Here is a 72,089-nt window from a genome sequence, read left to right on the forward strand (position 1 = left end):
TTCTGGGGGAGCAGGGAGAAGGATAAGCTACTATTCTGGGGGAGCAGGGAGAAGGATAAGCTACCATTGTGGGGTAAGCAGAGAGAAGGATAAGCTACTACTCTGGGGGAGCAGGGAGATGGATAATCAACCATTCTGGAGGAGCAGGGAGAAGGATAAGCTACGATTCTGGGGGAGCAGGGAGAAGGATAAGCTATCATTCTGGGGGAGCAGGGAGAAGGGTAAGCTACTATTGTGGGGAAGCAGGGAGAAGGATAAGCTACTATTCTGGGGGAGCAGGGAGAAGGATAAGTGATCATTCTGGGGGAGCAGGGAAAAGGATAAGCTACCATTCTGGAGGAGCAGGGAGAAGGATAAACTATCATTCTGGGGGAGCAGGGAGAAGGATAAGCTATCATTCTGGAGGAGCAGGGAGATGGATAAGCTATCATTCTGGAGGAGCAAGGAGATGGATAAGCTACTATTCTGATGAAGCAGGGGGAAGGATAAGCTATTATTCTGGGGGAGCAGGGAGAAGGATAAGCTACTATTCTGGGGGAGGAGGGAGAAGGATAATCTACCATTCTGCGGGAGCAGGGAGAAGGATAAGCGACTATTCTGCGGGAGCAGGGAGAAGGATAAGCTACCATTCTGTGGGAGCAGGGAGAGAGATAATCAACCATTCTGGAGAAGTAGGGAGGATAAGTGATTATTCTGGGGAAGCAGGCAGAATGATAAGCTACTATTCTGGGGAATCAAGGAGAAGGATATGCTACCATTCTGGGGGAGCAGGGAGAAGGATAAGTGATCATTCTGGGGAAGCAGGGAGAAGGATAAGTTACTATTCTGGGGGAGCAGGGAGAAGGATAATCAACCATTCTGGGGGAGCAGGGAGAAGGATAAGCTACTATTCTGGGGGAGCAGGGAGAAGGATAATCAACCATACTGGAGGAGCAGGGAGAATGATAAGTGATCATTCTGGGGGAGCAGGGAGAATCAAATAATTCTCTGCAGCTATTACCTTTTGTACCACCACCCCCTCCCTTTAGAATGTAAGCTCTACGAGCAGGGCCCTCTTGTACCTTTTGTATTGAACTGTACTATAATTGTGTTGCCCCCTCCCCCCCTCTATAGATTAAGCGCTGTGTAAACTGTTGGCGCTATATAAATCGTGTATAATAACAAAGATTCTGGGGGAGCAGGGAGGATAAGTGATCATTCTGGGGGAGCAGGGAGAAGGATAAGTGATCATTCTGGGGGAGCAGGTAGAAGCATAAGCTAATATTCTGGGGGAGCAGGGAGAATGATAAGTGATCATTCTGGGGGAGCAAGGAGAAGGATAAGCTATTATTCTGAGTAAGCAGGGAGAAGGATAAGCTACCATTCTGGGGGAGCAGGGAGAAGGATAAGTGATCATTCTGGGGGAGCAAGGAGCAGGATAAGCTACTATTCTGAGTAAGCAGGGAGAAGGATAAGCTACTATTCTGAGGAAGCACGGAGAAGGATAAGCTACTATTATGGGGGAGCAGGGAGAAGAATAAGCCACCTTTCTGGGGGAGCCGGGAGAAGGATAAGCTACCATTCTGGGGGAGCAGGGTGAAGGATAAGCTATCATTCTGGGGTAGCAAAGAGAAGGATAAGCTACTATTCTGGAGGAGCAGGGAGAGGGATAAGTTACCATTCTGGAGGAGCAGGGAGAGGGATAAGCTATCATTCTGGGGGAGCAAGGAGAAAGATAAGCTACCATTCTGGGGGAGCCGGGAGAAGAATAAGCTACCATTGTGGGGGAGCAGGGAGAAGGATAAGCTACCATTCTGGGGGAGCAGCGAGATGGATAAGTGATCATTCTGGAGGAGCAGGGTGAAGGATAAGCTATCATTCTGGGGTAGCAAAGAGAAGGATAAGCTACTATTCTGGAGGAGCAGGGAGAAGGATTGGCTACCATTCTGTGGGGACCAGGGAGAAGAATAAGCTACTATTCTGGAGGAGCAGGGAGAAGGATAAGCTACCATTCTGGAGGAGCAGGGAGATGGATAAGTGATCATTCTGGGGAAGCAGGGAGAAGGATAAGCTACCATTGTGGGGGAGCAGGAAGAAAGATAAGCTACCATTCTGGGGAGCAGGGAGAAGGATAAGTGATCATTCTGGGGAAGAAGGATAAGCTACCATTCTGGGGGAGCAGGGAGAAGGATAAGTGATCATTCTGGGGAAGCAGGTAGAAGGATAAGTGATCATTCTGGGGGAGTAGGGAGAAGGATAAGCTACTATTCTGGGGGAGCAGGGAGAAGGATAAGTGATCATTCTGGGGAAGCAGGGAGAAGGATAAGCTACCATTGTGGGGGAGCAGGAAGAAAGATAAGCTACCATTCTGGGGGAGCAGGGAGAAGGATAAGTGATCATTCTGGGGAAGAAGGATAAGCTACCATTCTGGGGAAGCAGGTAGAAGGATAAGTGATCATTCTGGGGGAGTAGGGAGAAGGATAAGCTACTATTCTGAGTAAGCAGGGAGAAGTATAAGCTATCATTCTGGGGGACCAGGGAGAAGGATAAGCTATCATTCTGGGGGAGCAGGGAGAACAATAAGCCACCTTTCTGGGGGAGCAGGGAGAAGGTTAAGCTACCATTGTGGGGGAGCAGGGAGAAGGATAAGCTACCATTCTTGGGGAGCAGGGTGAAGGATAAGCAACTATTTTGGGGGAGCAGGGAGAAGGATAAGCTACTATTCTGGGGGAGCAGGGAGAAGGATAAGTGATCATTCTGGGGAGCAGGGAAAAGGATAAGCTACCATTCTGGAGGAGCAGGGAGATGCATAAGTGATCATTTTGGGGTAGTAGGGAGAAGGATATGTTACCATTCTGTGGTAGCAGGGAGAATGATAAGCTATTATTCCGGGGGAGCAGGGAGAAGGATAAGCTACTATTCTGGGGAAGCAGGGAGAAGGATACCCTACCATTCTGGAGGAGCAGAGAGAAGGATAAGCTACTATTCTGGGGGAGCAGGGAGATGGATAATCAACCATTCTGGAGGAGCAGGGAGAAGGATAAGTGATCATTCTGGGGAAGCAGGGAGAAGGATAAGCTACCATTCTGGGGGAGCAGGGAGAAGGATAAGCTACTATTCTGGGGAAGCAGGGAGAAGGATAAGCTACCATTCTGGGGGAGCAGGGAGAAGGATAAGCCATCATTCTGGAGGAGCAGGGAGAAGGATAAGCTATAATTCTGGGAGAGCAGGGAGAAGGATAAGCGATCATTCTGGGAGAGCAGGGAGAAGGATAAGCTACCATTCTGGGAGAGCAGGGAGAAGGATAAGCTACCATTCTGGGGGAGCAGGGAGAAGGATAAGCTACTATTCTGAGGGAGCAGGGAGAAGGATAAGCTACTATTCTGGAGGAGCAGGGAGAAGGATAAGTTACCATTCTGTGGTAGCAGGGAGAAGGATAAGCTATTATTCCGGGGGAGCAGGGAGAAGGATAAGCTACTATTCTGGGGAAGCAGGGAGAAGGATACGCTACCATTCTGGAGGAGCAGGGAGAAGGATAATCAACCATTCTGGAGGAGCAGGGAGAAGGATAAGTGATCATTCTGGGTGAGCAGGGAGAAGGATAAGCAATTATTCTGGGGTAGGAGGGAGAAGGATAAGCTATCATTCTGGGGTAGGAGGGAGAAGGATAAGCTATCATTCTGGGGTAGGAGGGAGAAGGATAAGCTATCATTCTGGGGTAGGAGGGAGAAGGATAAGCTATCATTCTGGGGTAGGAGGGAGAAGGATAAGCTATCATTCTGGGGTAGGAGGGAGAAGGATAAGCTATCATTCTGGGGTAGGAGGGAGAAGGATAAGCTATCATTCTGGGGAAGCAGGGAGAAGGATAAGCTACCATTCTGGGGAAGCAGGGAGAAGGATAAGCTACCATTCTGGGGAAGCAGGGAGAAGGATAAGCTATTATTCTGGGGGAGCAGGGAGAAGGATAAGCTATCATTCTGGGGGAGCAGGGAGAAGGATAAGCTACGATTCTGGGGGAGCAGGGAGAAGGATAAGCTATCATTCTGGGGGAGCAGGGAGAAGAATAAGCTACTTTTCTGGGGGAGCAGGGAGAAGGATAAGTGATCATTCTGGAGGAGAGGGGAGATGGATAAGTGATCATTCTGGGGGAGCAGGGAGAAGGATAAGCTATCATTCTGGAGGAGCAGGGAGATGGATAAGCTATCATTCTGGAGGAGCAGGGAGATGGATAAGCTACTATTTTGATGAAGCAGAGGGAAGGATAAGCTACTATTCTGGGGGAGGAGGGAGAAGGATAATCTACCATTCTGCGGGAGCAGGGAGAAGGATAAGCGACTATTCTGGGGGAGCAGGGAGAAGGATAAGCTACCATTCTGGGGGAGCAGGGAGATGGATAAGCTACTCTTCTGTGGGAGCAGGGAGAGAGATAATCAACCATTCTGGAGAAGTAGGGAGGATAAGTGATCATTCTGGGGAAGAAGGCAGAATGATAAGCTACTATTCTGGGGAATCAAGGATAAGGATATGCTACCATTCTGGGGGAGCAGGGAGAAGGATAAGTGATCATTCTGGGGAAGCAGGGAGAAGGATAAGCTACTATTCTGGGGGAGCAGGGAGAAGGATAATTAACCATTCTGGGGGAGCAGGGAGAAGGATAAGCTACTATTCTGGGGGAGCAGGGAGAAGGATAAGCTACTATTCTGGGGGAGCAGGGAGAAGGATAATCAACCATACTGGAGAAGCAGGGAGAAGGATAATCAACCATACTGGAGAAGCAGGGAGAAGGATAAATGATCATTCTGGGGGAGCAGGGAGAATCAAATAATTCTCTGCAGCTATTACCTTTTGTACCACCACCCCCTCCCTTTAGAATGCAAGCTCTACGAGCAGGGCCCTCCTGTACCTTTTGTATTGAGCTGTACTATAATTGTGTTGCCCCCTCCCCCCTCTATAGATTGTTAAGCGCTGTGTAAACTGTTGGCGCTATATAAATCGTGTTTAATATCAAAAATTCTGGGGGAGCAGGGAGAAAGATAAGTGATCATTCTGGGGGAGCAGGGAGAAGGATAAGTGATCATTCTGGGGGAGCAGGTAGAAGCATAAGCTAATATTCTGGGGTAGCAGGGAGAAGGACAAGTGATCATTCTAGGGGAGCAAGGAGAAGGATAAGCTACTATTCTGAGTAAGCAGGGAGAAGGATAAGCTACCATTCTGGGGGAGCAGGGAGAAGGATAAGTGATCATTCTGGGGGAGCAAGGAGAAGGATAAGCTACTATTCTGAGTAAGCAGGGAGAAGGATAAGCTACTATTCTGAGGAAGCAGGGAGAAGGATAGGCTACTATTATGGGGGAGCAGGGAGAAAGATAAGCTATCATTGTAGAGGAGTAGGGAGAAGGATAAGCTACCATTCTGGGGGAGCAGGGAGAAGAATAAGCCACCTTTCTGGCGGAGCCGGGAGAAGGATAAGCTACCATTCTGGGGGAGCAGGGTAAAGGATAAGCTATCATTCTGGGGTAGCAAAGAGAAGGATAAGCTACTATTCTGGAGGAACAGGGAGAGGGATAAGCTACCATTCTGGAGGAGCAGGGAGAGGGATAAGCTACTATTCTGGAGAAGCAGGGAGAGGGATAAGCTACTATTCTGGAGGAGCAGGGAGAGGGATAAGCTACCACTCTGGGGGAGCAGGGAGAAGGATAAGCTACGATTCTGGGGGAGCAGGGAGAAGGATGAGCTATCATTCTGGGGGAGCAGGGAGAAGAATAAGCTATCATTCTGGGGGAGCCGGGAGATGGATAAGTGATCATTCTGGAGGAGCAGAGTGAAGGATAAGCTATCATTCTAGGGTAGCAAAGAGAAGGATAAGCTACTATTCTGACTATTCTGGAGGAGCAGGGAGAAGGATACGCTACCATTCTGTGGGGAGCAGGGAGAAGGATAAGCTGCCATTCTGGAGGAGCAGGGAGATAGATAAGTGATCATTCTGGGGGAGCAGGGGGAAGGATAAGCTACTATTGTGGGGAAGCAGGGAGAAGGATAAGCTACCATTGTGGGGGAGCAGGAAGAAAGATAAGCTACCATTCTGGGGGAGCAGGGAGAAGGATAAGTGATCATTCTGGGGAAGCAGGAATAAGGATAAGCTACCATTCTGGGGGAGCAGGGAGAAGGATAAGTGATCATTCCGGGAAAGCAGGGAGAAGGATAAGCTATCATTCTGGGAGAGCAGGGAGAAGGATAAGTGATCATTCTGGGGGAGCAGGGAGAAGGATAAGCTATCATTCTGGGGAGCAGGGAGAACGATAAGCCACCTTTCTGGGGGAGCAGGGAGAAAGATAATCAACCATTCTGGAGTAGCAGGGAGAAGAATAAGCCACCTTTCTGGAGGAGCCAGGAGAAGGATAAGTGATCATTCTGGGGTAGTAGGGATAAGGATAAGCTATCATTCTGGGGGAGCAGGGAGAAGGATAAGCTATCATTCTGGGGGAGCAGGGAGAAGAATAAGCCACCTTTCTGGGGGAGCCGGGAGAAGGATAAGCTACTATTCTGGGGGAGCAGGGAGAAGGATAAGTGATCATTCTGGGGGAGCAGGGAAAAGGATAAGCTACCATTCTGGAGGAGCAGGGAGATGCATAAGTGATTATTCTGGGGTAGTAGGGAGAAGGATAAGTTACCATTCTGTGGTAGCAGGGAGAATGATAAGCTATTATTCTGGGGAAGCAGGGAGAAGGATACACTACCATTCTGGAGGAGCAGGGAGAAGGATAAGCTACCATTCTGGGGGAGCAGGGAGAAGGATAAGCTACTATTCTGGGGGAGCAGGGAGAAGGATACACTACCATTCTGGAGGAGCAGGGAGAAGGATAAGCTACCATTCTGGGGGAGCAGGGAGAAGGATAAGCTACCATTCTGGGGGAGCAGGGAGAAGGATAAACTACTATTTTGGGGGAGCAGTGAGAAGGATAAGCTATCATTCTGGGGGAGCAGGGAGAAGGATAAGCTATCATTCTGGGGGAGCAGGGAGAAGGATAAACTATCCTTCTGGGGGAGCAGGGAGAAGGATAAGTTACCATACTAAGGAAGAAGGAGAGAGAATGATGAGTGACGGTTCGAGGAGAAGCAGGGATAAGAGAAAACACTATGGAAACACTAATACCAAAATTCTAACCAACAAAAAGCAAAAAAAAACAACAATCAAAAACCACAAGCCCACAAACAGCACACACAACCAAAAAGCAAACCAACGTCTTAGCGGCTGCACAGTCCTCATTCTTCAGATAAAGCAGTGAAGATGCTGCTATTCCAGTGTGTGTGTTGCTGAGTAAAGCTGGGTACACATTGGCAGGAAATCGCCCAGTTCCTGATGAACTGTCCGACTATCTGTCAGTGTGTACAGCTGTCTGACAAAGGGACATGCTGGAGAACCAGCAACCAATGGCTGAAAATGCTGCTCAGTGTATTCTGTCGGGGAGGGGGAAGTCCCCCTGTATAGTGTGAATGTGTGAGTGTGGCTGAGTCAGAGACAACATCCTAGCCGCTGCACAGTCCCATTACTAGTTCAGGAATATCAGCAGCGAGGAGGCCGGTATCTGATATGTGGTGGTAAAATCATCCTACCTTACATCACAGGGTGTCCTTGGTGCTCCTTCACCTCCTCCCATAGTTCAATCCAGAAGAAATCCTCTGTAGATGATGGGATGCCTTAACATCTGGCAAGGAAGGCAGATCACAGCTTCTTTCTTCTCTGTCCTCAGAAGGTTCTTCACTCCACAGACCATCTGAAAGGTGACAGTATTCTGGGTCAGAGAAAACCATCATAAGACAGGGAGTTACCCTGAGGTGACAGAAAAAAGCTGAACACAGAGTCTGGAATTGCTGCCTCCTGGCTATCATCTCCAAAAGGGTTGGATTCCCTAATTCCAGAGCCTCTAACCCAAAGAATGCAGATTGTTCTTACTTTACTGGCTGAAGACTAAAATAATAACACCTGGCTTCAATACACAAATGTCAGCACCACAGGACCACTTCTTATTCCATGCTTGTTCATCTGCCATCTATCCCCTCTCCCTCATCTATGTCTGGAGGCACCCTACACCCCCATTCTTCCCCTCTATCTCACTGTCCTCACCTGTACATCTATGTCTGGTGGTACCCTACACCCCCATCCCAACCCTCTATCTCACTGTCCTATGTCTGGAGGTACCCTACAACCCTATCCCATCTAGCCCCCTCTAATATATATTACCAGCCACTGCTCCATCTCCTGCAGAAGATCTTCTATCCATCTTGATTTTTTGATTGAAAAAGCCCATGGCGTGCAAAACACACCCAGAAAACTTCCACCCGGTGCATAAAAAAAGTGCACACACATAAAGAGTGAACACTAAAAAGTGCAGACGGGTGTCTGATGTCCTCCATAACGAAGGACCATACCCTGATCCCCCGGGGTGTTAGGCTCCAGACAGGGACTGAGGTACCAGACTCAACAGTGGTCTTCCAGCTGAAACCGGAAGACCTCCTTTCCCCGGGAGGACTGCCGAAACAGAACCTCCTAGGTACTTGGTACTATGGGGGCTTCCCCGAAGGTAGGCACCCCCAATGGAGGTTGGACCAAGCCAAAAGGCCTATGTCCGCCCTCCCAAAGACGTTCAGGATTGGTCCGAGGACCGACACCCTACTAATCACTTCTTCGCTTCTCGGCCTTTTGGCTAAGATCAAGTGTAGTATCGACTATAGCCCTTAGGGGTGTCTCTGCTTCACAGCTAGGACGTTGAGAACCACTTGTATCTATTCAAGCCATTAGGTCCTTGTGGGGTACCCTCTGCTCGGCCTTGTAGGATCGTTGATTAAATTCAGCTTCACCGACTTGCTGCTATTGGGCTAGAGGCTTAGCCCCCACAAGGAACGAGATTGCGGTCTTCCCTCCTTCCCCCCTCTCTGCATTACTACCTCCGGGCAGTAGATGCAAGAGCCTTTGTAAAGGCTTCAGAGCGAAGACTTCGAGGAAACAAGAAGGAAGCCGCTGAAGGAACAGCTGAGGCGACATCCTCCTCCTTGAAGATGGGGAAGAGTGATAAGAAGACCAGCAAAAGCAAGAAGAACCCCGCTCCAGCCACTTCCACCGAGGTCCCCGAAAATGTTGCTGCCTCAACCTCCACCTCTACCCCGGCCAGCACCAGCCAGCCGAGACCAGCCAAGCCTTCCCCCCCCTGCAGACGGGCTCCCTACCTTAGAGCCCTGGATGAAGCAGACGGTCATGCTACAGCTGAAGGAGGTGGACGGAAGAGTCCCCGACATGACCCCGGAGATCTTCGGAAAGAAGATGATCCTGGAACAGGGGTTCAGCAAAGCGGAAACGCTTTCGGTCCAGGCCTTCACAAAAGGTACCTTTTTCATAACTTTTGTGTCGTTCCAGGTATGCAGAAGGTACTGGGATATGGTAAAGGCGAGTGGTCCTGAATCCCCCTTTCGTAAGTTCGCTGCGAACTGCCCCATCACACGGGACAAGAAGTGGGTGACAGTGGCCATGAGGAACCCCCATACCCCAGGTAAGGATATAGCCACTTACCTCCATAGGTTCTGCACCGTGGTGAAGGACCCAGTCCGAATCCTCGATGCAAATGGCTTCTGGATAGGTAAGTGGTCAGTACTCTGCAAGTTCAGGAAGGACCCTTCGGGGGACATCCAGCACCTGCAGCCGTGCTTCTCCCTGGGCAACTCCGCAGGCATCCTTTACTATCCCGGGATACCCTACGCCTGTAACAGGTGTAGCCACACCGGACACATGGGTAAGGATTGCAAAGAACTTGCTTGCAGGTTCTGTAGGGTCACAGGCCATGAGACCAAGGATTGTCCGAGTTCCAAAGCCTGCAACCTCTGCGGAGCGGCTGAGCACGTGTTCAAACACTGCCCCCAGCGGTCCCGATCCTACGCTGGAGCCCTAATCCAGGGCAAGCCATCTGCCAGCACCAGGAAGAAGCCACCGGAAAGGGAAAAAGAACCACAGAAGACCACGGGTAAGCCCACCCCCACCCCTACCCCCACACCTGTCCAGGCCCCAGCCCAGACCCCTGCCCCAACCCCTGTCTCCAGCACCCCCCCACCCGCCACCTCTGTGCTGGAGGAGACCCTTCCCCCACCCACCCCAGACCTGTCCTCCCTGGAGGACTTCCCCACCCTCCCTTCCACCCCCACCAGTGGACCCTCAGGAAGCCGGAAACGGAAGCCTAGGAGTCCAACAGCAGAGGAACCCGCTTCCTCCACTAAAAGGCCCACTGGCGACCAGCGCGAAAGCGAGGGACCAGAGCCAATAGTGGAGGACCTCGAGTCAGCGGGGGAGGAGGATGAGGACGTGGGGGGGAGGTGGAGGTCATGGCCGTCCCTGAGCCTGACCTCCCCTCCGACCTCCACGTCACCATCACCCAGACAATGATGGATGCTGTCCTGGAGGAGCTCGGCCTGTCTGAGCAGAAAACAGGACAAGCAGAGGAGGCAACGGAAGACCCCCCTCCGGGGAGGTAAGTTCAGTCCCTTGCTGACTAGACCTCATACCCTTTTTCATTATGGCAGATATCTCAATCTTTTCCATTAATGTGAGGAGTATCAAGGATACATCTAGACGGCAAGCGGCACTGACATTTCTTGCCACTCAGCAGAGTGATGTCTACATGCTCCAGGAGTGCGCACTTCCTCCTCTGAGGAGGTACACCCATCTGACCTCCCAGTGGACCCTCGGTCCCTCCTACTGGTCCGGGGGTGGCGATTGTAAGTCTGCAGGTGTAGCCATTCTTGTCAGGGGTGGGCGCTTCGCGGTTGACTCCATCCACGAGCTAGTCTGTGGCCGTCTTCTGGTCATAGACGGTTCGTGGGTGGGAGAGCCAATTAGGCTCATCAACCTGTACGCCCCCCCAGATAAGAGTGAGCGGCTGGAACTTTTCCAGACCCTGCGGACCCAACTCGTCACCACCAGGGCAGTAGTAATCGGCGGTGATTTTAACTGTCCGATAGAGGAGGACGGGCGCAGCTCCAGCATGTACGCAAAACTTGATGCTACATCCAGGCTGCTCAAGGAGATGATCTCGGAGGCTTCCCTGCAGGACGCCGTGGGATCCATAGGGAAAGGTACCGTGAACTACTCATGGTGCCATCCCGATGGATCAGTGCGGTCCAGGATCGACTTCGTGCTCACTTCAAGAGCAGTCAAGCATCACGATTTCTTCATGATCCCCTGCTTTTTCTCTGACCACAGGGCTATTCACTTTTGGGGTGACCTGGGCGAGGGCTTTGCCCGCGGACCAGGCTCCTGGAAGCTGAATAGTACCCTGCTGAAAAATGAGGAACTGATGGGGGAACTCCGGGAGGCCTATGCCACCTGGACGGAGGAAAAGCGATTCTTCGGAAGGGTAAGTGACTGGTGGGAGTTTGTGAAGGTCAAGATGTGCAGCTTCTTTCAGGCAAGGGGACGACAGCAAGTGTGTGCCAGGAAGAAGGAACTCAGGAGACTGCAACGTCAGTTGCAGTCCCTGCAGGACCTTCACCACTGTGGCTGGGACGTTAGGCAGGACCTGGAGGACACCAAGAAGAGCCTGAAAGGGCACTTTGAGGAAGAATCCAGGCACATTGTCTTCCGTGCCAAGGTGGAGAACCTTGAGAAAGGTGAGAAGTGTAACTCTTTCTTTTTCAGGAAACTCCACTCAGGACACACACCCTTGTCTGAGCTGCGTGACGAGACCGGAACACTCCAGAAGGGAAAGGAGGCTGTGATGCAAGTGGTCAGCGACTACTACACCAACCTCTACTCCCCGAAAACAACAGACACACAGGCAGCCGACAGGTTCCTGTCAGGTATCTCTAACCAAATTGATCCTGCAGGTTCGTCGGACGTCAACGCCCCCTTGGTGTTGGAGGAGCTGCACTCTGCCGCTAAATCCTTTAGGCAAGGCAGGACCCCAGGCTGCGATGGTCTCCCAGTTGAACTTTATGTAACGCTGTGGGATCTCGTAGGCCCGGACCTGTTCGAGCTGTACGAGGAGATGGTGGTGGAGGGCAGAATGCCTCCGACCCTAAGGGAGGGGATGATCACGATTTTGTATAAACGCAAGGGGGAGAGATCGGACCTGAAAAACTGGCGTCCGATCTCTCTTCTGAACGTGGACTACAAAATCCTCGCCAAGGTTCTGGCCAACAGGCTGAAATCTGTCATCGGACAGATCATCCACCCGGATCAGACTTGTGGCATTCCTGGTCGCAGGATTGCGGACAGCCTTGCGCTTGTCCGGGACACGGTCCAGTACATTCATGGCCGCCGTGTGCACGCGGCCCTGGTCAGTCTTGACCAGGAGAAGGCCTTTGACCGTGTCTCCCATGAGTTTATGTGCAGCACTCTGCGCAGGTTTGGTCTTGGGGAGATGTTTTGTTCGTATGTAAATGTTATGTATAATGATATTTGTAGTGTGGTGTTGGTGAACGGTTGGAAAACTGACCCCTTTCCAGTATTGTCTGGGGTCAGACAAGGCTGCCCTCTCTCACCTCTGCTTTTTGTCTGTTGTATAGAGCTCTTCGCCCGAAGCATCAGACGGAACCCAGAGATCAGAGGGATCACCGCACCAGGACCGGACAGACGGGAGGTCAAGTGCTCGCTCTACATGGACCCTAACCCTAAGGCGCTCCATCGACACACTCGCCCAGACGTGTGAGGACTTCGGCCAAGCTTCAGGGGCAAAGGTCAACTGCGGGAAGTCGGAAGTCATCCTATTCGGAAAGTGGTTCCTGCCTTCTTCTGCACCCATGCCCTTCAGCGTTAAAGCAGACTTCATCAAAATCCTTGGGGTCTGGTTTGGAGCAGAGGGCGCAGCCCTGAAGTCCTGGGAAGAAAGACTGACAAAGATGCGACAGAAGTTTGGACTTTGGAGCCTCCGAGAACTCACCATCGAAGGTAAAACACTGGTACTCCGCAGTGAGATTCTCCCTGTGTTGCAGTACCTCGCCCAGGCCTGGCCCCCCCGGGTTAACACCTGCAAGGCCATCACCAGGGCAGTGTTTCACTTCATCTGGAGTTCCAAAATGGACAGAGTAAAGCGGGCGGTTATGTTCAAGGAACCCCTCAAGGGCAGTAAGGGCGTGCCCGACATCGCCACCCTACTGAGGGTCTTCTTTGCTTGTAACTGCATCCGCAGAACTTTGGTGGACAGAACTGTAGACTCTGGTGGTAACTCCATGTCCCGTTTTTTCCTCCTGCCTCTCTGGAGGTCCCTTGGATGGGACAAATGGGACAGCTCCATCCCCTACAACTGGGACACTCCTTGGTATTACTTGGACACTTTCAAGTTTATTAAGGAGCGGGGGCTACATAGAGTGAAGCCCGACTTGTGGAAGCCAAAAACTATCCACAAGTTGATCAGAGCATCGGACATTGTTGAGACTGTTCCAGGCCTCCCTTCAGCCACTTGTAAAGTGGTCTGGAGGAATGTTTCTTCAAAGAGACTTACCAACAGGCACAAAGATCTGGCATGGATGGCAATCCAAGGGGGGTTGCCACTCAGGACATTCATGTGTAGCGGGGTCTCTTTAAGGACTATAAAACTACTGTTCCCAGAACCCCGCTGGTTCCCAGGATGTTTGGAGTTATGCCCCAGAGACTCATGGGGGAGGGCATATAAGGAGGGGGAGAGGCCTAGTTCGCTCTCTTTGGACTCCCCCCCCTCTCCTAGCAAGAGGAGGTCTGTGCTGAACTGCTGGAGGCACAAGGCCTGAAGCCTGGGCCTTGTGCTCTTTTCCAAAGAGCCCTCTGCCAGCCTAGCTGCACCTGAGAGACATTTTCTCATCCTTGCTGCAGTACACCAGAAGGATTGAAGACTCGGAGGTCGGTGGATTCCTGTTCCTAGACGAATCGGCGGAGGAAACGGACCTGGACTTGTCCGGGTGGTGAGAGCTGTTTAAAGACAGATACTTTATCTTTATTATTCGTTTGGATTACAAAGTTGTTCTTCAAGTGCACCACCGAAAGATTGCTAGCGAATATTGTTTCACTGGACTTCCATCTAGATCAGTCAGGCCTGACTGCATAGGTAGATAGTGCTGGGTGTTAGTTTACCCATGCGGGGAAGTAGCTGAAAAAGGGCAGCGCTAGAGTTGCATAGCAATACTTTATTATGCTGATTACTCTGTTTATCTTTATTACTGGTTACTGCAGGGACCTGCTTATGTGTTGCAAACCAAATGTTCGATTCATGTTATTCCTTTTATAAAAACAACAAGTAAAGTCAGTTATATACTTTCAAAGATTGTCTATGAGCTTGAGTTATCCACCCACGCACACACACACACATATTTAGAGTATAAGTGATTTAATGTGTATTGCTAGATACTAACTGTGCCAGAGTGGGTAGAGCAGCTTGCCGGGGGGGTTGGCGGAGCTGTGCTCAGGGCCCAAACCAAACTTGCGGCCCTCTTAAGTGAGGGTATCGCTATACGTGGGGGCTCGTAAATCCGGGATTTCTGAGACAGCGGTGAACACACCAGAGGTACCGGCATGGACCCACAGGGAGTCAGAGCGTGGTGTGAAGCGGCTAAGGCCGACCCAAGTCAGTCAGTGGTCATTAGCCTCCCAGGGGAGAAATGGTCGACTGAGACCGTAGAGGAGTTAATGAAGTCAGTGTCCCCAGACCATGAACCATGGGTGATGGAGATAAAATCAGACCCAGACATCTCATATCAGTACGCGCTAGTGGAATACTGGGATGGGATGCCGGAGGCTTGCAAGCGCAACTGTGTACGGACACAAGACAACAGATCCTATAGGTTGGCGCACGCAACAAAGGAGGAGCCATCGCCAACGGGATCACCGCAGGCTGCGGCCCGTACCTCACCCGAGAGTCTCAGATCAGCACCGGCCACCCTTAGCGCAGAACTGTGTGCTATCCTGGGGGAGATTGTGGCCCAGTGCAAGAAGGATCCCACAGATTACCCGATGTCGGGGTACAGAAAACTCCGGATGTTTTCAGGGAGGAAACCTGTACCTTCGGAAGAAGAGGGATTTGAAGAGTGGTTAGATAGCGCAACTCAGGCACTAGAGGAATGGGAAGTTCCAGAGCGCAGAAAGAAGCAGAGGATTGTGGAAAGTCTAAAGGGGCCTGCTCTAGAGGCAGTACGCAACCTGAAGATGAGCAAGACAGACTGTAATGCGCAGGAGTACCTAGATGTATTACAGAATGTGTTTGGTGGGACAGAGAAAATCTCTGAGCTTGCTTATCAGTTAGAGCATTGCTACCAGAAGAAAGGTGAAAAACTATCAGACTACATGGGACGTTTAGATAAAATCCTGCATAGGATGATCCTAAGGAAGGGGATCAGCCCAGGGAAAGTAGATGAGGCCCGTGTTCAACAGGTACTGAGGGGAGCTCAACCCATGGATCCTATTGCATGGACACTGCGTGCCCGACAGGATGGGAAGAATCTGGAGTACACTGACCTCATCCGAATGATCAGAGAGGAAGAGGCCCTACTGGAAGAGAAAACGGAAGAACATCTCACCGAGCCCATCAAACAACCGGTAGCAATAGTTACACCGGCCATGACTCCCGCTAGAGATAAGGAGGTGGACACTCTGAAGTTACAGATGTCCCAGGTGATGGAGATGTTGACTGCTATGATGGCGAAAGGTCAAGGGGGAGCCGAGAAACCAAGTCCTAGGAAGGAGTTGTTTCCAGATACACCAACACCAAGCCCCACTGGAGACCGAGAAGAGATGCTATGCTACAACTGCGGGGGCAGTGGCCACTTTGCCAGTAGATGTTCCAGTCCCAAGAAGAAGAAGATAGATAACCGCCAGCCGGCGGGAAACTCCAGAGGGCCCAGGTGAGGGAGTCAACCGGGTGCCCATGCCTTTCAGTGAACTCCAAACTGAATAGAGGAAGAGAAAGAGAGAAAACCAGACCCCTCAGAAGGAATGCCTACAAATAAGAAACAATAACATCCCTCAGCGGGTTTGTACTCCCATTAATGTGGGGAGGGTCAATGCATACCAGGCTCGAAAAAGAATAAAGTCAAAAACCAACTGGATGAAGATGGTCCCCAGAAGAGGGTGGTCTCAACCCGGCCCTACCCAGAAGAATTGGTCGGCCCGTCCCCCACTGTCTCCATCCAGGTGGAAGGAGTCTACACGAAGGCCCTCCTGGACACTGGAGCTCAAGTGACTTTGTTGTACAGAGACTTCTATGATAGGCACTTGAGCCATTTGCCTATACAGAAGATAGAAGAGCTGGAGATATGGGGCCTGGGAGCTCAGAGTTTCCCCTACGATGGTTACCTGCCCATAAAGCTGACCTTCGATCCATCTGTGGCGGGGAAAACAGAGGTGTTTGACACCCTGGCAGTTGTGTGTCCTAGACCGCTCGGGGCCAGCAAGATGTCCCTCATCATAGGGACCAATACGGATCTGGTGCGAAGACTTCTGACCCCTCTAGTGAAGACGAGAAACCATCAAGATCCCAATATCCATCCCATGCTGAAGACAGCCTATCAACGGTTGGTCCTAGAGCAGAAGACCCCAGGAGAGGGGATAGGGAAGGTGTGGAGACTTGGGAGAGAAGGAGTGGTGCTGCAGCCCGGAGAGGTAGCCTGCCTCAGGGCCACGGTGAAGCTTACCTGGGAGCAGCCTGGCCCCTTTGTCATGCTGGAATCCGATCCAAGGGAGGACCACTCAGGCCTGGAAGTGATACCGGAAGTGATTCCAATCAAGGCCCTGAAGAAGGCTCGAGGAAGAGTCCCAGTGAGTGTGAGAAACCCTACGGAGAGACCCATAGAGATCCCTGCCAGGATGCTGTTGGGGCAGGTGAGTCCTGCGGCCCCAGTCAGCTGGTCAGAAGTAAAAGGAATGGGTGAAGGAGGAGATGTTTGGGAAAAACTTTCCATGGAGAACCCGGACCTACCTGGAGCCTGGAAGGAGAGAGCCAAGGCCCAGCTGACTAGATGGGAGAGGATTTTCTCAAAGGATGAGTTTGATGTGGGATGTGCCAGGAGTGCCACCCACCGAATCCGCCTCCAAGAAGACAAACCCTTCAGGGAAAGGGTTAGGCGGGTCCCTCTAGCTGATCTGGAGGATCTGAGGGAGCAGCTTGCGGAGTTGAAGAAGACTGGTGTGATTCGGGAGTCTAGAAGTCCCTATGCCTCCCCCATAGTGGTGGTCAGGAAAAAGAATGGGTCGTTGAGGCTTTGTATCGACTACAGGACTCTCAACAGGAGGACCATCCCTGACCAGTATACCACACCGAGAATAGAGGATGCCCTACAGAGTTTGTCTGGTGCCAAGTGGTTCAGTGTAATGGACCTCAAGAGTGGGTACTACCAAATCCCCATGCACCAGGAAGACCGAGAGAAGACAGCTTTCATAACCCTAGTGGGATTCTTTGAATTCAACAGAATGCCTCAGGGCCTGTCTGGAGCCCCTGCTACCTTTCAACGCCTCATGGAGAAGACCTTTGTAGACATGAACCTCATAGAAGTCCTTGTGTACTTGGACGATGTCATTGTCTTCGGGAAGACTTTGGAAGAACATGAGGCCAGGTTGGAGAAGGTGTTGAGAAGACTCAGCGAAGAGGGACTCAAGCTTTCTCCCGAGAAGTGCCGGTTTTACCAATCCTCTGTGAACTATCTGGGACACATAGTGTCTGAAAAGGGAGTGGCTACAGACCCTGAGAAGTTGGAGGCAGTTACCTCTTGGCCAAGACCGACAACAGTCACAGAGCTCAGATCTTTCCTGGGGTTCTGCTCCTATTATAGAAGATTTGTGGATGGGTTTGCCCGGATTGCCAAGCCACTAAACGAATTGCTCAAGACTGAAGGAGAAGAGGATGGCTTGGGACCTAGGAGGGCCGGTGAGTCGGTTCAAGATCAGTGGAACCCAAGGTGTGAAGAGGCTTTCCGAACCTTGAAGAGGAGCCTTACCACGGCCCCAGTCCTGGCCTATGCCGACCCCACCAGACCATATGAGCTACATATCGATGCCAGTCATGAGGGCCTAGGCGGAGTGCTCTATCAAGAGTATGAAGAGCAGCTGCGACCAGTGGCCTATGTGAGCCGGAGCCTGACTCCCTCGGAGAAGAACTACCCCACTCATAAATTGGAGTTCTTGGCCCTCAAATGGGCAGTAGTAGACAAACTGAAGGACTATCTCTATGGGGCGGAGTTTACCGTAAAGACAGATAACAATCCTCTGACCTACCTCTTCACTACTGCAAAGTTAGATGCAACCGGACACAGATGGTTGGCTGCATTATCCGGATTCAACTTCAGTCTAAAGTACAGACCAGGGGCTGGAAATAGGGATGCAGATGCCCTGTCCCGAAGATCTCATGTCATGGTCAATGACTGGGAAGACTGGACCCAGGTAGCACCAGAAGGAGTGCGAGCGCTCTGTCAGGGTGCTGAGTTTCTGAGGTGCTGAGGGGGCTCCAGAGCAGAGGAGATAGGAGTCACCGCAGTGGGAGTCCCTCAACCCTACTATGGGGTAACTCAACTAGCAGAGGAACTCCTGCCAAAGCTGTCCAGAAAGGAGCTGAGCTATGACCAATTGGAAGACCCCATGGGGAGATTGGTCCTTGAAGCTTTGGAGAACGAGAATCCAGAGGGACTTCGACATAACCCTTCCAAGGAGGCTCGTCTGCTGAGGAAAGAGTTGGATAAGCTACAAGTACATCAGGGAGTGGTCTACCGAAGGGGCCCCTCTGATAACTCAGAAGATAAGTGGCAGTTGTTTCTCCAAGAGAAGCACAGAGAGACGGTACTAATTGCCTTACATGACCAGCATGGCCATCTAGGGGCGGAGAGAACTTTCCAGCTTGTCAGAAGCCGGTTCTATTGGCCCTGTATGAGGGCAGAAGTGGAGGAATATTGTCATTCTTGTGCACGATGCATCCAGAGGAAGACTCTACCCCATCAAGCTGCCCCAATGGGCCACCTACAGAGTCAGGGTCCAATGGATCTGGTGTGCATTGACTTTCTCTGCCTCGAACCCGATTTGAGTGGATTGGGAAATGTTCTGGTGGTAACCGATCATTTCACCCGTTATGCCCAGGCTTTCCCCACCAAAGACCAAAAGGCCTCCACTGTGGCCAAGGTGCTCATGGAAAAATACTTTGTCCACTATGGATTACCACAGAGAATCCACTCAGACCAAGGAAGGGACTTTGAGAGTCGTCTGATCCGGAACCTACTGGACTCATTGGGAGTAGAGAAGACCACGACTACACCTTATCATCCACAAGGAGATGCCCAACCTGAGAGGTTTAATCGGACCTTACTAAACATGCATGGAACTCTAGAGACAGAGAAGAAGCAACACTGGAGCCAACACATATCAGCTTTGGTGCACGCTTACAACTGCACCACAAGTGATGTGACGGGTTACACCCCCTACCGGGTCATGTTTGGGAGAGAAGCAAGATTGCCGGTGGATCTGGCCTTTGGCATTTCCCTAGACCATGCCTCTGCTACCTCCCACAAGGGATATGTGGACCGACTTAGACACAATTTGAAAGTGGCCCATGAACGAGCTCAGGCGGCCTCGGACCAAAGGGGAGCCCGCAACAAGAAGAACTTCGATCTGAAGGTTCGAGTGCAAGACCTGCAGCCTGGGGACCGTGTACTGCTACGCAATCTGGGGATCCCTGGGAAGCACAAGCTTGCTGATAGATGGAGATCGGAGCCCTATGTCATTTGCAGAAAGTTACCTGGATTGCCTGTGTATAAGTTAAAACCAGAGGGGAAAGTGGGGCCCTTGAAGACTTGGCACAGAAATCATTTTCTCCCGCTTACTGAAGCAGTCAGAATACCTCCAGTGAGAAATCCACCTGAATCTGTTTCCATTCTGGATACCCCGGGACCTAGCACTCGGTCTCAGACCCCCCGGGTTAGAGATGGACAAGATTCCCAACGAGGTGAAGGTGGAAGAGGAGAGCTTGAGTGGTTGTGGCCTTCATCAACTCCAGGAAATTCTGCCATAGATCTCCCACCTACTGAGGATACACAGGATGGGACGCTGAACCCAGAAGCTACAGAGTTCATTCCATCTAGTGGTGTGCCTGAAGGCTGGGAAGATATCCCTAGAATTTACTCAGAAGAGGAAGGGACCGATGTTCCAGAACCAGTGATGCTGTCAGAGTGTGTTCCTGAAGTAGAGCCTGTGGCACCAGAGCCTGAAGTCCCAAGAGAACAGAGAGCTCGCCGAGTTGTGAGACCCCCCAAGAAGCTAACCTACTCTCAAATGGGGGAGAGCTCTGAGGACTCTGTTGTGACTGCTAGAAGAAGTGCTGAACGCTCTAATCCCTCCACTGACCATTTGGTGGAGGGCAACCCCAGCTCACTCTCTGGCACAGTTAGGCAGGCCACTCATGCCAGTGTGACCTGTGGGACAGGGAATCCCACCTCTGAGTTCTGGTGGAAATTCCCTGTACCAACATCATACCCAGCACTTTCAAAATTGGTACAGGATATGTGTTAAAAGTTTATCTTTGGGGACCAAAGAGTTTAAGTGGGGGGAGTGTGTAGCGGGGTCTCTTTAAGGACTATAAAACTACTGTTCCCAGAACCCCGCTGGTTCCCAGGATGTTTGGAGTTATGCCCCAGAGACTCATGGGGGAGGGAATATAAGGAGGGGGAGAGGCCTAGTTCGCTCTCTTTGGACACCCCCCCTCTCCTAGCAAGAGGAGGTCTGTGCTGAACTGCTGGAGGCACAAGGCCTGAAGCCTGGGCCTTGTGCTCTTTTCCAAAGAGCCCTCTGCCAGCCTGGCTGCACCTGAGAGACATTTTCTCATCCTTGCTGCAGTACACCAGAAGGATTGAAGACTCGGAGGTCGGTGGATTCCTGTTCCTAGACGAATCGGCGGAGGAAACGGACTTGGACTTGTCCGGGTGGTGAGAGCTGTTTAAAGACAGATACTTTATCTTTATTATTCGTTTGGATTACAAAGTTGTTCTTCAAGTGCACCACCGAAAGATTGCTAGCGAATATTGTTTCACTGGACTTCCATCTAGATCAGTCAGGCCTGACTGCATAGGTAGATAGTGCTGGGTGTTAGTTTACCCATGCGGGGAAGTAGCTGAAAAAGGGCAGTGCTAGAGTTGCATAGCAATACTTTATTATGCTGATTATTCTGTTTATCTTTATTACTGGTTACTGCAGGGACCTGCTTATGTGTTGCAAACCAAATGTTCGATTCATGTTATTCCTTTTATAAAAACAACAAGTAAAGTCAGTTATATACTTTCAAAGATTGTCTATGAGCTTGAGTTATCCACCCACGCACACACACATATTTAGAGTATAAGTGATTTAATGTGTATTGCTAGATACTAACTGTGCCAGAGTGGGTAGAGCAGCTTGCCGGGGGGTTGGCGGAGCTGTGCTCAGGGCCCAAACCAAACTTGCGGCCCTCTTAAGTGAGGGTATCGCTATACATGCATGCCAGAAACCTGTGCAGATACAGACACTGCCCCTTTTGCATCATCCAGGAGGAAACTGCTCTGCATGTTTTCTGGGAGTGTCCCTTTGCACAGGGCCTGTTGAGGGCTCTGGAACCTGATCTCAAAGACTTTGTTCCACAGACTGCCATTACACACTTTGGTGTGCTGAACGGACTCTTTTGTGGAACTCATTCACAGGAGGACATTGATAGTACCTGGCGGGTGCTGTGTTGCTTTAAGGACGCTGTTTGGTGTGCCAGAAAGCGCCTCATCCACCAGAGGGAGAGGATGTCCATCGAGGACTGCCGCAGACTGATTCACAGTCTGCTCAGAGACTATCACCTGATGGACAACAAGGAGGAAGAGGAGGTCTGAAGATTTCCCCTTCCCCCCCCTCCCACCACTATGTACCCTTTTTGGCAGTTCAATAAAGCTTCGGGCCTGTGAACTCTTTCCCCCCCCCCCCCCCCCATCACACCTGTTGCTCATTGAAAATGCCATTTTGATTTTGACTTTGACTAAGACTGTATGACTTGACATGTTTTTGGTAATGTTTTTGGTAATGCTTTCAGGGTAATGCGGCGTCATGCATGATGTGATGTTTCGGGGTATTATTACTCTGCACAACACATCAGGCATCATACCGCAGAACGAATGTAATTTATTTGTATGCTTGGAACTGTATTGTTATGTAGTGTATTTTATGCGCTGCGTCGCAGTACAGTGTGGAATGTACCCTGTTAAAAGTATTTTGTTTTTTGTATATTTTCTTGCAAAATAAAGTATACATTTTCAAAAAAAAATCAAGATGGATAGAAGATCTTCTGCAGGAGATGAAGCAGTGGCATAACGTGGCAAAACGTGACAAAACACACACAAATAAAATAAATAAAAAGTGAGGAAAGGGATAGTGAAAAGGTGGTCACTGTGCAATACAATGGCCAGGCCCTCCGGCCAGGAATCAAAAGTTCCTCTGGTCCTAGCCAAAAGGCCGGGCCCTAGAGGCAGGTGTGAAAAAGCGTGTTAATGGTGACGTGACCTAGGTGCCGAATATCAAAGTGCGTAGCACAGTGAGTATAAGGAACCCCTGGACTGCCACTCCAGGGGCACATCACCATGGGCTTTCCAACAGAAGCATCCCTGACCCCCAGCCCAGACCATGACAGCCCCCACCCCAGTCAGGAAGGCATGGAGATCCAGGAGCTTAGTGAGACCCTTTACCATCAGGTCACACCCTCGCTCCCATCACTCCTACCTAATTACATTCGGGAAGTACAGGCCGCTCCCCCGGTGGGAGAAAGTGGAACAAACGTTCCCTCCCGAAAAACTGACCGGAGCTAAAGCTGCCACAATCCAGGCCAGAAGGCCAGGGTCCCCTCCCCTGGCTTCGACCATTGGTTCTCCGCCCCCATCAGAAGGCTTCCCTTTCAGCTACGAAGCACTCCAGGTCACCTTTACACTAACAGGCTTTGCATAGCAACCGCCACCCCTGCTCCACCTCGCTGTAGAACAGGGACGGAAGCAAGCGCCACCTATTGGTAACTGATAAGAACAGATACTACACTTGATCTTAGCCAAAAGGCAGAGAAGCCTTGTTGTCCCCCCTATAGATTGTAAAGCGCTGCGTAAACTGTTGGCACTATATAAATAGTATATAATAATAAAAATTCTGGGGGAGCAGGGAGAAGCATACGCTATCATTCTGGGGGAGCAGGGAGAAGGATAAGTGATCATTCTGGGGGAGCAGGGAGAAGAATAAGCTACCATTCTGGGGGAGCAGGGAGAAGGATAAGCTACCATTCTGGGGGAGCAGGGAGAAGACTAAGTTACTATTCTGGGGAAGCAGGGAGAAGGATAAGCTATCATTCTGGAGAAGGATAAGCTATAATTCTGGGGGAGCAGGGAGAAGGATAAGCTAACATTCTGGGGGAGCAGGGAGAAGGATAAGCTACTATTCTGGGGAAGCAGGGAGAAGGATAGGCTACCATTCTGGGGGAGCAGGGAGAAGGATACACTACCATTCTGGAGGAGCAGGGAGAAGGATAAGCTACCATTCTGGGGGAGCAGGGAGAAGGATAAGCTATCATTCTGGGGGAGCAGGGAGAAGGATAAGCCACTATTCTGGGAGAGCAGGGAGAAGGATAAGCCACTATTCTGGGGGAGCAGGGAGAAGGATAAGCCACTATTCTGGGGGAGCAGGGAGAGGGATAATTAACCATTCTGGAGAAGCCGGGCTAAGAGAAAAGAGAGAAAGAGGAGTGACCATACTGAAGGATAAATGAGGTAACCCTACTAACCACTCAACCCAAGACCTATGGAAACACTAAAACCAAAATTCTAAACAACAAAAAGCAAAGAAAAACAACAATCAAAAACCACAAGCCCACAAGCAGCACACACCATCAAAAAGCACAAACCAATGTCTTAGCGGCTGCACAGTCCTGATTCTTCAGGTAAAGCAGTTAAGAGGCTGCTATTCCAGTGTGTGTGTTGCTGAGTAAAGCTGGGTACACATTGGCAGGAAATCGCCCAGTTCCTGATGAACTGCCCGACTATCTGTCAGTGTGTACAACTGTCTGACGAAGGGACATGCTGGACAACCAGCAACCAATGACTGAAAATGCTGCTCAGTGTATTCTGTCGGGGAGGGGGAAGTCCCCCTGTATAGTGTGAATGTGTGAGTGTGGCTGAGTCAGACAACATCCTAGCCGCTGCACAGTCCCATTACTAGTTCAGGAATATCAGCAGCGAGGAGGCCGGTATCTGATATGTGGTGGTAAAATCGTCCTACCTTACATCAAAGGGTGTCCTTGGTGCTCCTTCACCTCCTCCCATAGTCCAATCCAGAAGAAATCCTCTGTAGATGATGGGATGCCTTAACATCTGGCAAGGAAGGCAGATCACAGCTTCTTTCTTCTCTGTCCTCAGAAGGTTCTTCACTCCACAGAACATCTGAAAGGTGACAGTATTCTGGGTCAGAGAAAACCATCATAAGACAGGGAGTTACCCTGAGGTGACAGAAAAAAGCCGAACACAGAGTCTGGAATTGCTGCCTCCTGGCTATCAAAGGCTATCATCTCCAAAGGACTGGATTCCCTAATTCCAGAGCCTCTAACCCAAAGAATGCAGATTGTTCTTACTTTACTGGCTGAAGACTAAAATAATAACACCTGGCTTCAATACACAAGTGTCAGCACTGCAGGACCACTTCTTATTCCATGCTTGTTCATCTGCCATCTATCCCCTCTCCCTCATCTATGTCTGGAGGAACCCTACACCTCCATCCCTCCCCTCTATCTCACTGTTCTCACCTGTACATCTATGTCTACACCCCATCCCTCCCCTCTATCTCACTGTCCATCTATGTCTGGAGGTACCCTACACCCCCATCCCTCCCCTCTATCTCCCTGTCCTATGTCTGGATGTACCCTACACCCCATCCCATCTAGCCCCCCCCCCCCCCCCCCCGTAATATATATTACTAGCCACTGCTTCATCTCCTGCAGAAGATCTTCTATCCATCTTGATTTTTGATTGAAAATGTATACTTTATTTTCCAAGAAAATATACAAAAAAACAAAATACTTTTAACAGGGTACATTCCACACTGTACTGCGACGCAGCGCATAAAATACACTACATAACAATACAGTTCCAAACATACAAATAAATTACATTCATTCTGCGGTATGATGCCTGATGTGTTGTGCAGAGTAATAATACCCCGAAACATCACATCATGCATGACGCCGCATTACCCTGAAAGCATTACCAAAAACCATTACCAAATACATGTCAAGTCATACAGTCTTAGTCAAAGTCAAAATCAGAATGACATTTCGATGAGCAACAGGTGTGATGGGGGGGGGGTTGGAGAAGGTGGGGAGGGGAGGGAGAAAAGAGTTCACAGGCCCGAAGCTTTATTGAACTGCCAAAAAGGGTACATAGTGGTGGGGGAGGGGGGGGGGAGGGGAAATCTTCAGACCTCCTCTTCCTCCATGTTGTCCATCAGGTGATAGTCTCTGAGCAGACTGTGAATCAGTCTGCGGCAGTCCTGGATGGACATCCTCTCCCTCTGGTGGATGAGGCGCTTTCTAGCGCACCAAACAGCGTCCTTAAAACAACACAGCACCCGCCAGGCACTATCAATGTCCTCTTGTGAGTGAGTCCCACAAAAGAGTCCGTTTAACACACCAAAGTGTGTTATAGCAGTCTGTGGAACAAAGTCTTTGAGATCAGGTTCCAGAGCCCTCAACAGGCCCTGTGCAAAGGGACACTCCCAGAAAACATGCAAAGCAGTTTCCTCCTGGGTGATGCAAAAGGGGCACCATTCTGGGGGAGCAGGGAGAAGGATAAGCTACCATTTTGGGGGAGCAGAGAGAAGGATAAGTGATAATTCTGGGGAAGCAGGGAGAAGGATAAGCTACTATTCTGGGGAAGCAGGGAGAAGGATAAGCTATCATTCTGGGGGAGAAGGATAAGCTACAATTTTGGGGGAGCAGGAAGAAGGATAAGCTATCCTTCTGGGGGAGCAGGGAGAAGGATAAGCTACTATTCTGGGGGAGCAGAGAGAAGGATAATCAAACATTCTGGAGGAGCAGGGAGAAGGATAAGTGATCATTCTGGGAAGCAGGGAGAAGGATAAGATATCATTCTGGGGGAGCAGGGAGAAGGATAAGCTACCATTCTGGGGGAGCAGGGAGAAGGATAAGTGATCATTCTGGGGGAGCAGGGAGAAGGATAAGCTAACATTCTGGGGGAGAAGAGTAAAGGCTATGTGACAATTCTGGGGGAGCAGGGAGAAGGATAAGCTACCATTCTGGAGGAGCAGGGAGAAGGATAAGCTACTATTCTGGGGGAGCAGGGAGAAGGATAAGCTACTATTCTGGGGGAGCAGAGAGAAGGATAATCAAACATTCTGGAGGAGCAGGGAGAAGGATAAGTGATCATTCTGGGGTATCAGGGAGAAGGATAAGCTATCATTCTGGGGGAGCATGGAGAAGGATAAGCTACTATTCTGGGGGAGCAGGGAGAAAGATAAGCTATTCTGGAGGAGCAGGGAGAAGGATAAGCTACCATTTTGGGGGGGCAGGGAGATGGATAAGCTACCATTCTGGGGGAGCAGGGAGAAGGATAAGCTAGCATTCTGGGGGAGCAGGGAGAAGGATAAGCTACCATTCTGGGGGAGCAGGGAGAAGGATAAGCTATCATTCTGGGGGAGCAGGGAGGATAAGCTATCATTCTGGAGGAGCAGGGATAAGGATAAGCTATCATTCTGGAGGAGCAGGGATAAGGATAAGCAACTATTCTGGGGGAGCAGGGAAAAGCATAAGCTACTATTCTGGGGGAGCAGGGAGAAGGATAATCAACCATACTGGAGGAGCAGGGAGAAGGATAAGTGATAATTCTGGGGAAGCAGGGAGAAGGATAAGCTACTATTCTGGGGAAGCAGGGAGAAGGATAAGCGATCATTCTGGGGGAGCAGGGAGAAGGATAAGCTACTATTCTGGGGAAGCAGGGAGAAGGATAAGCTACCATACTGGGGGTGAAGGATAAGCTACAATTTTGGGGGAGCAGGAAGAAGGATAACCTATCATTCTGGGGGAGCAGGGAGAAGGATAAGCTATCATTCTGGGGGAGCAGGGAGAAGGATAAGCTATCATTTTCTGGGGGAGCAGGGAGAAGGATAAGCCACTATTGTAGGGGAGCAGGGAGAAGGATACGCTACCATTCTGGGGGAGCAGGGAGAAGGATAAGTGATCATTCTGGGGTAGCAGGGAGAAGTATAAGCGATCATTCTGGGGGAACAGGGAGAAGGATAAGCTACTATTCTGGGGAAGCAGGGAGAAGGAGAAGCTATCATTCTGGGGGAGAAGGATAAACTACAATTTTGGGGAAGCAGGAAGAAGGATAAGCTACTATTCTGGGGAAGCAGGGAGAAGAAAAATCAAACATTCTGGAGGAGCAGGGAGAAGGATAAGCTACTATTCTGGGGGAGCAGAGAGAAGGATAAGTGATCATTCTGGGAAGCAGGGAGAAGGTTAAGCAACCATTCTGGAGGAGCAATGAGATGGATAAGTGATCATTCTGGGGTAGCGGGGAGAAGGATAAGATATCATTCTGGGGGAGCAGGGAGAAGGATAAGCTACTATTCTGGGGGAGCAGTGAGAAGGATAAGCTATCATTCTGGGGGAGAAGGGTGAAGGCTATGTGACAATTCTGGGGGAGCAGGGAGAAGAATAAGCTACCATTCTGGGGAAGCAGGGAGAAGGTTAAGATACCATTCTGGAGGAGCAGGGAGATAGATAAGTGATGATTCTAGGGTAGCAGGGAGAAGGATAAGCTACTATTCTGGGGGAGCAGGGAGAAGGATAAGCTATCATTCTGTGGTAGCAGGGAGAAGGATAAGCTATCATTCTGGGGTAGTAGGGAGAAGGATAAGCTACTATTCTGGGGGAGCAGGGAGGATCAAATAATTTGCTATTACCTTTTGTACCACCACCCCCTCCCTTTAGAATGTAAGCTCTACGAGCAGGGCCCTCCTGTAACTTTTGTATTGAACTGTACTGTAATTGTGTTGTCCCCCCTATAGATTGTAAAGCGCTGCGTAAACTGTTGGCACTATATAAATCATATATAATAATAAAAATTCTGGGGGAGCAGGGAGAAGCATAAGCTATCATTCTGGGGGAGCAGGGAGAAGGATAAGTGATCATTCTGGGGGAACAGGGAGAAGGATAAGCAACAATTCTGGGGGAGCAGGGAGAAGGATAAGCTACCATTCTGGAGGAGCAGGGAGAAGAATAAGCTACCATTCTGGGGGAGCAGGGAGAAGACTAAGTTACTATTCTGGGGAAGCAGGGAGAAGACTAAGTTACTATTCTGGGGAAGCAGGGAGAAGGATAAGCTATCATTCTGGAGAAGGATAAGCTATAATTCTGGGGGAGCAGGGAGAAGGATAAGCTAGTATTCTGGGGAAGCAGGGAGAAGGATAGGCTACCATTCTGGGGGAGCAGGGAGAATAATAAGCTAACATTCTAGAGGAGCAGGGAGAAGGATACACTACCATTCTGGGGGAGCAGGGAGAAGGATAAGCTACCATTCTGGGGGAGCAGGGAGAAGGATAAGCTATCATTTTGGGGGAGCAGGGAGAAGGATAAGCCACTATTCTGGGGGAGCAGGGAGAGGGATAATCAACCATTCTGGAGAAGCAGGGATAAGAGAAAAGAGAGAAAGAGGAGTGACCATACTGAAGGTTAAATGAGGTAACCCTACTAACCCCTCAACCCAAGACCTATGGAAACACTAATACCAAAATTCTAAACAACAAAAAGCAAAAAAAACAACAATCAAAAACCACAAGCCCACAAGCAGCACACACCATCAAAAAGCACAAACCAACGTCTTAGCGGCTGCACAGTCCTGATTCTTCAGATAAAGCAGTTAAGAGGCTGCTATTCCAGTGTGTGTGTTGCTGAGTAAAGCTGGATACACATTGGCAGGAAATCGCCCAGTTCCTGATGAACTGTCCGACTATCTGTCAGTGTGTACAACTGTCTGACGAAGGAACATGCTGGAGAACCAGCAACCGATGGTTGAAAATGCTGCTCAGTGTATTCTGTCGGGGAGGGGGAAGTCCCCCTGTATAGTGTGAATGTGTGAGTGTGGCTGAGTCAGAGACAACATCCTAGCCGCTGCACAGTCCCATTACTAGTTCAGGAATATCAGCAGCGAGGAGGCCGGTATCTGATATGTGGTGGTAAAATCGTCCTACCTTACATCACAGGGTGTCCTTGGTGCTCCTTCACCTCCTTCCATAGTCCAATCCAGGAGAAATCCTCTGTAGATGATGGGATGCCTTAACATCTGGCAAGGAAGGCAGATCACAGCTTCTTTCTTCTCTGTCCTCAGAAGGTTCTTCACTCCACAGACCATCTGAAAGGTGACAGTATTCTGGGTCAGAGAAAACCATCATAAGACAGGGAGTTACCCTGAGGTGACAGAAAAAAGCCGAACACAGAGTCTGGAATTGCTGCCTCCTGGCTATCAAAGGCTATCATCTCCAAAGGACTGGATTCCCTAATTCCAGAGCCTCTAACCCAAAGAATGCAGATTGTTCTTACTTTACTGGCTGAAGACTAAAATAATAACACCTGGCTTCAATACACAAATGTCAGCACCACAGGACCACTTCTTATTCCATGCTTGTTCATCTGCCATCTATCCCCTCTCCCTCATCTATGTCTGGAGGCACCCTACACCTCCATCCCTCCCCTCTATCTCACTGTCCTCACCTGTACATCTATGTCTACACCCCATCCCTCCCCTCTATCTCAATGTCCATCTATGTCTGGAGGTACCCTACACCCCCATCCCTCCCCTCTATCTCCCTGTCCTATGTCTGGATGTACCCTACACCCCATCCCATCTAGCCTCCCCCCCCCCCCCCCGTAATATATATTACTAGCCACTGCTTCATCTCCTGCAGAAGATCTTCTATCCATCTTTATTTATTTATTTATTTTAAAGCCTGTGGCGTGCAAAACACACTCCAAAAAACTTCACCCGGTGCATAAAAAATGTGCACACACATAAAGAGTGACACAAAAAAGTGCAACGGGTACACAAGGCCTCTAAAATCAGAGGACCTTGTCCTGAATCCCCTGGGGCATTAGGCTCCTGACAGGGACAAGGACAGTTAAAACTTGGTCTTCCTGGCCGAAACAGACCCACCCAAATACTAGGTGAGGCTCCCCCTGAAGGGAGACCCCAACCCTAAGGCAGAGGGTGAACTAAGCCAGAAGGCCATGTCCACCCCCACACCAGACTTTCAGGACAGGCCCTAGAACCTGTGACCCTACTCATCACAGCAAACGTGCAAAGTGACAAAACAAGACGTGACAAAACACACACTGAAAATAAATAAAAAGTGGGGAAGGGATAGTGGAGAGGAGAGTGAAAAGGTGGTCGTTGTGTAAAACAACGACCAGGCCCTCCGGCCAGGAATAAAAAATCCCTCTGGTCCCAGCTAAAAGGCCCGGCCCAAGAGGCAGGTGCTAAAAAAGCGTGTTATGGTGCAGTGACCTTGGTGCCCAAAATCAAAGTGACCCTCACTCACAGTGATTCTTAGGCACCCCCGGACTGCCACTCCAGGGGCACATACACCATAGGCTTTCAAGACCGCCCTGACCCCCGGTCCAGACCACAGCAGCCCCCACCCCGGACAGGAAGGCATGAAGATCAGGAAGCTTGGTGAGAGCCCTTTGCCATCAGGCTCCACCGTCGCTCCCGTCACTCCTTCCTAATTACATTCGGAAGTACTAACCGCTCCTCCCCCCACCAAGGGAGGAGCCGGTTTTCCCTCCGAAAAACTGCCCGGGGCTAGAACTACCCCAATCCAGACCAGAAGGCCAGGTACCCGACCCTCTGGATCCGACCAGGCAGCACCCATCCTCACCAGGAGCATCCTTCCAGACGGCTCAGACTCGACCATGCATTGGCCCCCAGTTTACTGTCGGGCGGCACGACGTGGCCCCTACCGAAACCGTCCTTCCGGATGCAAATTACACCATCCGAGAGGGCCGCCCAAACTCTCTCGAATAGGGATGGACCAGCGCCTCCTTTGGCAACTGATAAGAACAGATACTACACTTGATCTTAGCCAAAAGGCCGAGAAGCGACCATTCCGGGGGAGCAGGGAGAAAGATAAGCTATCATTTTGAGGGAGCAGGGAGAAGGACAAGCTACCATTCTGGGGGAGAAGGGAGAAGGATAAGATACCTTTCTGGGGGAGCAGGCAAAAGGATAAGCTATCATTTTGGGGAGCAGGGAGAAGGACAAGCTACCATTCTGGGGGAGCAGGGAGAAGGACAAGCTACCATTCTAGGGGAGCAGGGAGAAGGACAAGCTACCATTCTGGGGGAGCAGGGAGAAGGACAAGCTACCATTCTCGGGGAGCAGGCAAAAGGATGAGCTATTATTTTGGGGAGCAGGGAGAAGGATAAGCTATCATTCTGTGGGAGCAGGGAGAAGGATACGCTACCATTTTTGGGGAGCGGGGAGAAGGATAAGCTACCATTCTGGGGGAGAAGGATAAGCTACCATTTTTGGTGAGAAGGATAAGCTACATTCTGGGGGAGCAGGGAGAAGTATATGCTATCATTCTTTGGGAGCAGGGAGAAGGTTAAGCTACCATTCTGGGGGAGCAGGGAGAAGGATAACCTACCATTCCGGGGGAGCAGGGAGAAGGATAAGCTACCATTCTGGGGGAGAAGGGAGAAGGATAAGCTACCATTCTGGGGGAGAAGGGAGAAGAATAAGCTACCATTCTGGGGAAGCAGGGAGAAGAATAAGCTACCATTCTGGGGAAGCAGGGAGAAGGATAAGCTATCATTATGGGGGAGCAGGGAGAAGGATAAGCTACCATTCTGGGGGAGCAGAAAAGAGTGGTAAAGGAGAAGAGAGAAGAAGGATGAGTGATCATACTAGTTGAGAAAGAGAGAATGATGAGTGACGATCCAGGAGAAGCGGGTATAGGAGAAAAGAGAGAAAGAGGAGTGACAATACTGTAGGATAAATGAGGTAACCCTACTAACCCCTCAACTCAAGACCTATGGAAACACTAAAACCAAAATTCGAACCAGCAAAAAGCAAAAGACAACATTCAAAACCACAAGCCCACAAACAGCACACACCATCAAAAAGCACAAACCAACGTCTTAGCAGCTGCACCATCCTGATTGTTCAGATAAAGCAGTGAAGAGGCTGCTATTCCAGTGTGTGTGTTGCTGAGTAAAGCTGGGTACACATTGATAGGAAATCGCCCAACTCCTTATGAACTGTCCGACTTTCTGTAAGTGTTGTGGTAGTACAGAATCTCCAATCCTGGGACCGGGTTTTGGGACCAGCCAGCAGTCTGGCTGGATGATTGCACAGGTGGGTCTTGGGCTTAAAACAAAGCCAACACCATGGTTCTGGGCTCCACCCTCCCGAGGAGTCCAGGCGTGTAAGGGAGAAGAAGTGTGCATGTCTGCACAGGTCGGTCTGTCAGAGCAGACAGAGGGTCCAAGCTTGTGGGCTGAAAGAGAAGCTGTTAAAGAGTGCTGAGGTACTGGGTGTACAGGAACTCTGTTAAAGAGCCAAGAGGGCTGCAGCAGAAGTCTGAGCAGCAGTGCTGCTAAAGAGAGCCAGGTGGCTTGGTATTTTTGGTTCTACATACATTACTGCTGTGGAAAGCTGAAACCCCTGTGTGGGCAACTATTTTGTTATCTGACTTTACTTTCTTTAATAAAAGTGGGCCTACGAGCCCTTAAACGACATCTGGTGTGGATCCAGCTCACTGGTAAGCTCTACCTTTAAGCTAAAATAACCCCCAAATATTACAAGTGGTGTTCGAATGCGGGCACAAGACGGTGGAATCCGGGTCCTTGCTCCACAGTAAGTTCAAGTCAGGAACTATTGGCTGTGTGTGAAAGTGCAGCCAGGCAAAAGGCATTCCGTGTTGCAGGTGGTGTACCTGTGAATGAAAAGTCAAATTTTTTTTTTCCTTGCTATGAACTGTGTTTGTGTGTATGAGACAGCACAATCAGTGTGTGCAATGTGCAGGTGAGGAAAGCTTGCATGAAGAGAAAAGCAACTTGCTTTAAAAGAGACACTTTCATTTTCCTGGACTGTTTAAAGTTGCTCTGGAGTCTCTAAGTATGGGGCGGTCAAAGCTCTTAAAAGAAGCCAGGTTTGCTGAAATGAGAGACAGAGCTCTGTGGTTGGAGGGGATGTTACCGCCTGAACGAGCCCCATACATACCTGATCAGAGTTTATCAAGGAGAAAAAGGGCTGGGGTTGTCCCTAGCAACCCTGGTGCAATGAGTGCACAGGTGACTGCTGTTATGGAGAGTCCACCAGCATTTGAATCTGCAGTGGATTGGTGCAAGCGGCATTTAGCAGCACTGGACCAAGCTACAGAGGAAAGGAAGCCAACCCTCAGTGCAAGGGGAAAGCCGCTGGATGTCCATAACTGGAAGAGGGCTGTTGTTGCCCCTGGCAAAGCTGATGCAGTTAAAACAGCTATTGTGAATGTGTCACAGCATGAGACGGGATCCAGCAGAGAGAAGCCCATGCTATATGCAAGGAGAGAGGCTGATCAAAGGCTGAGGATGAGAGTGGTTGCCCATAGCAACGCAGAGGAAGCCAGTCGGGCTGTCTCTGTACCATGGGCTATGTCTAATAAGGATCGTGGAAAGTGGCTTAAGGAGGAGCCAGTTTATCATGTTGGAGAGAGCCAGCAAAGTTCTGCTGGGAGAGTGCGGTCTCCCATGGCAACCGGAGTGAAATTTATGCCTGAAAGGAGCTGCAGTAGAGGTTTCGTTCAGCGTCCCCACAAAGAGGCCTGTGCATTCCGGCCAGCTGGGAATCACCAGGAGAGAATCGCTTTGGGAAAAAATCGTCCAGTACCATGCCTGGAATGTGGCCAGCTGGGGCATGGCATGTTTTCTTGCCCTAGGTTGTGGAATACGGCTGGAGATAATGTTGCTGAGAAAGTTTTGTCTGTAGGCTCAGATTCCGGTGAAAATATGTTTGCAGTCACCCCTAGCAACAAGAAGTTTCCTGTTGTGCCTGCAGGGGGTGCTAAACGGTGGGAGATGCCTGCTGTAGTTTCATCCCATGGCCCCCAGGAGGAGTTGGCCAGTAAAAGTGCAGCAGAGGACTGGTGCATAAGACGACGTACTCAAATGAAGATGGTGACCCCAACTACTGTGGTGGGTAAGACTGTCTTTAATGAAATGATGGCTGGAACTGCTGATTTCATGTTTAAAAGGACTGGTTACGAGACTGTCCATGACGATGTGAGAGTGACCCCAGTTAGTGGGGCCACTGAATGTGCACTTGAGAATGACTTTTCCCTATATAGTGGGAATGCAAGGGTTAAAATCCAAATAGAACCTGTGTTGATGTCTAAAAGATTTGTGTCTAATGACTATCAGGCTCAAGTTGACCATGGGCTAGGACAGCCTACAAATGCGAAAAATGCTATAAGTGTTACTGTTAATGAAAAGTTTAATGCTGTTGGGAAAACGTTTGCTCTGAAAGAACCTGGGGTTATCAAAAATGGGCTGTTGCCTGTAGCAACTGGTGGTAAGACAGCACAGTTGTCCACAGGAATCTCCAGGGAACTTCATGTGTTGGAGTCAGAGGTTGCCCTGGACAACTGCGATGTCACTCTGGTGGGACAGAATGGAACTGTACTGTGTAATGGTAATGTGTTAGTGCAAGCTGCTAGTACTAAAAATGTGCAGGTAAATGGTGGATTAACACAACCTATAAAAAATGCAAAGGTGTGTGAGGCTTATGAAATGCAAGCAGAGCAAGGTGGTGAATATGGTGTATTGCAACCTGTGCTACCACAGTCTGACGTGATTTACAATGACTGGTGTTATGAGTCTGCAGCTGAGCCAGTCTGTTCTTATGTGTCTCCTTGGGCAGATGGATCGGTGCTGAGGAATACCGCAGAAGGGAGCGCACATACAACAGATTGGGATAGTTGGAGCAAAGATCTTATCTCCCTGATAGATAAGGCTTTTATGCACAAAGATAAGGTGGACAAGGTTTCTGCTGGGCCAGCAGGAGGGGCTGCAGAACAGCCTGTACCTGAGGGCGCGGTGGCTGCTGCAGGAGTTAACCCTGGTGAGCAGGATGAACCAAATAAGGGCACAGCAGAGACATTGTCCGTGACCCACAAAACTGAGGTTGGCATGGAGTGGCAACGTGACGTCACTGGTAATGTTCTGGAGCAGTTCACTGATGCTGAGCCTGAGAAGTTGGGTATGAGTCCAGCAATTGGCAGCGCTCTGATGGAGCACCAGGCTGTGTTTACCTCCAGCTGCGAGAAGGTTCCGTTAACCATTGCAACTTTTCAAGTCTCAGCAAGTGAGTCTCTCTGCATCCCCAGTGTCATGAAAATCCCCAGGAAGGACTTAGGTCTGGAGTCAAGGGCCTGGTTATTAACGGAAGCATTAAAAGAGATGCTTGAACTTTGGGATGTACAGCCAATCTATACTAGTGTGTCTCCTCCACAGTCTTATGGTCTGGTATTGCGGAGTACCACTAGGTGGAGCACTGTATGGCAGGCTGTACAGAGCAAAGCAATACAGGACAGGAATGGTTTATTCCTAAATTTGCTACTTTTGTTAAAAGTTGCCGCTACGTATGCTGCTAGATTAGCTCCAGAAGAAATATTTGAGACAGATATTGGAGAAGTTGAAAATAAGCCTAAAATGTCTGTGGTTACACCTCCTAACAGCCAGATGGGAAGCATTTCTGCTGCTATGGTCCAGTGTGGTGCTGGTCAGTTGTTGGTGAAGGGCACGTATACTGCACCAGTAGAAAAACCACATGAGGTGGAAGGGCCATGTGTGGACCTGAAAGCAGCAGAGATCCTGACCAGGGCTCAAACAAAGGTGGTTAAAGAGACTGGGGTCCCCAGTCCAGTGCTTGGTTTAGGTGACAAACCTAATAAGGTCCCTGGGACAGGGGAATGGACAAGGAGTGTGATAAAAATTGTATGTGGATCAGACCAGAGCTTGCCTGTTCCGGTGGATAAAAATACAGATGGCATCAGAACAGGTCAAGTGATAGGACAGCTGCCTGCAGAGTGGGTGAACCCAGGGGAGGTGGCGTCCTGTGAGGTTCCAGTGGGTGATGGCGGCCCTCCAGTATGTGTGCCCTCTGTGGACTCTACCCTAGCAAATGTTGGAAAAAAAGGCATTGGTGACATGTGCAACATTGAGAGGTCTAATGTTGGTTTGAATATGTCTGTCAATGATGAACCAAATAATGTGTTAATGGTACATGATAATGTGGTGTCCAAAGGTACAGGTAAACCTAGTAATCAATTAGTGACTGCTGAGGCAGGTACCAGAAATAAGAGGTGGGTTTCCGTTCTAAACACTATAGAAATAGGCCCCCTACAGTCTCAGAACAGTACTGCTGAGATAGTTTTGGGGAAACCTGGGAACCTGAAGCGTGGAGGCAGAAGGGTTGGTAGAAAGACCAACGGGAACCCATTAAGATTTCAGGAGAGGAAGTGCTTATGGAAATTCACTCGGAAGAAAAGTTGGGAAGGTCGCATCAAAGCTCATAGCAGAGTGACAGTAAGGCTTAGAGGGAGACACCAAAGGAGGCATTGGGTGGAGTTCCCCGTTAGGAGAAGCGAGGTTGGACAGGAGGGTACTTCTGTAAATGGTATCTGGCACAGAGGTGCCAAAAGTAACTTGGGTGTTCCGCCCTCGGGGTCGAAACAAAGGGGGGGGGATATGTGGTAGTACGGAATCTCCAATCCTGGGACCGGGTTTTGGGACCAGCCAGCAGTCTGGCTGGATGATTGCACAGGTGGGTCTTGGGCTTAAAACAAAGCCAACACCATGGTTCTGGGCTCCACCCTCCCGAGGAGTCCAGGCGTGTAAGGGAGAAGAAGTGTGCATGTCTGCACAGGTCGTTCTGTCAGAGCAGACAGAGGGTCCAAGCTTGTGGGCTGAAAGAGAAGCTGTTAAAGAGTGCTGAGGTACTGGGTGTACAGGAACTCTGTTAAAGAGCCAAGAGGGCTGCAGCAGAAGTCTGAGCAGCAGTGCTGCTAAAGAGAGCCAGGTGGCTTGGTATTTTTGGTTCTACATACATTACTGCTGTGGAAAGCTGAAACCCCTGTGTGGGCAACTATTTTGTTATCTGACTTTACTTTCTTTAATAAAAGTGGGCCTACGAGCCCTTAAACGACATCTGGTGTGGATCCAGCTCACTGGTAAGCTCTACCTTTAAGCTAAAATAACCCCCAAATATTACAGTGTGTACAGCTATCAGATGAAGGGACATGCTGGAGAACCAGCAGCCAATGGCTGCAAATGCAGCTCAGTGTATTCTGTCAGGGGGTGTGGGAAGTCTCCTGTCAGAACACAACAGCACAGCGGGAGAGATCACCACATCCCTTGGTGTTAGTACGGAGATCTGACACACTGGTTGAATGAAGAACAAATTTCAGTGTGTAACAGACTTAAAGCTGGGTCCAATGTTTTTGCAGCAGTCTCTGAACAAACAGGATTGTGCAGCAGCTCATACGTTGTTACGGCTTTACTAAGCAACACACACAACTACATTCCAGCCTCTTTGCTGTGGCACAGTCCTGTTTGTTCAGACACAGCTGCAGAGTATTCCGTTGTGTGTGGCTAAGTATGGCCGGGCCAACGTCTTTGATGCTATGTCAGGACAGGACTCTACAGCAGCAAAGACATTGGCTCGGCCTTACTAAGCCTCATGTACACAAAGGAATGGCAGGCTCTCTGCAGCTGTGTCTGAACAAACAGGACTGTAGGACTGAAGCAAAGAGGCTGGAATTTAGTTTTGTGTTTTACTGAGTAAAGCCGTGACAACTACTTAGCTGTCACACAGTCCTGATTGTTCAAAGACATTGGACCCAGCTTTAAAGACTGTGCCACAGAAGAGGCTGGTATTGTGTCCATATGGCTGAAGTCTTTGCTGCTATATCTGAACAGGAAACAGGACTGTGCATCAGCAAAGAGGCTGACATTCTATAGTGTGCATGTGGCTGAGGCTAAGCCAACGTCTTCACTACTGCACAGTCCTGTTTGTTCAGAAACAGCAGAAAAGAGGCTGACAGTTAGTTTTGTGCATGTGGCTGAGTAAGCCCGGACCAAGAACTAAGCTGTTGCGCAGTCCTGTTGCTTGTTCAGGTAGAGTAACTATGTTGCCCTCTCACCCCACCCCCCTTATATTTACCTGAGTCCTATCATGATCTAGTGCTGTGCCCCTTTACAGCGGCTCTCTCCTCTCTCTCTGCTCAGAGAGGCAGCTGTGGGAGACAATGGCTCCTGTTGTGGTCTATGAAATCATGGGAGCAGAGAGTGGGGGACAGGGTCAAGCTGTACTGTGTGTGTCAATAGACACACAATGCATGGCTCAGAATCGGGAGGTGGCACCGTTATTCCAGTGTGATTGGCTGGGGAAGCCCGGGTCAATGTCTAGCTCCTGCACAGTCTTCTTTCCTTGTTATGTCGGGAAAGAGTGAATGTGGCTGAGTCAGAGACAACATCCTAGCCGCTGCACAGTCCCATTACTAGCTCAGGAATATCAGCAGCGAGGAGGCCGGTATCTGATACATGGTGGTAAAATCCTCCTACCTTACATCACAGGGTGTCCTTGGAGCTCCTTCACCTCCTGCCATAGTCCAATCCAGGAGAAATCCTCTGTAGATGATGAGATGCCTTAACATCTGACAGGGAAGGCAGATCACAGCTTCTTTCTTCTCTGTCCTCAGAAGGCTCTTCACTCCACAGACCCTCTGAAAGGTGACAGTATTCTGTGCCAGAGAAAACAATCATAAGACAGGGAGTTACCCTGAGATGACAGCAATAAGCTGAACACAGAGTCTGGAATTGCTGCTTCGTGGCTATCAGCCACAAAAGGACCCTACACCCCATCCCTCTCCTCTCACTGTCAATCTATGTCTGGAGGTACCCTACACCCCCATCCCATCTAGCCCCCCTCTAATATATATTACCAGCCACTGCTCCATCTCCTGCAGAAGATCTTCTATCCATCTTGATGCTGCAGTCGGGGGGACAGTCTTATGGTGTCACTGTAGATTTTCTCCTCAGGTTGTACCTTCATTGTGCTGCAAAGAGAATATTATTATGTTAGTGAGACTCACTAGGGATGGTTTAATGGTTCCCAGTCCAGTTTTATTTTTGTAGACAAAGTACTTCCCACTCATCTCTCTGAATATGGACAAAGTTCCCAACTGTTCTGACTTCACTGGCAGCTTGCTTGCTGCAGAGAGTACACTTCACAGTAATTCAGAAGTCTTAGAATTAAAGATGAGCAGTGAGTATGTGATGTGTGTGAGGGAGGACATTCTGGGAGTCCCATGAAAATACAAACTATCTCTAGCCCACCATGATAGAAATACAAAAATACAACATTTATTATCCCTCAAACATTGTCAGTGCAGCCTGAGAAAAGGGTTCTCGGGGTACCTGAGATGGCACACTATCTGGGGGCAATAAATCTCCTATTTCTGTATTATTACCATGCAGTGCTGGTGATTACATTCCAGACTTTTCTACAGACAACGCCATTACTTATAACCTGCCCCCCCTACACCCCCGGCCACCATTACCCCCCATTTGATCCACCCATTCCTTCCATTACGCCCCCGGCCACTGTCATCCCCCCATTTCATCCATCAATTCCCTCCATACACAACCCCTGGCCCCATCAACCCCATTTCATCCCTTCATGACCCCCTTCACTCATACACACCTTTGGCCACCTTCATGCCATACACCCCCCAGCCACCATCACCCCCTCATTCCTTCCATACACCCTCTGGCCACCATCACACCCCATTACATCCATCCATTCCCTTCATACACCCCCCCAGCCACCATCTACCCCCCCATTTCATCCACCCATTTACTCCATGCACCCCCTAGCCCCATCAACCGCATTCCATCCCTCCATCACCCCCTTCACTCATACACCTGCTGGCCACCATCACCCCCCTCACCCATACACCAGCCCCCACCATCCTCCCTATTCCATCCATACATCGCCCTTCACCCATACACCCCCAGCCACCATCACCCACATTCCCTCATACACCCCTCAGACCCCATCACTCCATTCTATCTCTAAACTCGCCCATATAACCTCCCTACCCCATGACCCCATTATATCCCTCTATTTCCCTGTATACACCCATTCCATCCACCCCTTCCCTTCATACACCCCCCGCCACCATCAACCCCCCCATTTCATCACCCTCTTCACCCATACACCGCCCTTCACCCATACACTCCTGGGCCACCATCCCCCACACACCCCTCATACCCCCATCACTCCATTCTATCCCCCAACTCCCCCCATATAACCCCCCTTCCCCGTGACCCCATTATATCCCTCTATTTCCCTGTATACACCCATCACACCCATTCCATCCCCCCTTCCCTCCATACACCACCCCATCCACCATCAACCCCCCATTTCATCACCCCCCTCACACATACACCCCCCCCACCATCACCCCCATTCCATACATACACCGCCCCCTTCACCCATACACCCCCAGCCACCATCACCCACATTCCCCCTATACACCCCTCAGACCCCCATCACTCCATTCTATCCCCCAACTCCCCCCACATAATCCCCCTTCCCCATTACATCCCTCTACTCCCCTCATACACCTCCTAAACCCCCATCTCCCCTATTCCACCCCCTACTCTCCCCATACATACCTCCACCCCCCATCACATGCCCCTATTACCCCATAAATCCTCCAATATTCCATCCCCTTATTACCCCCATTTCATCACCCTATCCCCATAAACCCCCAGATCCCTTTTCCATCTTCTTATCCCCTTACACCCCCATGTCATCCTCCCATACACCCTGAGGCCAAACTCCGCCCCCAAAAATCTAATTGGACAGTTTATAATGTTTCTGAGACTTGGAGCCGGAAATTATTTTGTTAGAGAGAAAATGACCCGCATGCAGTTTATTTTCAGCTAATGAACCCGGAGCTACAAGAAGTGGGTTCTGTATAACGACTAGTCCGCCATTTTATTGAGGACCGGTGTTTTGTCTGATTAGGCGACCCGTCAGAATGTGTCAGAATGCGCCGCCATCTTGCTACACCCAGCCCTCCTCCATAGTAAGGATACACTGTATACACCCATCCCATCCACCCCTTACCTCCATACACCTCCCCAGCCACCATCAACCCCCCCCCCATTTCATCACCCCCTTCATCCATACACCCCCCCCCCCACCATTACCCCTATTCCATCCATACACCACCCTTCACCCATACACCCCCAGCCACCATCACCCACATTCGCCCCACACACCCCTCAGACCCCCATCACTCCATTCTATCCCCCAATTCCTCCCACATAACCCCCCTTCTCCATGACCCCCATTACATCCCTCTACTCCCCTCATACACCTCCTAGACCCCCATCTCCCCTATTCCACCCCCCTACTCTCCCCATACATACCTCCACCCCCCATCACATGCCCCTATTACCCCATAAACCCCCCAGATCCCTATTCCACCCCCTTATTACCCACATATCTATCCCATGCCCTCATCACCCAAATACACTCCCATTCCTTCCCCCTAATCCCTCATCTCACCAATTTCCCCAATCCTACTTCCGGTGTGAATGCCTCGGTCTTCAACAAGATGGCGGCCGCAGACATCCAAGATTAATAGCTTCTACGAACAGCAAGTTCTTCTCCTATTGCTTGTAAACTAAGCAGATCCTCAATAATATTTTTTTGCCGTGGACGTGACACACTGTGCTCCTTGCCAGCCCGGATTGTGTTGGGAAAATTTAAAATATGTGAGAGACCTTCAGAGAAAGTCATACCAGGTTAAAACACCAGATGGCAGTATTTTACGGCCATATAGTGTGCTACCACGTTTATCCACAAGGCGACGACAGAGTACCAGTCATATTCCGCGTATGAGTGTGAGCGCTACTAGGATCAGCCAGTAGGTGGCAGCATAGTGTTTACATGACATAAAGCGCATGCCCAGTCCGCTGCCATTTTATATGATCCTTAGGAAAATGGCGGCGATGAGGACTTTTCTGTTTAATGTATTGCGGAGGACCAGAGCAGCTGCCATTATAACGAGCGGGATAAAACTCTGGTCTTCGGTAATATGGCGGCCGTCCAGGACATTTTCCTCATACAGTTAGATTTCCCTGTCGGGCTCTGCTGCCGCTTTGTAGAATATGGAGCACCAATCACTGTGCGTTGGGCGTTTCCATGTCCAACGGCCGTGGTTTACAAAGGCGGGGTAACTGGCCAGGCTCCGCCCAACAATCTAACTGAAAAATGTATAATGTTTCTTAGACTTGGATCTGGACTTTATTTTGTTATAGAGAAACTGAAACGCATGGAGATTAATTTCACGTAATGACTCAAGAGCTACGTGAAGTGGGCTTTATAGTACGACCAGTCCGCCATTTTATTGAGGACCGATGTTTCAGAATGTATCGGAAGTGACGTCAATCGGCGCCATCTTGCTACACTCCGCACTCTATGGTAAGAAGGAAAAAAGCGGACATCTTGTTACACCTATTTTAACATTAAAGTGCGTTTATATAGTGAAAAACAGGACTTAGAACTCCGTCTGACTGGTTAGATGTTGAATTTTAAAAGCAGCGATCTTCTATCAGATAAGCAAACCTGTGAGATTGGCAGGCTTGCCGCTGCTTTTAACATCTAACCAGTCAGGCGGAGTTCTAAGTCCTGTATTTCACTATATAAACGCACTTTAATGTTAAAATAGGTGTAAAATGCAAAACTCCGGTGGGTGTAACAAGATGTCCGCTTTCCCTTCTCAGTGTATCTTTACTATGGAGGAGTTCGGCGACGAAACGTCACTTCCGTTAAACATTCTGACCGGTCGCCGAACCTAACGAAACATGGCCATCTTGTTGAGGACCACTGCATATGGTATTATAAAAAATGGCGGCTCAGGCATGCGCAGACGAATATATGAAGATAACACTCGTTATGATGCCCCCTTGTGGTTGGATCCGGTATGACTCCCCCTATGTTACTATACATGTAATATTACCGTCACTCTGCCCCCTTGTAATTGTATCTGGTATGACTCCCCTGTGCTATTACCGTATATATATAATATTACCGTCACGCTGCCCCCTTGTGGTTATATCTGGTATGACCACCCCCTGTGTTACTATACATATAATATTACCGTCACGCTGCCCCCTTGTGGTTGGATCTGGTATGGCCAACCCCTGTGTTACCATACATACAATATTACCGTCACTCGGCCCCCTTGTGGTTTTATCTGGTATGACCCTCCCCTGTGTTACTACACATATATTACCATCACTCCGCCCCCTTGTGGTTGGATCTGGTATGACCCCCCTGTGTTACTACACATATATTACTGTCACTCCGACCCCTTGTGGTTGGTCCTGTATGACTCCCCTGTGTTACTATACATATAATATTACCGTCACTCCGCCCCTTGTGGTTGGATCTGGTATGACTCCCCTGTGTTACCATACATATAATATTACCGTCACTCTGCCCCCTTGTGGTTGGATCTAGTATGACTCCCCTGTGTTACTCTACATATAATATTACCGTCACTCCGCCCCCTTGTGGTTGGATCTGGTATGACCCCCCCTGTGTTACTATACATATAAGATTTCCGTCACTCTGCCCCCTTGTGGTTGGATCTGGTATGACTCCCCTGTGTTACTATACATATAATATTACCATCACTCTGCCCCCTTGTGGGTTTATCTGGTATGACCCCCCCCATGTTACTACACATATATTACCGTCACTCTGCCCCCTTGTGGTTGGATCTGATATGACTCCCCTGTGTTACCATACATATAATATTACCGTCACTCTGCCCCCTTGTGGTTGGATCTGGTATGACTCCCGTGTTACTATACATATAATATTACCGTCACTCGGCCCCCCTGTGGTTGGATCTGGTGTGACTCCCCTGTGTTACTATACATATAATATTACCATCACTCTGCCCCCTTGTGGTTGGATCTGGTATGACGCCCCTGTGTTACCATACATATAATACTACCGTCACTCTGCCCCCTTGTCGTTGGATCTGGTATGACTCCCCCTGTGTTACTATACATATAATATTACCGTCACTCTGCCCCCTTGTGGTTGGATCTGGTATGACTCCCCTGTGTTACCATACATATAATATTACCGTCACTATGCCCCCTTGTGGTTTTATCTGGTATGACCCCCCTGTGTTACCATACATATAATATTACCGTCACTCTGCCCCCTTGTGGTTGGATCTGGTATGACTCCCCTGTGTTACTATACATATAATATTACCATCACTCTGCTCCCTTGTGGTTCTATCTGGTATGACTCCCCCTTGTGGTTAGATCGGGTATGACTCCCCCTGTGTTACTATACATATAATATTACCGTCACTCTGCCACCTTGTGGTTGGATCTGGTAAGACTCCCCCTGTATTACTATACATATAATATTACCGTCACTCTGCCTCCTTGTGGTTGGATCTGGTATGACTCCCCTGTATTACTATACATATATTATTACTGTCGCTCTGCCCCCTTGTGGTTTGATCTGGTATGACTCCCCTGTGTTACCATATATATAATATTATTGTCACTCTGCCCCCTTGTGGTTGGATCTGGTAAGACTCCCCTGTGTTAGCATACATATAATATTACCGTCACTCTGCCCCCTTGTGGTTGGATCTAGTATGACTCCCCCTGTGTTACTATACATATAATATTACCGTCACTCTGCCCCCTTGTGGTTGGATCTGGTATGACTCCCCTGTGTTACTATACGTATAAAATTACCATCACTCTGCCCCCTTGTGGTTGGATCTGGTATGACTCCCCTGTGTTACTATACATATAATATTACCGTCACTCTGCCCCCTTGTCGTTGGATCTAGTATGACTCCCCCTGTGTTACTATACATATAATATTACCGTCACTCTGCCCCCTTGTGGTTGGATCTGGTATGACTCCCCTGTGTTACCATACATATAATATTACCGTCACTATGCCCCCTTGTGGTTTTATCTGGTATGACCCCCCTGTGTTACCATACATATAATATTACCGTCACTCTGCCCCCTTGTGGTTGGATCTGGTATGACTCCCCTGTGTTACTATACATATAATATTACCATCACTCTGCTCCCTTGTGGTTCTATCTGGTATGACTCCCCCTTGTGGTTAGATCGGGTATGACTCCCCCTGTGTTACTATACATATAATATTACCGTCACTCTGCCACCTTGTGGTTGGATCTGGTAAGACTCCCCCTGTATTACTATACATATAATATTACCGTCACTCTGCCTCCTTGTGGTTGGATCTGGTATGACTCCCCTGTATTACTATACATATATTATTACTGTCGCTCTGCCCCCTTGTGGTTTGATCTGGTATGACTCCCCTGTGTTACCATATATATAATATTATTGAAACTCTGCCCCCTTGTGGTTGGATCTGGTAAGACTCCCCTGTGTTAGCATACATATAATATTACCGTCACTCTGCCCCCTTGTGGTTGGATCTGGTATGACTCCCGTGTTACTATAATATAATATTACCATCACTCTGCCCCCTTGTGGTTAGATCTGGTATGACTCCCCCTGTGTTACTATACATATAATATTACCGTCACTCTGCCCACTTGTGGTTGGATCTGGTAAGACTCCCCCTGTATTACTATACATATAATATTACCGTCAGTCTGCCTCCTTGTGGTTGGATCTGGTATGACTCCCCTGTATTACTATACATATAATATTACCGTCACTCTGCCCCCTTGTGGTTGTATCTGATATGACTCCCCTGTGTTACTATACATATAATATTACCGTCACTCTGCCCTCTTGTGGTTGGATCTGGTATGACTCCCGTGTTACTATACATATAATATTACCGTCACTCGGCCCCCCTGTGGTTGGATCTGGTATGACTCCCCTGTGTTACTATACGTATAAAATTACCATCACTCTGCCCCCTTGTGGTTGGATCTGGTATGACTCCCCTGTGTTACTATACATATAATATTACCGTCACTCTGCCCCCTTGTGGTTGGATCTGGTATGACTCCCCTGTGTTACCATACATATAATATTACCGTCACTATGCCCCCTTGTGGTTTTATCTGGTATGACCCCCCTGTGTTACCATACATATAATATTACCGTCACTCCGCCCCCTTGTGGTTGGATCTGGTATGACCCCCCCTGTGTTACTATACATATAAGATTTCCGTCACTCTGCCCCCTTGTGGTTGGATCTGGTATGACTCCCCTGTGTTACTATACATATAATATTACCATCACTCTGCCCCCTTGTGGGTTTATCTGGTATGACCCCCCCCATGTTACTACACATATATTACCGTCACTCTGCCCCCTTGTGGTTGGATCTGATATGACTCCCCTGTGTTACCATACATATAATATTACCGTCACTCTGCCCCCTTGTGGTTGGATCTGGTATGACTCCCGTGTTACTATACATATAATATTACCGTCACTCGGCCCCCCTGTGGTTGGATCTGGTGTGACTCCCCTGTGTTACTATACATATAATATTACCATCACTCTGCCCCCTTGTGGTTGGATCTGGTATGACGCCCCTGTGTTACCATACATATAATACTACCGTCACTCTGCCCCCTTGTCGTTGGATCTGGTATGACTCCCCCTGTGTTACTATACATATAATATTACCGTCACTCTGCCCCCTTGTGGTTGAATCTGGTATGACTCCCCTGTGTTACCATACATATAATATTACCGTCACTATGCCCCCTTGTGGTTTTATCTGGTATGACCCCCCTGTGTTACCATACATATAATATTACTGTCACTCTGCCCCCTTGTGGTTGGATCTGGTATGACTCCCCTGTGTTACTATACATATAATATTACCATCACTCTGCCCCCTTGTGGGTTTATCTGGTATGACCCCCCCCCCCTGTGTTACTACACATATATTACCGTCACTCCGCCCCCTTGTGGTTTTATCTGGTATGACCCCCTTGTGTTACCATACATATAATATTACCGTCACTCTGCCCCCTTGTGGTTGGATCTGGTATGACTCCCGTGTTACTATACATATAATATTACCGTCACTCGGCCCCCCTGTGGTTGGATCTGGTATGACTCCCCTGTGTTACTATACGTATAAAATTACCATCACTCTGCCCCCTTGTGGTTGGATCTGGTATGACTCCCCTGTGTTACTATACATATAATATTACCGTCACTCTGCCCCCTTGTCGTTGGATCTAGTATGACTCCCCCTGTGTTACTATACATATAATATTACCGTCACTCTGCCCCCTTGTGGTTGGATCTGGTATGACTCCCCTGTGTTACCATACATATAATATTACCGTCACTATGCCCCCTTGTGGTTTTATCTGGTATGACCCCCCTGTGTTACCATACATATAATATTACCGTCACTCTGCCCCCTTGTGGTTGGATCTGGTATGACTCCCCTGTGTTACTATACATATAATATTACCATCACTCTGCTCCCTTGTGGTTCTATCTGGTATGACTCCCCCTTGTGGTTAGATCGGGTATGACTCCCCCTGTGTTACTATACATATAATATTACCGTCACTCTGCCACCTTGTGGTTGGATCTGGTAAGACTCCCCCTGTATTACTATACATATAATATTACCGTCACTCTGCCTCCTTGTGGTTGGATCTGGTATGACTCCCCTGTATTACTATACATATATTATTACTGTCGCTCTGCCCCCTTGTGGTTTGATCTGGTATGACTCCCCTGTGTTACCATATATATAATATTATTGTCACTCTGCCCCCTTGTGGTTGGATCTGGTAAGACTCCCCTGTGTTAGCATACATATAATATTACCGTCACTCTGCCCCCTTGTGGTTGGATCTAGTATGACTCCCCCTGTGTTACTATACATATAATATTACCGTCACTCTGCCCCCTTGTGGTTGGATCTGGTATGACTCCCCTGTGTTACTATACGTATAAAATTACCATCACTCTGCCCCCTTGTGGTTGGATCTGGTATGACTCCCCTGTGTTACTATACATATAATATTACCGTCACTCTGCCCCCTTGTCGTTGGATCTAGTATGACTCCCCCTGTGTTACTATACATATAATATTACCGTCACTCTGCCCCCTTGTGGTTGGATCTGGTATGACTCCCCTGTGTTACCATACATATAATATTACCGTCACTATGCCCCCTTGTGGTTTTATCTGGTATGACCCCCCTGTGTTACCATACATATAATATTACCGTCACTCTGCCCCCTTGTGGTTGGATCTGGTATGACTCCCCTGTGTTACTATACATATAATATTACCATCACTCTGCTCCCTTGTGGTTCTATCTGGTATGACTCCCCCTTGTGGTTAGATCGGGTATGACTCCCCCTGTGTTACTATACATATAATATTACCGTCACTCTGCCACCTTGTGGTTGGATCTGGTAAGACTCCCCCTGTATTACTATACATATAATATTACCGTCACTCTGCCTCCTTGTGGTTGGATCTGGTATGACTCCCCTGTATTACTATACATATATTATTACTGTCGCTCTGCCCCCTTGTGGTTTGATCTGGTATGACTCCCCTGTGTTACCATATATATAATATTATTGTCACTCTGCCCCCTTGTGGTTGGATCTGGTAAGACTCCCCTGTGTTAGCATACATATAATATTACCGTCACTCTGCCCCCTTGTGGTTGGATCTGGTATGACTCCCGTGTTACTATAATATAATATTACCATCACTCTGCCCCCTTGTGGTTAGATCTGGTATGACTCCCCCTGTGTTACTATACATATAATATTACCGTCACTCTGCCCACTTGTGGTTGGATCTGGTAAGACTCCCCCTGTATTACTATACATATAATATTACCGTCAGTCTGCCTCCTTGTGGTTGGATCTGGTATGACTCCCCTGTATTACTATACATATAATATTACCGTCACTCTGCCCCCTTGTGGTTGTATCTGATATGACTCCCCTGTGTTACTATACATATAATATTACCGTCACTCTGCCCTCTTGTGGTTGGATCTGGTATGACTCCCGTGTTACTATACATATAATATTACCGTCACTCGGCCCCCCTGTGGTTGGATCTGGTATGACTCCCCTGTGTTACTATACGTATAAAATTACCATCACTCTGCCCCCTTGTGGTTGGATCTGGTATGACTCCCCTGTGTTACTATACATATAATATTACCGTCACTCTGCCCCCTTGTGGTTGGATCTGGTATGACTCCCCTGTGTTACCATACATATAATATTACCGTCACTATGCCCCCTTGTGGTTTTATCTGGTATGACCCCCCTGTGTTACCATACATATAATATTACCGTCACTCTGCCCCCTTGTGGTTGGATCTGGTATGACTCCCCCTTGTGGTTAGATCGGGTATGACTCCCCCTGTGTTACTATACATATAATATTACCGTCACTCTGCCACCTTGTGGTTGGATCTGGTAAGACTCCCCCTGTATTACTATACATATAATATTACCATCACTCTGCCTCCTTGTGGTTGGATCTGGTATGACTCCCCTGTATTACTATACATATATTATTACTGTCGCTCTGCCCCCTTGTGGTTTGATCTGGTAAGACTCCCCTGTGTTACCATACATATAATATTACCATCACTCTGCCCCCTTGTGGTTGGATCTGGTATGACTCCCGTGTTACTATAATATAATATTACCATCACTCTGCCCCCTTGTGGTTAGATCTGGTATGACTCCCCCTGTGTTACTATACATATAATATTACCGTCACTCTGCCCACTTGTGGTTGGATCTGGTAAGACTCCCCCTGTATTACTATACATATAATATTACCGTCAGTCTGCCTCCTTGTGGTTGGATCTGGTATGACTCCCCTGTATTACTATACATATAATATTACCGTCACTCTGCCCCCTTGTGGTTGTATCTGATATGACTCCCCTGTGTTACTATACATATAATATTACCGTCACTCTGCCCTCTTGTGGTTGGATCTGGTATGATTCCCCCTGTGTTACTATACATATATTCCCCCTTCCACCTGACTAGTCCCCCCATACACCCCCCAGACCCTCATCACCCGATTCCATCCCCAAATATACCCCTTATACCCCTATCACTCCCATTACATCCCCCTTTCCCTCCCCACCAATGTTCCATCCCTCTACTCCCCCTATTCACCCCACAGGTCCTTATCTCCCCTATTCCAATCCCCTACTCTTCCCATACATATCTCTAGACCTCCATCACCCCTATTCCATCCCCCTATTACCCCTATATCAACCCCAGGCCCCCATCATCCCCATTCCTTCCCCCTAGAAACCCCCAGGCCCCACCTCTGGCATTTCATACCCCTACCCCTGTCCCAACAATCTAATTGGACAGTTTCTAATATATCTAAGACTTGGAGCCAGAAATTATTTTGTTATAGAGAAAATGACCCACATGGAGTTTATGTTCACATAATGAACTGACGCGTTTCACACTACATACAGTGCTTACTCGAAGCTATGAGTAAGCACTGTATGTAGTGTGAAACACGTCAGTTTTTCTGTCTGCTCTTCTGTGGCATGTATTTTTGACCCTGTGTTTTTTGAATAAGAGGCAATTTTTTCGGAGTGTGACTGTCAAGAAATACTTCCTATTTATTGCTATATGCATTGCCAGCACCCGTGGCTTCTCAACTGGTGAAGAGGTTTACCATTGTTTGACCTTCCTGAAGCGGTTACACGCCCTCCTTCCCTGTCGTGAGAATCTGATGGCACGAGAGAAGGTAAGAATGACAGGGACAGCTAGAAGGGAATTGTTCACGAACCCCGACCAGGTCTGGGCATGGTTTCCTGTTTGTACACGGTGGTGGATTGAGCTTATGAAACAATTGAGCAATTTCTCATCCATTGAGGAGGGGATGTTTCATGTAACCGGTGAAGTTACAAGGAAGTTCCCACAGGAATAGCGGCAAATCAAGACCTTTTTATTAAAATCATGACCCATTATTATCTGTTGGCATCCAAGGGGGGTTTCTGTGAATTCATAGGGTAAAGATTGTTATACCCGTAAGGGGCATACTAGTGTAGTGATGCATTTTTCAAAGTTAAAGTTATGCTTGAACTGCAGTTCGGTTTGGGTACAATTGTCTAAATTTGGACTTCATCATCAGTCTGACTGGACTGTGAGATGTTCAGCCTGGCCACAGGGTGCACTGTCTCTTCTGGCAGGCATGGAACTATGGTCTGGTTATGTGCTTAAGTTACTCTCTCTCGGAGCCCGCCCAGTGGGAGTGGCACTTCTGGGAGGGGGTATTTAAGATGCGGACATCACGTGGTTCAGGGTTCGGGTCCAGAATGATGTACTGACTTCATGGTCCTGGTCCTCCTGACCAGCCCCCAGGAAGGCTATGGCCTGGGGTGTGGATCCACCTGATCTTGATGTCTCGGGGCTGGCTAGCCTGAGGCAAGGAAACTAAAGGAGGATTCTGAGGTAGTTGGGTGCCGTCTCCGGTTTGGGAGAGACCTAGTGACTTCAAGCATTCCAGGGGAGGACTCTTCAGAAGAAGACCACGTACGGGTTGGTTTCTTAATAAGAGCCTGGAAGGGCTGAATTACCCAAGAGAATTCCGGTCTCGTGGATATCCCAAGCTGGCTGAAAGATCCAGGATTCCACAAGTGTTCTTTAAGTTTAGTTTCCCGACGTGTTCTACAACGTCTGTGGCAGAGACATTATCTTGTATGTTCTACAGCAAGGTCTGTGGCAGAGACATGTTAATGCGTAAGCACCTTGTTGGCTGCTCACCGTGATTGGATCTCTGTACCATTGTGATAGAAACTTGTAATTTTTCTATTGTGAGAACCCGGATATGGAAGATTTGTGTGTAACTAGGAATGAAGTATTCCATTGTACAGGAAATATTTCCATTCCCAGGTCTCTTGACCATTTTTGTGTAAACTTAAACGAGTCTAAACGCGGCAAAACGCGGGTTTCTAAACGCGTGTTTCAGCTTTTTTTTTTAGCAGAGTTTCCACCTGCATCTTGTGTGCATGAGGCCTTAGACAGAGTATTGTATGTGCACAGCTGTATGTCTTTGTAGATTAGGGATAGCGGATGTTTGGGTGTCTGATTTAGATCACACATATTCTCAAAGGTAGTAAGAGATCCGTGGCCCTGTCCTGAGAGATGAAGTGTCTTATAGTGTTTCGTTAGGGCTAACATGGAAAGCCAGTCTATCGTGGTGAGTGATTGGGCATCTGGCTGTGGGTGGAATTGGCCCCTGGAGGTCTGGAAATATTGCCTAGCCATAGGCCATTGTTCTCTAGTGTATACGCTAGATTGCCCTCTAGTGTTGTACATAGGGAGTGTGGGGTTGTCGAACAGGAAAGATAGAGTCCTAGGGTCTGTGGAGAGTGAGAAGGCGGTTTGTTTACGGTACCAAATGGATAATGCTGCCACCGTCAGTGGGGACATGCCATTCATGGCGCAAAATTTTGTATTGTATCCCCATAGAAGAGCTCTGAGGGCTACTTGTGCCATGTCCTGTTCCATGGTTGTGGATGGTTTGACCAAGGGACGTGGGAACCATTCAAGGAGTCTCGAGATTACAGCGGATGTGTGATATAATTGAAAATCTGGGAGGCCAATGCCCCTTCTATTTTTAGGGGCGCAGAGGGTTCTATGTTTGAGCCTAGAGGGATGGTTTTTCCTGATGAACTTGACCACTAAGGAGTGGAGCGTGAGGAAGAAGGTTGTAGGGAGGATTATGGATAATGATTGGAACAGGTATTGCAATTTGTCGACACCAGGATAGTTTGAGAAGAAGCCATGATTCTAGTGAATGTCGAATTTTCGTCAACATGGGACTGTAATTCAGGGCATAAGTGTCATGTATGTTTCTGGGAATCTCTGTCCCTAAGTATTTGATTAAGCATGGTTGCCATTGAAATGGGAACCATTTCTTAAGTAGGGATAGTGTAGTCGGGGTTCAGGGAGATGTTCAGGGCTTCTGTCTTTGTGATATTTAGTTTGAAATTGCTGTATGCTCCAAAGCGGTCAAGCTGTTGAAGTAAGGCGGGAATACCAACTTGTGGTTGTGTGATATAAAGGAGTAAGTCGTCTGCGTATAATCATAATTTGAGGTGGGCCAAAGGTGTGAGGATCCCGTGTATGGTGTCATTGCTACGGATGGCTTGAGAGAGGTGTTCGACCGTAAGTGCAAATAGCAAGGGTGACAACGGGCATCCCTGTCTTGTACCATTTCAGATTTCGAACCTCTCTGAGGTCCCCCCGTTGGCCGCTACCTTAGCTGAGGGGTTAGTGTAGAGGGGCATCATTTTGGTTAGCATTTTTGGTCCCAGATCTATCTGATGGAGTGATGCATATAGAAAGGGCCAGCTTACCCTATCAAAAGCCTTCTCAGCGTCGCACACCAAAGGGCAGGTGGGGATATCATGCTGTTGGGCATATAAGATGAGATGTAAGGTTTTTGTAGTGTTATCACAGGCTTCTCGATTTGGTATAAAGCCTACTTGGTCGCCATGAACGAGAGATGGGAGTAATGGGGCTAGGCGGGTGGCTATGATTTTAGAGAATAATTTGAGGTCGACGTTTAAAAGAGAGATGGGTCTATAGTTGTTATATTGAGAGTGGTCCTTTCCTGGTTTGGGTAGTACCACAATCTGAGCTTGGAGGAGTTGGAGGAGTTGAGAGGATAAAGGGTATGCATCATCTACCTCACGAGCCATTATGGGGGCCAATTGTTGCGCAAACGTTTTGTAAAATTGGGGGGTATATCCATCTGGGCCCGGGCTTTTTCCATTCTTGAGTCCCTTGATTGCTAATAGAAAGTCTGAGGTAGTGATTGGTGAGCCTAGGTTATCAGCATCTGCAGAGGGTATGCTCAGAAGAGCAGTAGCCTGGATATATTGATGTAAGTCTGGGGAGACCTCGTTGTGCTGTACATTCTGTGCACTACATGGTTGAAGATAACAAAGAGCAGAATAGTAGTTTCTAAATTCGGCGATCTCTGAGTTTTTGTGTTTTTTCTATTTGGTCAGAGATATTATATAGGGGATGTTTTGTCTTTGTTGTCTGGGGTGCAGGACCCTAGCTAGGTGCATGAAGATGTATTTAATATGTATTGTCATAGTGTCTACCAGTGTTAGTTCTCCCACAACCCGCTCTAAAGAGCTGACAGGGGCAGACTGATGCTGGTTGAGATCCATCTGGTAGTGGAAAGCTCCTTGGGGATGTAGAGAAGTATTTGCGGAGTGAGGATATGTCCCCTGTGCGATGCACAGAACAATCGTCTGGGGGGATGTGTTCGTTCTGCAAAGACATTATCAATTTAGCGGATGTGCGCTCGCGTCACCCCTGTGTGCCTGATCAACATATTTGGGGGGGCTGTGGCATACACCTGCAGATAGTCTCCAATCCACACTGGACGGTAGTATAGTCCGGGTATGCTTTGTTCTCTGAACAAAGAAGAATAAGGATTCACAAAAAATGGAAAAAACTTGAGTTTGAATCGTTGTCGTTGGGAACAGCATTCATGAGCTCAAGCTTCCTTTGTGTAGCTTATCCTTGTCCCTGCTCCCCCAAAATGATAGCTTACAGAGAAGGGGGCATGGGATCGTACATGCTGCCCCCGCCCAGGCAAGCCCATAAGAATCATCTAGTCACTGTTCATTGGTTGTTGTATAACCCCTCCTGTTTGAGGGAATGCCTGTGCTTCATTGGTCATTTGTGAAACCATGAGGCTCTATTTGTTATATGAATAAAGATTGCTCAGGGCAGGTCAGTTGGTTTTGAGCGATGGAGCTAACAAAGTCAGAAAGTTGACTATGTCTGTTTATTGGGGAAGAGCGGGAGACATGGGTTATTTAAGCATGCATTATACTGAAAAGCTGGAAGGGCGCTTAATAGCGCAAAAGCGTATAGTGGGTTTTTTCATGACACCCTCAAGCTGCCCACTAGAGGACATCCTGCCTCGTTGGAGTTGTGGCTCCTCTTCCTCCTCACTTTCCTCCTCTCTCCTCTCTGGTATCCTCGTAGAGTAAGTGACCTCATCATCCCCTCCCTCCTCATCACTGGAGGAAACATGGCAGTATGCTGCAGCTTGGGGAACATGACTGCCAGTTTCTAGTCCTTCTTGGGTACCTCCTCTCTCTGGGCTCACGTTACTCCCTTCCTCAACCTGGGAACCAACATCAGAGCCTTCAAAACGCTGCATATCCTCCAGCAGCATGTCCCTGTCACTGTGGTCGAATCATTCTGCTGACGCCTCCGTGCATGATGGTGGGACTACGGAAGGAGTGACTGTGGACAAGGAGCCGATGGAATAGGCCACTTTGGCAGCTGCATTGGTAGGCAAACTACTCTGAGCCTGGGGGACAGAGGATGAGGAGGATGAGGACGGCTTTGTTATCCACTCCACCAACTCTTCTGCACTTTGTGGCTCAATAACACAATATATATACTAGATATATATATACTAGATTATATATACAGTATCTAATCTGACAAAAGTGAGTACACCCCTCAGTCACATTTGTGTAAATCTTTTCTTCTCTCTTTTCATGTGACAACACTGAAGAAATGACACTTGTCTACAATGTAAAGTAGTGAGTGTACAGCTTGTATAACAGTGTAAATTTCCTGTCCCCTGAGAATTACTCAACACACAGCCATTAATGTCTAAAATGCTGGCAACAAAAGTCAGTACACCCCTAAGTGAAAATGTCCAAATTGGGCCCAAAGTATCAACATTTTGTGTGGCCACCATTATTTTCCAGCACTGCCTTAGGCCGCGTACACACGGGCGGATTGTCTGGCCAACTAAGTTCGTCAGACAATCCGACAGACAGTCTGTTCAAAATTTGCATGAACGGACTTGACCACACACGATGAGCAGACAGTCCGCTGAAAGCTTGCGCGATGACGTGTACGGCACGTACGACGGGACGAAAAATTCGACGTCCAATACACTGCAATGCAACCTTCGCCGTGTAAATCCTTTCTGAGCATGCGCCAAACTTAGTCTGTCGAACTAGCCTACTCACGAGCGGACTGTCCGCTGAAACCAAGTTTGGACGGACTGTCTTACGGAAATTCCGTAAGACTTTGTTCGTCAGACAATCCGCTGAAAAAGTCCGCTGAAGCCCACACACGAGCGGATTGTCTGCTGAAACACTGTTCAGCGGACTAAGTTGGGCAGACAATCCGCCCGTGTGTACGCGGCCTTAATCCTTAACCTTGGGCATGGAGGTCACCAGAGCTTCACAGGTTGTCACTGGAGTCCTCTTCCCCTCCCCCATGATGACATCACGTCGCTGGTGGATGTTGGAGACCTTGTGCTCCTCCACCTTCCGTTTGAGGATGTCCCACAGAGGATCAATAGGCTTTAGGTCTGGAGACATGCTTGGCCAGTCCATCACCTTTACCCTCAGCTTCTTTAGCAAGGCAGTGGTGGTGTTGGAGGTGTGTTTGGGGTGGTTATCATGTTGGAATACTGCCCTGCGGTCCAGTCTCTGAAGGGAGGGGATCATGCTCTGCTTCAGTATGTCACATTACATGTTGGCATTCATGGTCCCCTCAATGATCTGTAGCCCCCCAGTGCCAGCAGCACTCATGCAGTCCCAGACCAAGACACCCCCACCACCATGCTTGACTGTAGAGACACACTTGTCTTTGTGGTCCTCACCTGGTTGCCCCCACACACGCTTGTCACCATCTGACACCAAATACGTTCATCTTGGTCTCATCAGACCACAGAACATGGTTCCAGTAATCCATCTCCTTAGTCTGCTTGTCTTCAGCAAACTGTTTGCGGGTCAGGTCAGTGGGAGTGAATAATTCAAGCACCTAACCAGACCATAGTTCCACCATAGCTGCCACCAGAGACAGTACCCCCCTGTGGCCAGGCTGAACATCTCACAGTCCAGTCAGACTGTCACAGAAGCGGAATTTAGTCAATTAGGCCCAAACCAAACTGTAGTTTGGGTAAAGCTTTAACTTTGAAAAACATAGCGCATGCTCTTCTGGAGCACACACCACTACATATATAGATTGATATATATAGTTCTGTTTTATATATATATAGTTATATATTTAAATTGAGTTTATATTTTATAAAAATTGTTATTTGTTAATAAAGGGGCCGGGTGGCCATTTGAGCCAGAAGGTGTGTTGTGTTTATTTTAATAAGTAAGGTAATGCAAGTAGTTGGGTGGGGTTTTTTGGCCTAGGTAGAGCACATGGGAAATCAGCTGTACACCAGTCATGAAATCTCAGCTGAAGTGTCAGCAATGGGGCAGAGTAACAGTGTGCTTTGCCTATCTCCACCCACAGCTATGGAAGTCTTATGGCGGATGCAGCAAGTGTTGACCTTGACAAACCCATTTATGCACAGGATTAGCTTGGATAGAGAAATGCGTCTGTCCAACTGCAGTTCAAGGGCTTGGGTGAAGAGGAAGCTGTCCTCATTTCCCAGACATGGATCACAGAAAGCATGGATTTACTAGACTTTTCATCAGAGTATGTTATGGATGATGAGTCTCCTGCCAAAGTGTTGGCACTGGGCCCAAAGGCCACCAGCCCATGCCCTTGATTTTGAGCAATTCCAGAGACTGGGGATTTAATGTAGAGAAGGAAACACCTAGCAAACCCCCAGCAGAAGTGCTGGCAGCAGGACAGAGTACTGCAGACCCCTGCTCCACACTCATGGCAGTTTCAGAGACCGAGGTGAGAAGCTGGTGGTTCTTCCCCAGTGGATTTCAGAGATGTAGGGAGGGGAAGCAGCCATTCCTCCTCCCCAACAAGGATTTGTTCACCTGGGATACAGTACCAGAGTGTCAGGCTAGGTGCAGATAACAAGTAACAGTTCAGGTGTGCTGATTATACAAAGAGTTCAAAGCACATACCATGAGCTGGTCTAAGCAGAGCAGGTCAGCTGGGACTAGTAGTACACCGCTGCAGACGAAGGTAGATGATTGCTGGACCTTGTAGTTCACTGCTGTAGGTGAGGATAGATGATTGCTGGACCTTGTAGTTCACTGCTGTAGATGAGGATAGATGATTGCTGGACCTTGTGGTTCACTGCTGCAGATGAGGGTACTAGTAGAATCAGGCAAAGCGTAGTCTAGGCAAGCTGGGTCATACACAGGTAGATCAGAATCCAAACGGTACAGAATCAGAAGCAAGTACGGAGGGTCAAACAAGCCGGGTCAAACACGAAAGTCACAGAGCAAATATCAGCTGGATCAAACACGAGTGAACTCTAACACGAGCGCTGACTGAATGCTGATACAGGTGATTTAAACGTGAGCAGGCCAATCACTGTTGTTTCCCAGACACAGGCTGTGTCAGGTGAGTTGTGCTGGGTCCTAAAGGGATTCTAGTACTGACAGTACCCCCCCTTTCTCGAGGGGTTGCTCCTGCACCCCCAGGCTTACTTGGATAACGGAGATGGAACTTCTTCTTAAGTCGGTCAGCATGAAGATCACGAGCTGGTACCCAAGATCGATCCTCTGGACCGAACCCTTTCCAATGAACAAGATATTGTAAGGAATTGCGCACTCGTCTGGAATCAAGAATAAATGCCACTTCATATTCTTGACTGTCCAACATATCCACAGGTTCTGGTTCATTTACTAGGAGGCTGGAATGAACAGGTTTCAACAATGAAACATGAAAGACATTTGGAATGCGCATGGATGGTGGAAGTTTTAATCTGTAGGACACAGGATTAACAATCTCCGAGATTTCATAAGGCCCGATGAATTTTGGGCCAAGCTTTTTAGATGGAACATGCAGGGACAGATTCCGAGATGATAACCACACTTTGTCACCAACTTTATATTCTGGAGCCTTTAAGCGCTTCTTGTCAGCAGTTTTCTTAAAAGCCTGCACAGAGCGGGAAATAGCATGATTTACATCGGACCAGATTTTGGAGAAATGTTCAATAGTGGTGTTGGCATCTGGAACATCAGAGGGCGGAAGATCAAAGGAGCACACACGAGGATGCAACCCGTAAACACAAAAGAAAGGAGAGGTCCCTGTAGATGTGCTGGCACAATTATTAAAGGCAAACTCTGCCCATGGAAGGATGTTGACCCACTCCACCTCATCTTTGGCCATCAGACAACGTACCATCTTCTCTAGAGTCTGATTAGTCCTTTCTGTTTGGCCATTAGTCTCAGGATGATATGCTGAAGAATATGATAATTTAATCCCCAGCTGAGAGCAAAGGGCCTTCCAAAACTGGGCTATGAACTGAGAGCCACGGTCAGAGACAATGTTAACTGGTGCCCCATGGAGCCTGAAAATGTGCTTAATGAATAAAGATGCCAGTTCTTTAGCAGATGGAAGCTTCGGAAGCGGAACAAAGTGGGCCATCTTACTGAACCTGTCTACCACCACCCAGATCGTGGAACATCCCTGGGACAGAGGCAAGTCTGTGATAAAGTCCATAGATAAATGGGTCCAGGGACAGGTAGGTATTGGTAGAGGACGAAGGAGACCGGGGGGCTTAGAGGTACTGCTCTTGCTTCTGGCGCAAACTTCACAGGCCTGGACGAAGGCTAACACATCCTGCCTAAGCGATGGCCACCAGAGGTTGCGAGAGACAATCTCAAAAGTTTGTCTAAACCCTGGATGTGCTGCGGGTTTTGATGCATGTACTTGTTGCAATACCTGCAAACGAAGAGCCAGGGGCACAAAGAGCATACCAGGGGGAGTGGAGGGAGGGGCTTCAGCCTGTGCTGGTAACAAGGCCTCAGAGATGTCAGTCTGGGTAAAAGCCAAAATCCTATCCTCAGAGATAATGGGTTGAGGAGGAAGCGGAGGAGGAGACTCTGATAAAAAACTACGAGACAAGGCATCGGCCTTAATGTTTTTTGGACCTGGTAAATAAGAAATTGTAAAGTCAAATCTGGAGAAGAACAATGACCACCTGGCTTGACGCGAGTTCAGTCTTTTAGCAGAACGGATATATTCAAGGTTTTTGTGGTCAGTCAGAACTATGAATGGATAGCGAGCTCCCTCCAGCCAATGTCTCCACTCCTCTAAAGCTAGCTTTATGGCTAAAAGTTCTCTGTTGCCTATATCGTAATTGCGTTCTGCTGGGGAATATTTACGGGACAAGAAGGCACAAGGGTGGATGGCAGCGCTTACAGGATCTTTTTGTGACAAAAGCGCCCCCACTCCTACTTCAGATGCATCTACCTCTACAATAAAAGGTAGCTCAGGAACAGGATGGCGTAGAATTGGTGCAGAGGTAAAGGCTTTCTTTAACTGGGTGAAGGCTGCCTGGGCTTCAGTAGTCCATTTAAATGTACTAGGAGTCTTCCTGGTGAGAGAGGTGATGGGATGTGCAATGGTGGCAAAGTTCTTAATGAATTTTCGATAGAAATTTGCAAAGCCCAGGAAGCGTTGAACTGCCTTCAGGTCTGAAGGTGGTGCCCAGTCTAGAATGGCTTGAACTTTGGCTGGGTCCATGGTGAGGCCTGTGTCAGAAATTAGGTAGCCCAGGAAAGGTACTTGTTTAACATGGAAAATACATTTTTCAGGCTTTACAAAAAGGGAGTGAGTCTTTAGTCGGGCTAATACCGAGCAGACATGCTTCTGATGTGTTTCAAGATTGGGAGAGTAAATCAAAATATCGTCTAAATAAACAAGCATGAAGCGACCCATCATGTCACGGAAAATGTCATTCATGAAGTTCTGAAAGACGGCTGGTGCATTCCTGAGGCCGAAAGGCATGACAAGACATTCGTAATGACCATCCTTGGTGTTAAAGGCCGTCTTCCATTCATCGCCTGCACGGATTCGCACCAGATTATAGGCTCCCCTTAAATCCAGTTTGGAGAAGATTTTGGCTCCCTGGATTTGAGAGAACAACTCTGTGATGAGAGGGAGAGGATACCGATTGGGAATGGTTATTTTATTTAGACCTCTGTAATCAACACAAAGTCGCAGTCCTCCATCCTTCTTCGGGACAAAGAAGCATCCTGCTCCTGCGGGAGAAGTGGAGGGACGGATGAAACCCTTAGCTAGGTTTTCCTGGATGTATTCTTGCAAAGCAAGATTCTCTGGTTCAGACAGTGGAAAGACTCTCCCTCGAGGAGGTGTAGTGTCAGGCAAGAGGTCAATGGGACAATCATAACTGCGATGAGGAGGTAAAGTGTCAGCAATTCCTTTAGAAAACACATCCCGGAAGTCCTTATAACAAAGTGGAATCTGTTCTATTCCCACTTGACAGGTATCAAGTCGAACAAGGTGTTGGATGCAGCTCTTTTTACACTGATTGGACCAAGCCAGAATATCTCTTGTTGGCCAGTCAATTACAGGATTGTGCTTCTGAAGCCAAGGAAGGCCTAGGATCAAAGGAGTGGATGGAGAGTCAATGACAAGACAAGAAATCTTCTCCCAATGCAAAGCCCCTACTTGTAACTGGAAAGGGTTGGTGGATTTGAGCACCTGGTCTTGTGAGAGAGGCCGATTATCCACAGAGATCAGGCGGACTGGACAATCTAGAGCATGAGTTTCCAGGGACAAAGAGGTGATCAGAGTTCTATCAATAAAATTCTCAGCTGCTCCAGAATCCACCAAGGCCAGCAGTTCATGAGCCCCTGTCCCAAAGTGAATGACAGCGGGTAAAAGTATGCGATTATCCCCCTGGGGAGATGAGAGTAGACCTAAGGTGACCTCCCCGCAATCACCTAGGTCCTGGCGTTTCCCGGACGTGTAGGGCACGAACGGAGCATATGACCCTTGAGGCCACAGTATAAGCAGAGTCCCATATTACACCTGCGTTTGTGTTCCTGGGCAGATAACCGGGTGGAGCCTAACTGCATAGGTTCTTCCTCAGATTTAGCACTGGAGATGGAATAATCAGGTGGTAAGGAAGGTATACAGTTTGCCACAGCCATTGTTTGTTCTCGCCTCCTCTCTCGCTGGCGGCGGTCAATTCTAATAGCTAGACACATAGCCTCCTCCAGTGAGGCTGGGTAGGAGAAGTTGACCAGAGCGTCTTTAATCGCATCTGAAAGGCCAATTCTAAACTGGCTGCGGAGAGCTGCATCATTCCAGCCAGATTCCGGGGCCCACCTGCGAAACTCTGAGCAATACATTTCAGCTGTGGTAGTTCCTTGTTTTAAGTTACGCAGGGTCGATTCTGCAGTAGCAGCACGATTTGGATCATCATATAGCAACCCAAGGGCTTCAAAGAAGGCATCTACTGTTAGTAAGGCTGGATGGTTAGGTTCCAGGTTAAAGGCCCAAGCCTGGGGGTCACCCTGTAGCAGAGAGATAATGATTTGAACCCTCTGAGTTTCATGGCCAGACGAGGATGGCCTCAACTTGAAATATAATTTGCAGCTGTTTTTAAAGTTGCAAAACGCTTTACGGTCACCAGAAAACCGGTCGGGCAAAGGAATTTTAGGTTCAGATGGAGTTTTAGTAATGGTGGTAGTAGAAGGAGATTGCACCTTGGTGAGCTCTGTGGCCATTTCCTGAACTTGATGTGATAAACAGCAAAGTTCTTGTGCAAACAACTGAGCCTGTTCAGGATTCATGATAGGTTTCCCTTTATGTATTGGCTCGTGTTAATGTCAGGCTAGGTGCAGATAACAAGTAACAGTTCAGGTGTGCTGATTATACAAAGAGTTCAAAGCACATACCATGAGCTGGTCTAAGCAGAGCAGGTCAGCTGGGACTAGTAGTACACCGCTGCAGACGAAGGTAGATGATTGCTGGACCTTGTAGTTCACTGCTGTAGGTGAGGATAGATGATTGCTGGACCTTGTAGTTCACTGCTGTAGATGAGGATAGATGATTGCTGGACCTTGTGGTTCACTGCTGCAGATGAGGGTACTAGTAGAATCAGGCAAAGCGTAGTCTAGGCAAGCTGGGTCATACACAGGTAGATCAGAATCCAAACGGTACAGAATCAGAAGCAAGTACGGAGGGTCAAACAAGCCGGGTCAAACACGAAAGTCACAGAGCAAATATCAGCTGGATCAAACACGAGTGAACTCTAACACGAGCGCTGACTGAATGCTGATACAGGTGATTTAAACGTGAGCAGGCCAATCACTGTTGTTTCCCAGACACAGGCTGTGTCAGGTGAGTTGTGCTGGGTCCTAAAGGGATTCTAGTACTGACACAGAGAAAGGGTGTCCAAGTAGCAGATGACGCCCCAGATTGATGACACCAACCCAGCGGAAGCGCTGGCAACCGGACAGAGGGTCCCAGACCTCTGCCCCAAACCTACAGCAGTTCTGAAGGTCCAGGGAGAGGAAATGGCAGTCACTCCCAAGCAGCAGATCAGGATCCAAGGGGAGAAGGGAGAAGAGGTTGTCGTCTTTCCTCCCCAACAGTCAGCTAGATTGGAGGAAACTGTCTTCCCTCTCCAACAGTTATCCGGAATGGATGATGTGAGCGTTGGAGTGCTAACAGTGCAGAACTCTACTGGCCTCTGCACACAACAATCCACTCCACAGGAGCTCCAGGGAGAGAATGTGATCATGACCTCACAACGGCAGCTTGAGCTGGTGTCGATGGATAGGACTGCAGTCTCCACTAACAGAAACCCAGCAGAAGTGCTGGCAAGAAGGCAGAGTGACAACCTCTGCCCATCACCGTCAACAATTGCAGAGTTTCAAGGGGCCGGGGCAGTCGGCCTCCTTTCCCAGTAACCAGCTGATGTAGTGATGCTTCTACTCCCAGTTGAATCACTGGCAACAGGACAGAGTGCTGCTGGCCTCTGCCCTCCACTAACAAAGGATGGATTTCCTGTGGAAGTGGATGAGACAATCAGTCGCCACTTGTATACCCTAGGGATGCTGGGGAGTGAGCCCAGACCTCCAACAGCAAGACAGAGTGAGCCCAGTCTTCTCTCCAGCATTTGAAGGGACTCCAGGGGGAAGGGCCAGTCTGCACTTCCCCACAGCAGTGGGTATCTTATACGAGAGAGGCAGAGTGTCAGGGCTGGCTTAGCCCTTCCTTCTTTGGGCTGGCTGCTCAGCTGTCAGCTAATTGCCAGCTCTCTTCTCTCTCCACATTTAACAGCTGTTCCTGATGATGCTCGTCTGACCTGCCTACTTAAAGCCTTCCAGCTCACTTTACCTCTGCCTTCGCCTTGGTCACATCAGAAGAAACCATCTCCTGCGGTTTGTTTAAAGACTGGCTTGCTGACATCCCTTCTGGCTCCTTATTCTTATTAATACATGTATAAAATACTTGCACATATAGAAAGCATAGTATAGTGCATTTCCACTGTGCAGCATTGTGACTGCTGAGCGGTTCTGCAGCGATACTACAAAGAGTGACAAACGCAATGAAAAAAAGTATTATAACTGGTGTGATAGACCAGTGGCCCCCAAAAACGACAGATTGAAGCGGGGTGTTATATACCTTCTTCCACATACATACTGCACTTCTTTAGAGACTTTTGTCACAGGGTCATTTAAAAAATGACAGGCAGAGGAAGAGGCAGGCCCTTCCGCAGGGGTGCTAGGAGTAGGGCAGGAGCAACAGGCTTGAGCCAAAATGGCAAATTGCAGAAGGTGCGTGCGATTACGTCAAAGGACGCACCAGACTTGGTTGAGTGGCTCACTCAGCCTTACTCTTCTGCACCCTCCTCATCCTCTCGATCTGCACCCTCTTCTTCACTCTCTGCTGTGTGCACCCCCTAAGACACTACCACCAACACCACCACCACCACCATATACCTTCCGCTTGAGTCACAGGAATTATTTTCCGATCCATCACAAGACATTTCCGATGCGCAGTCATTCTTGGCATTGGATCAGGAAGAGGAGGTAGCAATAACCGCCACTCAGCAGTCTGAGGACAGTACCCAGATCAGCCCAAGGAGGTTGGTCCCCGATGTTGCTGCCTACTCCGAGATCTCTAATTATAGCGGTGGGGAAGGTGACGTCGATGATGACGTGTCTACTGATGTCACGTGGGTGCCCACAAGAGAGGAAGAGGAGGGGAGTTCAGAGGGCGATATGGACCAGCAGATAGGGAGGAGAAGCAGGCGGAACTTACATTGCACAGGAGGGACAAAGCAGACTGCAAATGTATCAGGAGCGAGGCATCAACCATGTACAGTCACATCTGCCGCTCCCAGGACGCCGGCACATGGCTCTGCAGTGTGGGCTTTTTTTTTTTAACGTGCCCGCTGCTGACAATAGTGTTGCCATCTGCAATCTTTGCAGTCAATGCATAAGTTATGGTAAGCCCAACACTCACCTAGGGACGACCGCCTTAAGAAGGCACATGATCAGCCATCACCGAGCCCAGTGGGAGCAACAGAACCCACAAAGCCACACTCCAGGCTCTCACCATCCAGCTTCGTCTTCTACTTCTCCTTCTCCTCTCTCCTCACAATTGTCTTCCACTCCACCTTCCATCATGCCGTCCTCACGTTTTTCTGGAAAAAGGCAGGCTTCCGTGGGCCAAATGTTCGAGCGTAAAAAAATGATGACGCCGGATAACCCTCTTGCCCAACGGTTGACGGCTGGCTTGTCAGAAATGATAGCCCGCCAAATATTGCCATATAAACTGGTGGACTCGGAGGCCTTTCGAAAATTTGTGGCCATTGGAACACCACAATGGAAGGTCCCAGGAAGGAAGTATTTCTCAAAGAAGGGCATCCCAGAGCTATATGGCCATGTTCAGCGGCAAGTGAATGTATCTCTGGCACACAGTGTCGGTACCAAGATACATCTGACCACAGACACGTGGTCTAGCAAACACAGACAGGGAAGGTATAAAACTTTTACTGCCCATTGGGTGAACCTTCTGACGGCTGTCAAGCATGTAACCCATGGCACCCATGTAGATTTGGTTTTACCACCACGAATTGTATGCAGGCCTGCCTCTTCTTCTCCTCCTCCTACTCCATCCTCCTCCCTCTCCTCCTCGCGCCGCCCAAGATCCCCAGAAATTTGACATGCCAGGTGAGACGTTGCCATGCTGTGCTGAGTCTGTTGTGCCTGGAAGCCAAGAGCCACACTGGCCCTGCACTGCTTTCAACTTTGCGTTCACAGGCAGATCAGTGGCTAGCACCGCTCAATTTGACAGTTGGTAAAGTGGTGTGTGACAACGGTGCCAATCTGCTTAGCGCATTGAAACAGGGCAAAATTACACACATGCCATGCATGGCACACGTTTTAAACTTGGTCGTGCAGTGATTCGTTGTCAAATACCCTGGGGTCCAGGACATCTTGCGGCAGGCAAGCAAAATCTCGGCCCATTTCAGAAGATCTTACATGGCCATGGCTCGCCTTGCTGACACTCAGCAGCGACACAATCTGCTGGTCAGACATCTTATTTGCGATTGCCCGTCGCGATGGAACTCAACCTTCTATATGCTTGATAGGCGGCTCCATCAGAAACGTGCAGTTAACGACTACCTGTACGAACTCTGCAGCAGAACAGGTTCTGGGAAGCTTGGGGTTTTTTCACCGCGCCAGTGGCTGCTCATGCGTGACGCATGCAGACTTCTGCGGCCATTTGATGAGATCACCAAACTGGTCAGTCGCAGCCATCTCGCCATCAGTGACATGGTACCTTATGTCTTCTTTATGGAGCGTGCATTGCGTTGTGTCATTGATCAAGCCGTGGAGGAGCAGGAGCAGGAAGATGAGGAAGTCGCAATGCTGGATGAATTCCCAGGGGGGGCTACTCTATCTGAGACAAGTCAACAACAGGAGTCTGAAGAGGAGTCAGAGGAGGATGGTGCCGGGGCGGATGAGGAGGAGCAAGAAGAGCATGCTTTAAACCTTTCTGGGATCCCTGTTGTTGTGCGTGGATGGGGAGAGGAGAACGAGGAGGACGACATTATCCTGGATGATGAGCAGGAGCCAGGCCACCACACCACTTCCAGTTTAGTGCAAATGGGGACCTTCATGCTCTAGTGTTTTAACAGGGACTCTCGTATAAAAAGCATAAGGGTCAAGGACCAGTACTGGGTGGCAACGTACTTAGACCCCCGGTACAAACACAAAATGGCAGAAATGTTACCACCATCACAGAGGGCTGTCAGAATGGATCACTTACAGGCCTTGCTTTGAAAAATGCTGCATTCTGCTTTTGCGTGCGCTGGCAGAGGAGGAATTCCCACTTCCAGAGAAAGAGTTGCGGGTACCAATCCAACAGCACCTGCAAGAAGAGGGCGGTTTGAAGATGTGTTGGTGACCTCTGATATGAGGTCATTCTTTCAGCCGACCCATCGACAGGTCTCATCCGGATCCAGCATCGGGGAACGCCTAGACCGACAGGTGTCCGACTACATCGGGTTAACGGCCGATGTGGACGATCTGAGAATTGATGAACCCTTGGACTACTGGGGGGGGTAGGCTTGACCTCTGGCCAGAGCTTGCCCAATTTGCAATGGAACTGTTGGCTTGCTCCTCATCCAGTGTCCTGTCTGAAAGGACGTTCAGCGCAGCAGGGGGGGTCATGACCGATAAGCGCACTCACCTAGCTCACGACAGTGTTGAGTACCTCACATTTGTAAAAATGAATGAGGCATGGATCTCGGAGGAATTCAACACGTGACCAGTAGACAATGTATATGCATAACTCTATAAACGATTTATTTAATCGAGCACATGGACCTTTTTTCTACCTTTGGCTCACTTCCTTGTACAAAAAAATGCACACCGTACTATATGCCCATACCCTCCTGTTTGAATAAGTTGAGTGGTGTCATATTTTTGGGTCCCGCAGCGAGTTGCTGGTATCAGTGCTCTCAAATTTGGTACTGGTGTCAGTGCTCTCTCTCGGTCTCGGTGCTGGTGTCAGTTCTCTCTATCACGGTGCTGGTGTCAGTGCTCTCTCTCTATCTCGGCGCTGGTGTCAGTGCTCTCTCTCTATCTCAGTGCTGGTGCTGGTGTCAGTGCTCTCTATCTCGGTGCTGGTGTCAGTGCTCTCTATCACGGTGACCACTGTAGTGGAGCCCTGCATAGGTGGGGGTAAGGGCTGGGCAGAGGGAGGGGCTCAAGCATAGGTTGGCACACTGGCACAGGACTGCGCTGCCCTGACTGTGGCACTGATCATCTCCTGCACCCCCTTCATAGCCTGCCCTGACCTTGCCTCTCCTCCCTGGCCTTCATGCGCTCCTGAATTGTCAAAATTTCACAGATAAAAAAAGAATGCATGTTGTTGTTGATCCCAGATTCACTTAATACTTTTGTTATGTCAGTGTCCATGTTGTGGGACTATGTGTGCACAGCTAGTAAGTATTTTGTGGCTGAAAATATGACCTGGAGGTTTTTAAGGTTCGCCTGCCATTAAAGTCAATGGGGTCCGCCGCGAACTTTGCGGTTCACAAACTTTTGGCCGCGTTCTCGGTTCGCGTTTGCGAAACGTCCCTTCGGAAGTTTGTCCATCACTACTCCCTTGGATATTGTGGGATGTGTATGTAGATTAGCTGTGAGATTGGTGGGGGGGGGGGGGGGTATTCCTCCAACAGCTCTCCCTGCTGATAAGACTGTTTACTGATGAGAAATTTGAATACACCTGACCTGTGTGTCTATTGTGATTGAACAGTTTACCCCGTCCTGAATCCAAGGGTGGGGGGGAGTGTCTGTGAGTTGTATATCTGTGGTAACATGTGCTGGAATAAAGGAGTTTTGATGTTGTTGTTCACCCTACACTGAGTTACGGCTGGTGACTGGGTGGGCTAAAGGGTCTTGGATAGTGCTGGTTCTTGACAGAGGAAGCATTTACGGCAGACATAGTCCTGTGGAGGACAAGGGTTCATCACAACTGGTTGGCAGTAGCGGGATCACGTCCAAACTTCCACCTCAATCCAAGATCAGGATAGCAGACTTTGGTCACCCCAGCAGAGATATGGATCTGGCATCAGGGTTTCCGGGACTGCTGCGGATTGTGCTTTCAGCATACACCAGGTCTGTGTCTGCGGATGAATACCTGGAGCTCAGGTAGCAGATTTGGATAGAACTCTGGATTTGTGTTTGGACAATGAAGGGGAACCTACCCTTGAAGACCTGCAAGAATACAGAGAGGCTATGCTCGGTCTTGCAGGGGTCTCAGAGCTTAAACCTGACCTGGACCATTTGCTAAGGAAGGAACAGCATCTGGAAAGGGCATACAGGAAACTGCTAGAACACGCTCAGAAGCATGCCAGAGAATTGAGAGTTGAAACTCAGGAGATTGCCATTTCCAAAGCTGAAGTGCTGACAACTGGACAGAGAATCCAAGACCTCTGTCCCACACCTGCGGTGGTTCCGGAGGCCCAGGGTGAGAAGGAGATGGTCACGTCACAGCAGCAGATGGCACCCCAGAATGATGCCACCAACCCAGCAGGGGAGTTGGTATAAATGCCAGACATCACTGAGCTCTGCCCAGCACCAACAGCAGCATCTGTGGAGTTACCATATACTTCCCCAGCTGAAGCGCTGGCCATCGGACCGTTCCCCCATCTGCAGCAGTGCCAGGGGCCCATGGTGAGAGGGTGATGGTCACTCCCCAACATTTAGCCAGAGAGGATAATGTGGAGTCCCCAGCATAAGTGCTGGCAACAGGGCAGAATGCTAGCAACCTCTGCCCAGTACTGGCAACAACTACAGAGTTCCAGGGAGATGGGACAGTCAGCCCCTCTCTCCAGCGACAAGTGGATGTAGTGAAGCTTCTAATCCCAGCTAAATCACTGGCAACAGGACAAAGTGCTACCAACCTCTGCCCAACACCGGCAACAACTACAGAGTTATAGAGAGACTGGACAGTCTGCCCCTCTCCCCAGCAACAAGCAGATGTAGAGAAGCTTCTACGTCCAGCTGAATCGCTGGCAACAGGGCAAAGTGCCGCTGGCCTCTGCCTAGCACCTACAGTGGCTTTGGCCTTCTTGAGAGAAGAGGTAGTCGGCCTTTCTCCCACAACACTGACAGGGACATGGGATTTTCTGTCAGCAGCATTTGTGGAGTTACAACAAACTTCTCCAGCTGAAGCGCTGACAGCCGAACAGAGGATCTAAGACCTCTGCCCCACACCTGCGGGAGTTCTGGAGGCCCAGGGGGAAAAGGATATGGTCACTCCCCAACAAGGATTCATGCACCTTGGAGACAGTGACAGAGAAATGTCCACCTAGCAACCAGATGAGGGAACGGCTGAGGAAGCAGCCGCCTCACCTCCCCAGTGGCAGCTACACAGTTTGGGAGAGGCTATCCTCCCATCCCATGAGCAAATCCACAGTCTGTGAGTGGAGGAAGCCGGCCTCCCACCCCAAGGTTTAGCCGGAGTGGATGATATGGGGAAATCAGCTGAAGTGCTAAGAGAGCAAAATGCTACAGCCCTCTACACACAACTGCAGCTTGAGCTGATATCGGTGGATGGGACTGTGGTCTCCACTCACAACAACCCAGCAGAAGGGCTGGCAACCAGTCAGAGTGCTGCTGGCCGCTGCTCTCAACTAACAGAAGAGGGAGTTCCTGTGAAAATGGAGGGGACTTCGTTCTTCACTGGCACAACCGCAGAAAATGATGCGACACTGAGACAGGAGGATGTCAGCCATGCTTTGTAAACATGGGGGGGATTTTAACCTACCAAAAGTGGATGGGACTTCAGTCTCCACTTGTATACCCCAGGGATGCTGGGCAGTCAGCCCAGATCCCCAACAGCATGATGGAGTGCACCCAGTCCAGGCCTCTCCCCAGCAGCAGGGGGCATGTGCTCTGAGAGAGGTAGAGGTTGGCTGGGTGAGTAATGCTATGTTTGGGACAATTTATTTTGGATACTGTGTGTATAGCGGCATTGTGGGACTGGAACTACTCATTAACTCCAGAGTCAACCTGTCTGGGGTCTCCTCTTGTGTTAGTCTCCTGCCGAAAGGGGAGATGTGTGATGGGAGTCACTTTGGGTGGGGGGTTTGTGGAACTCAGCTTACCTTGGAGAGCTCTGGAGACTCCGTGTCCAGCTCCCCTGGCCACTCTTGTGTGTAAATCACCCTCTGTCCATTAGGGGCACAGGGTGACTGAGAACCTCACTCTGGTCTGTGCTATTTAAACACACTGTACAGCCACACTGGAATGTTGTATATATGTATATATTGTGTGTTGTCTCATGCTGTTGTGGACTCTTTGCTGTGATCGTTTGGGGTGGGAATGTATTCCAATGTTCTATTGTGTCTGTCTGCCTTGGATATTATGGGATGTGTATGTAGATTAGGGGCGAATTCCTCCAACAGCTCTCCCTACTGATAAGACTGTTTACTGATGAGAAACTTGAATACATCTGACCTGTGTGTCTATTGTCATTGGACAGTTTACCCCACCCTGAATCCAAGGGTGGGGGGAGTGTCTGTGAGTTGTATATCTGTGGTAACATGTGCTGGAATAAAGGAGTTTTGATGTTGTTGTTCACCCTACACTGAGTTACGGCTGGTGACTGGGTGGGCTAAAGGGTCTTGGATAGTGCTGGTTCTGGACAAAGGAAGCATTTATGGCAGACATAGACCTGTTGAGAACAGGGGTTCGTCACACTTATGTACATGGGATTTTTTTTTATTTTTAATAAATTTGCAAAGATTTCAAACAAACTATTTTCACGTTGTCATTATGGGCAATTGGTTCTAGAATTTTGAGGAAAATAATGAACTTAATCCATTTTGGAATAAGGCTGTAACATAACAAAATGTGGAATAAGTGAAGCGCTGTGAGTACTTTCTGGATGCACTGTGGATGGATAAGTATGGAAGTTGATGGAACGTATCCCCGTCATGAGGGAGGATAGCAGATCTCTGTGACTTCAGACATACCGGCCATTAAAGAGACAAGATATCTTTCCAATAGTTTTATTATTCTTGTGTTGCAGACTCTTGGCGATATCACCAACCTCGGCTGGCACGTTCTGTCTCAGTAAGAGCCACAAGCAGTTTATTCGTTCCTTTTCTTGTAACAAGAATACATTTCCCTCCCAATCATAATCTTAAAAAAAACACCCAGAAGAAAAAAAAAAGAAAAC

At 48.9% G+C, this 72,089-nt stretch overlaps 2 protein-coding genes and 2 pseudogenes across 9 annotated transcripts in view; 1 reads left to right on the forward strand and 3 right to left on the reverse strand.

Annotated features, from left to right (window-relative positions):
• The first annotated feature begins 9,109 nt into the window (after positions 1-9,109).
• Positions 9,110-10,405, forward strand: LOC143933336 (uncharacterized). Its single transcript, XM_077456202.1, has one exon. The coding sequence runs from the start codon at positions 9,110-9,112 to the stop codon at positions 10,403-10,405; it is 1,296 nt and encodes a 431-aa protein (XP_077312328.1).
• A 12,536-nt stretch (positions 10,406-22,941) lies between these two features.
• Positions 22,942-23,026, reverse strand: LOC143934667 (U2 spliceosomal RNA; annotated as a pseudogene).
• A 7,929-nt stretch (positions 23,027-30,955) lies between these two features.
• LOC143934646 (U2 spliceosomal RNA) lies at positions 30,956-31,113 on the reverse strand (annotated as a pseudogene).
• A 40,790-nt stretch (positions 31,114-71,903) lies between these two features.
• LRRC4B (leucine rich repeat containing 4B) overlaps positions 71,904-72,089 on the reverse strand; it is a 271,289-nt gene continuing 271,103 nt past the window's right edge. For all 8 annotated transcript variants that reach the window (XM_077456260.1, XM_077456258.1, XM_077456262.1 and 5 more), the window contains one exon: positions 71,904-72,089. This exon is cut by the window's right edge and continues 3,010 nt beyond it. The gene's annotated coding sequence lies outside the window, so the exon portion shown is untranslated.

The sequence above is a fragment of the Lithobates pipiens genome, unplaced genomic scaffold (genome assembly GCF_037356315.1).
Source record: "Lithobates pipiens isolate NorthernLeopardFrog02 unplaced genomic scaffold, aLitPip1_a1.2 Scaffold_27, whole genome shotgun sequence".
NCBI lineage: Eukaryota > Metazoa > Chordata > Amphibia > Anura > Ranidae > Lithobates > Lithobates pipiens.

Coding starts and splice junctions, on each gene's coding strand:
- LOC143933336 (XM_077456202.1), top strand. CDS start 9,110: ATGTTGCTGCCTCAACCTCCACCTCTACCCCGGCCAGCACCAGCCAGC.